Genomic DNA, 72089 nt, shown 5'->3' with positions numbered 1-72089 from the left:
AAACAACTCTCTTTTGCAATGAAAATCAAAGAAATAAAGCTCTTAATCTTTCCAAGCATACAAACATGACCATTTAATACTTGCACGAAAAAAACTCCTTTCTCTTTCAAAAATCAAAAAGCTACTTGAAACAAGACTTTTAAAGAAGATGTTTTTATATTTTCTCTTTTAATAAAGCAAATAAATCTAATTTAACAAAAATCAATCTTAACAACTATTAAAATCTACGAAAATTCACTCACACGCAAACTAAAAGGTAATTACTCTAAGCAAACCTAACAAGGAAAAAGCTCACAAAGATGATTCTAGGACGTTTTACTTGACCAAAATCAAATCAAGGACTAGCTAATGCAGAATCAAAAGACTAGTCAAAACAAAACTCAAATCTTTTTGTTCTTTTGTAAAATGGAATTCAAGACTTAATCAACAAGCACTTCGAAATTCGCCAACGAGACAACTCAATGGTAAGTTGCTCACACAGGTAGACTTTATGACAGGTCTGACTTCTTAGAATGTTGACAAAACCAGAGAGATCTAAGGCTTGACAACTCCTACCGCCAAAGTCACTACAAGACCTACTCAAAATCAAACCCTAGGGCTTAAACTTCTTTGAAATCCACTAAAACACTCAATGCTATAGAAACAAGTTCAGGTGAAGATTTTTGACAAGGGACTAATGAATCTGGGCAGTAAAAACTAAGAAAAAACAAAATCTAAGAGTAAAAAAGCAAAAAATGGAGTTTTCTCAAATTTTAGCAGGGGGACGCAGGCAACCCGTTAGCACAGGTGCGGGCCCGCTCTGTGCACACAGCAAAAGTGCGTCCAGGGACGCACTGTGCAGCACTCAGAGGGTGCGTCCTACTGAAAAACTCAAGAAAAACTAAAAGGATTCTAACTCTAAGCTAACCCACCCAAAGACAAAGTCACAGAGCCAAAAACCAGAAAAATAAACTAATTTTCTCGGAGCAAAGTTCATACAAAGGAAAAGACTTTTCACATTAATGGATTCCCCAGTGGAGTCGCCAATTTCTCAGGCGGAAAGAGTCGATTGTGCGGACACAACCAACCTCCCTAGGAGCCTAAGACTCTCTAGTGACAAACAAGACAAATAAGATCTATCCTTCTCTAAACATGCATTATGATATGAGATATCAAGTGTTTTGTCCTTACCTTTGTCCAAACGCTGTTGTAGAAGTCCAAGCTTTGTTGATCTGGATGAGCTCCTCCTTTTCTCCAAAACCTGTAATCACCAACAGTCAAACAATTAAATAGCACCTGATTATAACATAAAACAAAGCATATTCAACATGTAGACCAAGGAGTACATGAAATAACTCATAAACAACAAGTTATTGAGAAGAATGGACTCATTTGCATTAATAGGTAACAAAAAGAACAAATACAACCTGAGCCTTGGTGTTGTGCAAGTCCTTCCCAGGGTCCATCAAGAGTTCTCCTTTACTTTAACAAAGCACACCCACTTCCAAATAGAACAAGCAAAGATGGCAATCTCTCCTCACAAGCTTCTAAATGAGAGTCCTAATTCCTGCAGCATTTACCCTTAGAAAATGTATAGCTTCAACCTCTCCTCCTTCTGGCCCAATGCCTGTATTTATAGTTCTCAAGAGGAGGTTAATCAGGTCCACCATCAATGGGATAATCCCCTCTTTGGGTGGGATAGCTCCCTTATTGATGGGATAAGTTCCTCTTTGATAGGAGTGCATGAACCATCTGGAGGCGCCCAATACACGTCAAACAACCTTCTAGAATGCTCTAGAAATGACCACAAGTAACTTTTTAAGGATGAAACTTGCGCATTCTAACCTTTACAGGGGGACGCACCTGTCCCTTTACATACAGAGCGTCCAAAGACGCAGTTTTTGTGAACATTGAGAGCGTCCCCGCAGGTAAGGTTGAGAGAACGTACGTCCCCAGAGATAAATACATTTATATAAGACTTTCTCTCTTTTTGGAGTTTGACATGGAGAGCAGAGGCATAAGACTTGCCTAAGAGGGTAGCATGACTGTTGATTGAGCCATACTAACTGTAAATAGTCATGGTGACATTTTTTAGTGTAACACCCTACTTTAATGGGTACTTTTTCCCTACTGCCTCCAAGTAATCTGGCAGAAGTGGCCACTTTAGAAACCTGCAATATGATATCTTCCATTCAGAAGATTTCTGAACATTTTGTCAGCATGGATCATCAACAGGTATTGCCTCCAAGCCCAATAGAGATTTTGTAGCAATCAATTTTCTCGGCCTGGGCGGCAAACCCAAATCAACGCTCAACGAGTGTTTGGGTAGATAGGTCAAAGGAATATAGCACCTCTTCATATCCTTGGTCACATGTACATTCTATAGACGAAGGAATTATTCAGTCGATGATGATAGGAGAGGCACCATGGGAAGATTACCACCATCGTTCCCATCTTCCAAATTACAACGAAGATTATTCCAACGACCTTAATCATCCTTTAGTTTTTTATTTTCTATCAAATATTGTAAATACAGTGGATTCTGAGCGAAATCTATCCAATATTGAAGAAACTATCACCATAAATATCTCGACCAAACCTGATGTTGTAGAGAATATTCATGTCAGAAAATCTTGTTCTTCTTCAGAACTAGAAATATATTACGCTCTCTTTCACGAATTCAGAGATGTCTTTGCATGGTCATATGAAGAAATGCCAAGCATTGACTTGAGCATAGTTGAACACGAAATCAAGATGTATCCAGATGTCAAACCGGTAAGACAACGGCTTTGGCAGGTGCACCCAAAGAAAGTCGCTGCCATCAAGGCAGAAGTTGAAATTTTTTTACATGCTGGTTTCTTTTACTTGGTTCCTCTAACTGATTGGGTATCGAATATTGTTCCTGTGATGAGAAAGCAAGGAACGATTAGAGTGTGCATTGATTAGAGGGATGTAAATCAAGCTTGTCCAAAGGACAACTACCCTACACCCTCCGTCAACCAGATAATTGATGAATGCGCCAGATGCGAAATATTTTCATTTATGGATGGATTTTCTGGGTATAATCAAATAAATATCCGCCCACATGACCAGTCAAAGACTGCATTTATATGTCCGTGGGGCACATTCATGTACCGCAAATTACCTTTCGGTTTAAAGAATGCAGGGGAAAAATTTTAGAGGGCTATGAATTATGCCTTCCATGACATCAAGAACATCGTTCAACCATATCTCAATGATCTTCCGGCTCATTCGCGAAAGCAGACTGATCATCCGTAGCATTTGAGAGCTATATTTCTACGTTGTCATCACTACAAGATATGATTCAATCCACACAAGTGTGTGTTTTGTGTTGATTATGGTCGTTTACTTGGCTTCGTAGTTTCTAAGGACGGAATTAGACTCGACCCATGTAAGGTCTAGGCAATCATCGATATGCCTCGACCTTCAAATTTGCTTTAGATTCAGAAACTCCAAGGGAAAGAAAACTTTATGAGGAGGTTCATTCCAAATTATGCTGAACTTTCTAAAGGTTCTATGCGTCTTTTGAAAAAAGAAGTACCCTTCAACTGGGATCAGGTTGCGCAAGCTTCCTTTGATGCTCTAAAGGAATCCCTAATAAAAGCATCATTAATGTATGCTCCTGATTATCAAAAAGACTTTAACCTGTATCTAGCTGCAACAGATACAACCATTGCAATGGTTTTAGTTCAATAAGAAAATGGAATCGAACATCTTGTCTATTATTTAAGCCGAAACTTAAATGATATGGAAAGCAAGTACCCCTATGTTGAAAAGCTGGCTCTTGTAGCTGTTCAAGCAGTACAGAGATTTCAACACTATATCCTCTTTCGCAAAACTACCATTTTGTGAGATTTCAACCCTATGACTTGCATTCTGTCGCGTCAGTTACTTGGGGGCAAATATTCGAAATGGATAGCTATTTTGCAAGAGTTTGATATGGAATTCATAAAATCCAAATCAAAGAAATCTCTAGTTTTTCAGAGTTACTATGCGACTTCCCATCGTCGTCCAACGATTCAACATCCAAAGCATCAATCGTGGATGAATCTTTGTTTATGATATCGTCTAGCGATCCATGGTATGGAGATATAATCATCTATCTCCAAACCCAAACATACAAGCCTAATACCTCTCGCTCAGAACAAAGGCGTACTCGATACCAAGAAAAAGAAAACATGATCGTCGGTGATACACTTTACCGTCGTGGTATTGATACAGTTCTGCGAAGCTGCCTCACCTATGAGGAGGCCCAAAAAGTCCTGAATGATTGTCATTCAGGCACGTGTGGGGGGCATCAATCTGGTTATGCTATGGCACAAAATATTTTACAAGCAGGTTACTTCTGGCCAACAATGTTCAAAGATTGCATAACTGCAATCAGAGGTTGCCAGGCTTGTCAAATCTTCGACTGCAAAACCAGAATACTACCCACACCTTTCCAACCAGTAGTTTCTGTTGGGCCATTTGCCAAATGGGGCATATATTTCATGACATGTAACCCCACCTCAACCGGTGGGCATGGGTATATCATAGTCGCAGTTGACTATTTTACAAAATGGGTCGAGGCGATGCCTACATTAAACAACAGCAGTGAAACGGCTGCTCTTTTCTATTTCAATCATGTAGTCTCTAGGTTTGGTGTTACACAGGCTATAGTCACAGATCATGGATCGCATTTACGCAATCACATGATGGTTGAATTGGCTACCAAATTAGGATTGTCCCACGATAGTTCTACTCCGTATTATCCACAAAGCTAACGGACAAGTTGAGGCCATCAACAAATTCTTGAAGTGCATGCTGCAAAGGATGATTGGAGTCCACAAACGGAGTTGGTACCTAATCCTATACTCAGCCTTGTGGGCATACAGAACCTCGGTAAGAAATGTGACCAAGTTTACACCCTTTCAGCTGGTGTATGGCTTGGAAGTTGTATTACCAATTCAGTGTGAGATTTCATCTCTCAAGCTCGTAGTCGACCTTCTCCCTGGAACTTTAGAGGAAGAGGCTCATTTCTTGGAACTAATCCAATTGGATGAAACCTCTCGTGACTCCGCCTTGGCTAATGAAGCTCATAAGAAATGAGTTAAGGTGCAATTTGACAAAAATGTCAAACCCCGTGTCTTCTCAGAAGGTGACCTGGTCTTGCTTTATGATCAAGAATCCAATAAATTGGGAGCAGGTAAGTTCCAATCTTTATGGATGGGTCCTTACATTGTTAAATGAGTGTTAGCAAAAGGAGCCTATGAGCTAGTAGATTATGATGGGATTCCACTGGCACAACCCTGAAACGGGTTGTACCTTAAGCATTACTATGCTTGACTAAGTGTAGTAATCTGTTTATATGCTTTTGTTACACTTTTTTTTGGTCAAGAGCGATTGTTTTGGTTAGGTAATCCAATTTTACATTTGTTGCAGATGTCGAACCTATTGGAATCATTTGCTGGATATGCCAATGGAGCTAGTCGTAGTACGCAGAACCTATCTTCTGCGGCCTAGGCTATTTTTGATCCAAGCAGCGAGTTAGTGAGTTTCAGAGGAGTATGTATTGGTCGGTCAATGAACAACATCGCTAAATATAGTACATTGATAGAACTTCTCTCTGATGCCATTGCACGTGGCATACACTGACTTATGGTTAGGGTAGACTCACAACTTGTCATCCTACAGCTCACTGGCATCTATTCTATTCGGAATCCAGCTATCTATTGTATGTTCCTAAGGGTTAGGATTTTGGAAAGGCAGTTTGATTCTATTCAATATCGACACATTTCCAGAAACTTAAACACATTAACTGATACATTAGAAAATTATGAGTTATATAGACATTTGCATCATTTATAGAAAAAAGCATTTTAATCAACATTTGCATCAGGATCATATAACTTAACCAAAATAAAGCTCCGAAAATCAAAAATATATATAATTGTTTATAGTTTGTCAAAATGTTCTGTGTCCAAGATAAAATCAGTCACGTGACCCAAAGACTCAAAAATTCAGGAAAAGCACCCTAGACTAATGGTGCTGGTGATAACAAGTCACCACCTATGTGATCATATGTAAGAGCCTAGTCCATCGACTCGGCATGCTAGTAGTATGGTGTTATAATCTCAGAGGTAACTTGTTGGTCCTCACATCCTGAATACCAAGGGTGAGACCCTTGATCTAATCCTACAATACTACAAGGGTCTCAGCTACATCCAGATCGTGGAGGACAACCCTCCCTACAACCTCTCCTGCTGGAATGGCAACTGCTACCCTCGAGCGCACTACTGGTCGCACTGGTCCAATATCTGCACAAATATATGGGTTTGATTAGTCTTGATAACATTTAAAAGACACAATAACATTATAAAAACAATAAATAGAGATATGGTTAGATCTTTTTACCTATAACACCCCACTGCTCACCAGCCGGCAGCACCAAATCCGGGTCACCCCGGAAATCCATCCCAGCATATGGATACTCAGCAAAGACCATCTCCTGATGGTCGAACCACTCAAATAATTCATCATAGAATGAAATCTGCGACTGACCAGCATGTCTGGCCATAAGATCAACCCATCTCTGCATCCATGGTTCAGTCGGTACTGGCGGTCCGAGTAAAATGTACTGTGGCTGCATCAGTGGGATCTTCTCCAAGGCAAAAGCAGTCAGAATACAACCATAACCAAAGTTCTTAGATCTTCCATTCTTCACCTTGGTAAGCTGTTCTTTTATAACCAGAAGTACTACATCATACCAATTGAATACCTTTGGTTCAAGGCATTCCAGAGCATATTGCATATAGGACCTGTTGGCCAAATGAAGAGCTGCACTACCAGCTAATCTAGCGAAGGTGAATAAGATAGTCCTCAAGGACCGGTTAGTGAAATCTCGAATACTGATCTTGCCGTCCGTGCTCGGCTGAGGTCCATCTCTACAGAATCGGAAAATATAATCTGTCACAGATTCACCTCCATGGGCGGATCCTGATAGTGAGAGAGGGGCACCATGCCTCGATAAATCAGTCAAGAAGTAGATATCCTCAACTATCAAAAGGATCGATTTACCTTGAATCTGGAACACTTGGTTGGCAGGATCCCATGCATCGAGAAAGTATTGCAACAAATTAATTTGTTGCCTCATACTGGATATGAAGAATTTGAGCAAGCCACAGTTCCAAAAAGCAGTCACTGTACTCGAATCATGTAAAGCAACCATGTCCTCTTCTTCATGCTTGCGTTCATGCCATGTAACGACCATCTTGGTCCAATGAATCTCTGAAAAAAAAACAAGAGAAGAATTAGGATCCTGATTCAGGGAAAAACAGGAAAAATTTCCATGAAAAAATAGTGCATAAACTTTCCTTTTTGTGCCCATCGCAACCCAGTTGTGTACTAGGTGGGATGCATCCTGACTGGCCAATGGCCAGCTCAGTATGCATCGCACCTTTTGATGTATACTAGGTGTGATGGGGAGAGAACGAATTGTTCAAACCCCAGAGGCCCAAAAGAACAAGAAAACATGCTCAGAATCAGAAAAGGAAAGAATGCAATTAAAGAGCTCAGGGTTAGCTCCTACCTAGTCCAAATGGTGCCAAAAATAGTCCACAGAATCTCTTGGAATCAGCTGCTGAAAATCGAGGGGGAAAACACCTCCAGAGCTCCAAAAATCCCAAATTTGAATGAAATGGTAAAAATGAGAGGTAAAAACTACTTTTATGTTACTATTCACGTAATTCAAGTAAAATATTAGTGTTTAACTCATTTTTCAAGCATGTATTTACATTTCTAATCAATTTGATGGAGTAAATGAATAGGCAGTACAACCATTAGAAGAACATAGTGTTAATGGTGAAATCAACATCTCTGAATATTATCATGAGCAGTTTTACGCAAAGTTCAAGCTTGTTAAAAAATAAACCTAGCCATGAGCAGTTTTATGCGAAGTTCAAACTCGTTAAAAAATAAACCTAGCAATGAGCAAATGTTCCCCCAGAGTTCAAGCTCATTAAAAAATGAACCCCACCTTCGGTAAATAGCCATTACGATCGCATAATTATTAGCTTTTGAACCTTGGTTGTGTTCTTACCATCACCTCCACTCTTTTTTAGCCGATCATATGCCTCCATTTGATTGTTTACCCTTTTGAGGAACAACTGCAACGAGTGATTCTATTAGCCACCTTCTTTACACTGTCGTGATAGAAAAGTTCCAAACCTTACCTAGAACCAGTTGCTATCCAAAAAAATCACTCGTTCCTCAAAAAATGAGTCTCCTTTAAGCTCTTTTCATCTGACTCGTAAAATATGAAAATATTGCCAAGAAATTGGCCTCTCCATCTCGTTAAAGCAATCGGAAGTGCCATCCCTCCTTTAGATTTTAATCTTTTTGGACCTGAGGGATCATTACACAAAAAGATCGAACTTAAGGGATTACATTACGAAAAAGGACCACTGGAGTTGCTTTTATGTCTCTTTTTAGACTCTCTAAAATTGAAAAGGATCGATTTATCTTTGTCATTAAACTCGTTAAAATAATAACGACAAACTTGTCCATGCAGACAAGAGCAAGTTTCACTGTCGCTAGGCTCATTAAAACATAGCGACAGGTTTGCCCGAAGGGCAAATTATAGAACAAGCATATGTTATCCTCCTCAAGCTTGACAAAAATAAAGAGGTACTGGTCAGCAATGACCAGGGAAAAAGGGAAGAAAACTTGAATAGCTTCATTGGTAGCAGGTCGCTCTTGAACATGACACTTTCACTCTGTCACCATGATTGAGTCGGGTTGTGTTATTTTGTTCACCAGTCATATCACCATTAGTCCGCTGTACCATCCATTTTGGGGTTAACGCTACCAATCCCTTTCAGTGTCACCAATATGTTCAAGAGAATTCACTCAGAGAATTCACCAACCTAGCTAACGCCTCATCCACTACATTACCTTCACTCTCAATTTTTCATGATCGACACCATGAACCTTGTATCATCAGATCGTTTTCACCTCCACAAAATCATTTGCTCTATTTCATGTCGTAGATGTGGGATTCATTAAGGCCCTCCTATGACGGGTCACTTCATGTGGACATCAGCTCATTATATAAGAAGTTGACTTAGGAACAACCGTTTCAGTACTTTGAAGCTTGCATGCCTCAATGGCAAGTTTCTCACTTCTAGCAACAGGTTTACATCAATGGCCTTCGACCGAAAGATTTTACGTGATGTTCGACATCAACTCATGTATTCACACCACGTGAATTGTACTGCAGTACCTTGAGGGTCATTATCATTATCTGTGATTCCTCTCATGCCTATTAACAACTTACATCATTGGTTGGTAATCAGGCGATGTCTTTCCATGTTCGACATCAGAACATCTTTTCATATGGATCGACTTGTACTTTAGGCAAAGATTGAACGAGTTTGAAGACCCTTGATCTAGTTTCATCCATCCAGGCTGCGATATATTCAGGAAAATAAAGACATCAAATGTACATCACAGCTGCACAAATGATCATCCAAACTAAGGGATGATGGCTCTAACAGAATCATCAGTCTGCCACACAGACGATTGTTTGTCTTATGTACATGAAAATGAATTTATAAAGCTGAGCATGGGAATGCCTGCCTCAGCTAGATCATGAAAATATTATGAAGATAATGTATTGTATTGTATCTTATTATAGGACACCTTCCAGTTCGAGAAACCTAGGATCCTCATTATAAAGCATTTCACCCGACATCAAAAGATTTATGACCTCATGCTTTAGGGGGAAATTGTTATAGACATATTTGGGCACTGCAACCCAAATCACATATGTCCATACACCAAGGGCTTCTAAACCCCCAAAGAGTGTTGTTTCATACCCTAAAGGAACAAGGTCAACTGATTACATCATTTCCCAGAAGCTCTCCCTAGAAAACTACTCGGAACTGGTCAAAATTGGACCATACAGATTGTTCCATGCATAGGGTGCGATGCATCTCACCTATTACACACAGGGGGTGCAATGCATAATGAAAAACCCTTTTGTAGGGTGTGATGAGTGCGAACAGACAAATGGCAGAAGCAGTTTGCTAGGTGGAAACTCAAAGAATCTTCTAGAAACTGCTCATATGACACTTACCTCTCTGAATTCGCCCAGGGATGAGTAAGAGATCATGAAATCTCCAATTGGAACCAAGAACTATCAGTGAAATGACACTAATCAAAATCCCAGAAGCTAACTCACTCTCTTGTAAACATCTATATATGGATCCCTCATCCTAGAGATCCAAAAGGCTGGAATTTTGTAAGTTGCAAGGAAGTGTTGTTGGTTTCTCTTTGAAGACATTGTTGGGTGATCTTGCTTTGTATGAGGTGAAGAGGGCTTTCATGCTGGGAGGATGATGCTGGATCAGACAGCTTGGTTGTAATCCTCTCTTCTACTACTTCTATCAATAAAGCTATTTGATTTTTCCTCCATATGCTTGTATATCTCTGAATCTTGTATTTGTATATGCATTTATATGGTTAATGTACATCTGATCCTACATTGTTTATGGTTATAGATCTCTATGATTTGATGGTATTTTGCTGCTTTGACTCTACAGGTGTTCTTTGAAGGGAGCAAGTGAGAAAGGAGTGGTGAAAGCTCTATCAAAGGAGAGAGGAAACGAGCAAGGAGACTAGCAAAAGACTAAGGTTGGTACTCTCTGCTTCTCTCTCATCTATCTCTCATAAAGGAAGACACAAGTAACTTTAGTTTTTTTGTTTCTAAGATAGCTACCCATCTTAGTGGGACTAGCAGCTCTGAATGGACACTAGTTTTCATGATAACACTTACCCTTCACCATAAAGCCTTTAGGGTGCTTCATGTAGATTTCCTCTTCCAGATCCCCGTGAAGAAACGTTGTCTTCACATCCATCTGTTCTACCTCAAAATCAAAAGTAGCAGCAACAAATAAAAGTAATCTAATAGAAGTTACCTTGGCAACAGGAGAAAAAATATCACCAAAATCAATTCCTAGCACCTGGGAATAACCTTTTACTACTAATCGAGCTTTGTATTTCTCCGCCTTTCCTTCCGCATTTTTCTTCTTCTTGAACACTCATTTGCTGCCAAAGGGTTTCATTCTAGGTGACAACTCCACTAGATCCCAAGCCTCATTTTTGTGTAAAGATGCCATTTCATCAACCATGGCCTCTTTCCAGAGTTTTCCATCCTCTAAATCTACTGCTTCCTTCACAGTTCTGGGATCATCATCAGTAATAGATAAAGAAAAATTTGAATAGAAGCTGCCTTCTTTCTCGAACTGATCTTCTCACACCTGGAGTTTGTGGCTCTTCATCTTCTAATTCCTCCTCTGTTGTAGAGTCTGATTCTTCCTCTTTAGCTCAAACTCTATCTTCTTAGGTTCCTTTGGTTGGACTTCATGTTTAATAACATATTTCACCTCTCTGAACACCACATCTGGGTTGTACACAACCTTCCTTGTTACTGGGTTCCAAAGCTTATAACCCTTTAAACTGTCCTTATACCCAATAAAGATGCACTTTTCAGATTTACTATCCAACTTGGTTCGTTTCTCCTTTGGAACATGTACATATGCATCACATCAAAATACCCTCAGATGTGAAAGAGAGGGTTTCTTACCAGTCCATACCTCTTGTGGAGTTTTATCCTCCAACGCTAATGAAGGTGATCTATTGACCAGGTAACATGCTGTCTCCACCGCCTCTTCCCAAAATTCTTGTCCTAACCTGGCACCACTGAGCATGCTTCTTGCCCTTTACATCAATGTTTTTTTCATTCTTTCTACAACTCCATTTTGCTAAGGTGTACATGGAGTAGTCTTCTGCCGTGCTATACCACACTTCTTACATAATTCTTCAAATTCCTTATTGCAAAACTCTCCACGTTATCTGTCCTTAGCACCTTTATCTTCTTCTCTGTCTAGTTTTCCACCAGAGCCTTGAATTCTTTAAACCTGTCAAAGACTTCAGATTTCTTCTTAAGGAAATATATCCATGTATTCCTTGAGATGTCATCTATAAATGATACATAGTACAGAGACTTACCCAGTGATGGAACCTTCACAGGTCCAAACACATCACTATGCACAAGCTGTAATATATGTTTCGCCCTCTTACCACTAGAGGGGAAACTCACCCGATTCTGCTTCCCATATAGAAAATTTTCACAGAAATCATAATCCAAAGAGTTATTACTCATATCTTATACCATATCTTTACCATGAAGTATTCAAAGGTTGTTCTCTCCAATATGTCCAAGCATTTGATGCCACAGCATGGTCTTCTCTCTAGAGACCACTGGATTTTTTGCTCCACTTTCAGGTACCAAAGAACTATTGCACCATCAACAACAGTGCTACCTTGTAGCTTGTATAGAGTCCCAATCCAAACTCCCCACATCAATACCAGTGCTCCCCGAACCATCTTGCAGGTATCCTTCTCGAACACTGTTTTTACACCTGCATCATCCAGCTTGCTTACAAAAATCAGATTTCTGGCCAATGCAGGAATATTTAGAACACCTGGAAGTGTTCTAACCTTTCCACCTTGCAACTTCAACTTTAATTTTCTGCGACCAACGATTCTAGCCTTCCTATAATCCCCTAGGAAGACATCACCACCATTGTATTTCTCATACTCGCAGAACCACTGTCTATGGGGTGTGAAGTGAAAGGATGCACCTAAGTCAATCAAGCATGCCTCATGATCTACATGTGTACTTGAAGAAGCCAAGTACACATCCCCACCTTTATATGAGGTGGTTTTCGCCTATGCAAAAGGAGCATCATCAGATCCCTTTCCTTTGTCAGGAGCTTTAGATTTACAATATCTTTTGTAGTGCCCTTCCTTTTCGCATTTCTAGCACACCACCTTTACAGGATTTCCTGGAGATTTAGATCTCCCTCTCGATTTAGATCTCCCACTCAATGACTTATTTTTGTCTCTGTTCTGGGACCCTCCTCATACAGATAAGGCATCACCATTCTGGCTCTCCATATTTTTCCGTCTCATCTCCTCCATCAGCAAGGATGAGACTTTTTCATCAAAATGCAAGGCAGTTTCATTGCTACCTCTTGCAATAACCAGACTATCCCACAAATCTAGTAGAGAGCACAATAAACTAATGCACTTATCTTCATCTAAAATTTTAATATCAACAGATGCTAACTGACTTACCACAGTATTAAATGCATTCAGATGCTCTTTCACCAAGTCTCTATCTTTCATCCTTAGGTTATATAGCTTTTTCCGTAGGAACAGTTTATTCACTAGAGACTTAGATTGGTACAAAGTCCCTAACTTGTCCCACAAAGCCTTCACCATATCTTCCCCTGATACATTCAACAATATTGAATCTGAGACACACAATTGTATTGTGCTCTTTGTCTTCTAATCCAACTTCTCCCATTCTTCATCGGATACTCCCGTTGGTTTAGTACCCGGATCTACCATGATCCACTGATCTTTATCCACCAACAGATCCTCCATCTTGAGTTTCCACAAATCAAAAGTTTGACCATTAAATTTCTCGATCTCTATCTTTCCACTGCTCGCCATCTTCTTTCACCACCAGAATCGATCTCGTAGATCTCCCACTGAACAAGGTCTACCACAGGCCCGAGAGAAACCCCTCAGCAACAAAGGCATCCCCTTGAAGCCAAAACAGCGCTAAAACCAAATGTAGGTTTTAACCCTGTACAAAAATTACCTGCATACAAATTCTAAAACACATAAAATAAACAATGCAAGAGCATAACACATAAAACACATATACACAGAGATTTTCCCCTGGATCTCGAAACCAGGACTACCAGCTTGATTTTTCATTATGTTCCTTTCAATGTTATAATACATATTTATACATGTCGAAGCATCCAATACCATGAACCAAAAACCATCACGTCCAAAACCATGGACCGAAAACCATCGCGTCCAAAAACATGTGTGAAAATCATGCACAAAACCATAAGTGGTTCTGCTAAACCTAACATAGGTTCTAAAACCAAAATTTTCTGGGGCGCTGCCCCAGACCCCATAGAGTGGGGTTACCTGCATCCCTCAAACCCCTTGTGACACCCCTACTATGCAATCAGCACAACAAAGGGGGGGCTTCTCCCCTCCTCTAACCCCCCGGGTTAACTACGTGGGCTAGTCATGGAAAGAATATAACACAACCCAACAATACTTACATTCTTATGTGGTTGGGCGCTCTCCCTTTCTATGACATCATTCAAGTTTAAGGATCCATCATGCATGGGTACCCCATAGAGCTCTAAAGTGAGTACCAACTACACACTACCCAATGTCATTGGTTTCTCACTTGCTTGATATTATCTCACTTAAACCACACTCGCTTGAACCTCGCTCGCCTGAACCTACAACTCTTTGAGGCACTCTTGGACCTTCATAAAAACGTACTGGTACTGTTATTCAATGTGTACCCAGATATCTTTTGGCACGGACCTGACAGTATCTCCAATTTCATCAAGGTCCCCCTTAGTGACGACCATAGCCTTCACATCGGTGGACTTATCATATTTTTTATTCTTACATGCACCTCCCTCACTTGAATTTTGTTGCTGCTTGACAATAAAAGGAGAACCAATGTCCTCCAAGTCTACATAGGGATCTTCGGTACCATGATCAAGTTCTTTTGTATTCTGCTCTTCATCTTGCTCATGTGCTGGTTCTTGAACACTATTCTTTTCCAGGTCGATGGTCACTACCTCCTTTTCCTTATGCACCTCTTTACTAGTGCCTTTTGTGCCATCTTTACTAGTCACTATTATACCTTCTACAATATCTATCGAAAGGAGTCAGTCAGTCAGCCACTAAAGGAATAGTTGTGTGATATCGTCTTTGGTGACCAACGACTACAACGCCATCCATTTCTTCATCAAACTATGCCTCACACGAATGTATACATGGTGGAAATCATCCTTAAAATCAACAAAGTGTTGATATTTTGTGAACAGACTTGGTGGCAACCGTGGCTTCTGGTTAATCACCATTCACAAATCCATTTCAAAAAACATCTTCTTTTCAATGACACAGGAAAATTTGGCAGCCCCGCACAGCTCTGGATTTGTCATGGGGAACTGGGAATCCTCTGGCACCCTCCAAGAGCCTATCAGAGTGATCAACAATAACAACCATGGTTAGTGGAATTCTCTTCCTTCCTCCTGTGCTTCCAGGTAATCATCCAAGAATTCTTGGCATAGGTACTTCACCCAATTAAATTGGAACCCCTTGCTGCACTACACAGGCAAGGATACCACTAGTTTCGGCACTTCATTAGCATGACACTTTCTGATGATTTTTCCTCCCAATATTTGTGCAATAAACCGAACAACTTCATTTGAGATGGAGCTGATGGCATATCCCTGCGACGTCTTGACCAACCTAAAGTCACTTTTCATTTCATCGGCAAGCCTTTTCCCCTGTGACATCCCCACAAAAGCATCTGCAAGGTTCATGCGCTGATAGGGAAGCATTGCGATTCTTCGTATCAGCATGTCATCAATTGGGATGGGCCCTCCTAGCCAGAGACACCCATCATGGACCAACATTAATAAATGGCGCATTAAAATAGTATTAATAATATTGTGGCTAAAACGTGGGACATACAACATATTGAGAAACCTTGTGTGCTCAATATTGGTTGCCCACTTCATTGGTTCAAGTCTTGTAACTCCCACCTCCTCATAGTAGATAATTTTCAAGTACTTGCTAGGTTCCAGATGTGGAAATTTTGCATGATTGTTTAAATCCCAATCTTCCATCTTGAGATATGGTACTTGACCTAGCAATTTACCCTTAATAGGTACTTCATCTGGCAACAACGGTGTGAATACCTTGAATTTTACAGAGTCAGTGTCCTTAGTTACCTTGGCAGTAGGCTTCTATGTTGGTATATACGGCGACATCTAAGAAATCGGCTCCACACCTTTTGCATTGATATCCTCAACCCCCACATTCATTTCTTCTTTGTCTAGATCCTGAGGTTCCATAGGCTCCTTGTTTTTATCCATTCTACCCTTCTTCCTTTGCTGACTTGGGATCTTCCACAGTGATTGTCAAACTAGGGACTATTGTGGCTTTTTCTTCTTTTTCTCTCCTACTGCGGAGGTAGTAGGGTTTGGCCTTGGTGACCTAGGTGTTGTAGTGGGGAGTGGCAGTGTTGCAGTTGTTGGGTTGTGTTATATTCTTTCCACGACTAGCCCACATAGGTAATCGGGGGTTAGAGGGGGTGAGGTCACATGGGGTTTAAGGCGTACCCGTAACCCCACTCTATGGGGTCTAGGGCAGCACCCCAGAAAATTTTCGTTTTGGACACTATGTTAGGTTGGGCAGACCCACATATGGTTTTGTGCATGATTTTCGCACATGTTTTTGGACGCGATGGTTTTCGGTCCATGGTATTGGACGTGATGGTTTTTCGGTCCATGGTATTGGATGCTTCGGCATGTATAAATATGTATTATAACATTGAAAGGAACATAATGAAAAATCAAGCTGGTAGTCCCGGTTTTTGGATCTAGGGGAAAATCTCTTTGTATATGTGTTTTATGTGTTATGTTCTCGCATTGTTTATTTTCTATGTTTTAGAATTAGTATGTAGGTAATTTTTATACGGGGTTAAAACCTACATTTGGTATCAAAGCAGTTTTGGCTTCAAGGGGATGCCTTTGTTGCTGAGGGGTTTCGCTCAGGCCTGTGGTAGACCTTGTTCAGTGGGAGATCGGCGAGATCGATTCTGGTGGTGAAAGAAGATAGCGAGCAGTGGAAAGATAGAGATTGAGAAATTTAATGGTCAGAGTTTTGAGTTGTGGAAACTCAAGATGGAGGATCTATTGGTGGATAAAGATCAGTGGATCATGGTAGATCCAAGTACTAAACCAACAGGAGTGTCTGATGAAGAATGGAAGAAGTTGGATCGGAAGGCAAAGAGCACAATACGATTGTGTGTCTCAGATTCAGTATTGCTAAATGTATCAGGGGAAGCTACAGTGAAGTCTTTGTGGGACAAGTTAGGGACTTTGTACCTGTGGAAAACATTGTATAACCTGAGGATGAGAGATGGAGACTCGGTGACAGAGCATCTGAATGCATTTAATACTGTGGTAAGTCAGTTAGCATCTGTTGATATTAAAATTTCAGATGAAGATAAGTGCATCAGTTTGTTGTTTTCTCTACCAAATTCATGGGATAGTCTGGTTATTGCAATAGGTAGCAATGTAATTTCCTTGCAGTTTGATGAAATAGTCTTATCCTTGCTGACAGAGGATATGAGACAGAAAAATATGGAGAGCCAGAATGGTGATGCCTTGTTTGTAAGAGGATGGTCCCAGAACAGAAACAAAAATAAGTCATCGAGTGGGAGATCTAAATCTAGAGGGAGATCTAAATCTCCAGGAAAACCTGTAAAGGTGGTGTGCTGGAAATGCGGAAAGGAAGGGCACTACAAAAGGAACTGTAAATCTAAAGCTCCTTAGAAAGGAAATGGATTTGATGATGCTCCTTCTGTAGAGGCGAAAACCACCTTAGATGAAGGTGGGGATGTGTACTTGGCTTCTTCAAGTACACATGTATATCATGAGGCATGGCTGAGTGGTTCTACAAGTATGAGAAATACGATGGTGGTGATGTCTTCTTAGGGAATGACAGGAAGGCTAGAATCATTGGTCGTGGAAAAGTAAAGTTGAAGTTGCAAGGTGGAAGGGTTAGAATACTTCCAGGTGTTCTGCATATTCCTGCATTGGCCAGAAATCTGATTTCAGTAAGCAAGCTGGATGATGTAGGTGTAAAAATAGTGTTCGAGAAGGATACCTACAAAATGGTTTGGGGAGCACTGGTATTGATGCAGGGAGTTCGAATTGGAACTCTGTACGCAAGGTAGCACTATTATTGATGGGTGCAACAGTTCTGTGGTTCCTGAAAGTGGAGCAGAAAATCTAGTGGTCTCTATAGAGAAGACCATGTTGTGGCATCAAAGGCTTGGACATATTGGAGAGAAGGGCCTTCGAATACTTCATGGTAAAGGTATGGTAGAAGGCATGAGTAATAGCTCTCTGGATTTTGATTTCTATGAAAATTGTGTATATGGGAAGCAAAATTTGGTGAGTTTCCCCTCTAGTAGTAAGAGGGCAAAACAGATATTAGAACTTGTGCACAATGATGTGTTTGGACTTGTGAAAGTTCCATCACTAGGTAAGTCTATGTAATATGTATCATTTATAGAGGACTTCTCAAGTAATACATGGATATCTTTCCTTAAGAATAACTCTGAAGCCTTTGACAGGTTTAAAGAATTTAAGCTCTCGTGGAAAATTAGACAGAGAAGAAGATAAAGGTGTTGAGGACAGATAATGGTGGAGAGTTTTGCAAGAAGGAATTTGAAGAATTCTGTAAGAAGTGTGCTATAGCACGACAGAAGACTACTCCATATACACCTCAGCAAAATGGAGTTTCAGAAAGAATGAATAAGACGTTGATGGAAAGGGCAAGAAGCATGCTCAGTGGTGCCAGGTTAGGATAGGAATTCTAGGCAGAGGTAGTGGAGACTGCATGTTACCTGGTCAACAGGTCACCTTCATCAGCGTTGGAAGATAGGACTCCACAAGAGGTATGGATTGATAAGAAACCCTCTCTTTCACATATGATGGTATTTGGATGTGATGCATATGTACATGTTCCAAAGGAGAAACGAACCAAGTTGGATAGTAAATCTGAAAAGTGCGTCTTTATTGGGTATAAGGATGGTTTAAAGGGTTATAAGCTTTGGAACCTAGTCACACAGAAGGTTGTTTACAGCCAAGATGTAGTGCTCAGAGAGGTAAAATATGTTATTAAACATGAAGTCCAACCAAAGGAACCTGAGAAGATAGAGTTTTAGCTTAAGGAGGAAGAATCAGACTCTACAACGGAGGAGGAATCAGAAGATGAAGAGCCATAAACTCCGGGTGTGATAAGATCAGTTTGAGAAAGAAGGAAACCAGAAAGGTATAGTCCATCTACTTTCTGTTCAAATTTTGCTTTATCTATTACTAACGATGATCCCATAACTGTAAAGGAAGCAGTAGATTCAGAGATTGGCAAACTCTAGAAAGAGGCCATGGTTGATGAAATGGCATCTTTGCACAAAAATGAGGCTTGGTATCTAGTGGAGTTGCCGGTTGGAAGGAAACCCATTGGCAGAAAATGGGTGTTCAAGAAGAAGACACATGTAGAAGGAAAGGTGGAGAATTACAAATCTCGGCTGGTAGCAAAAGGTTATTCCCAGGTGTTGGGAATTGATTTTCGTGATATTTTTTCTCCTGTTGCCAAGGTAACTTCTATTAGATTACTTTTACCTATTACTGCTACTTTTGATTTTGAGGTAGAACAGATGGATGTGAAGACAACAGTTCTTCACGGGGATCTGGAAGAGGAGATCTACATGAAGCAACCTGAAGGCTTTGCAGTGAAGGATAAGAAAGAATTGGTATGCAAGTTAAAGAAGTCTCTGTATGGGTTAAAATAGTCACCAAGGATGTGGTATCAGAAATTTGATACATTTATATAGGGACTTGGCTTCACGAGAAGCAAAGAAGATCATTGTGTGTATTTTAAATTAATTAGTGACCGTGTTATTTATCTAGTCTTGTATGTGGATGATATGTTGTTGGCTGGAAATGACAAAGAAGTTATCCAAGATTTGAAGACCCAATTGTCCTCCAAATTCGACATGAAAGATCTTAGTGCTGCAAACTATATTTTGGGCATGGAAATTAAAAGAGATCGGGCAAAGAGGAAGCTCTGGTTAAACCAGAGGAAGTATGTCGATAGAATATTGCAGAGGTTTAATATCCAGGATAGTAAACCGATGAAGGTTCCTATTCCTGTCGGTGTGAGGTTATCTGTTGAACAGTGTCCCAAGACACAAGAAGAGGAAGAGGACATGTCCTGTGTTCCTTATGCAAGTGCAGTCGATAGCTTAATGTATTCAATGGTATGTATTAGACCAGAAATTGCACATGCAGTGGGAGTATTGAGTAGGTTTATGTGAAAACTAGGGAAGGAGCATTGGACATCAGTGAAGCAGGTTTTCAGGTATTTGTGTGGCACTAGTGATTATGGTTTGTGCTACCAAGGAAGACCAAGATTGGACAGAGTGTTGGATATTCATGGCTTTGTTGATGCAGACTGGGCTGGAGATCTGGATCAGAGAAGATCTGCAAGTGGGTATGTGTTTAACCTATTTGGAGGTGCAATCAGTTGGATGAATAAGAAACAATCTGTAGTGGCACTATCAACTACAAAGGCGAAATACATGGCAACCACTCATGCAAGCAAGGAAGCAGTTTAGTTGCAGAGATTGTGTTCAAGTATGGGGTTAGTACAGGAAGCTATAAGGATATACTGTGATAGCCAAAGTGCAATTTTCTTGGCAAAGAACCCTGCATGTCATTCAAAGAAAAAGCACATTGATGTTCAGTATCACTTTGTGAGGGATATGATAGAAGACAAAAAGGTGTTGGTGGTAATGGTGGACACTTTGAAGAATACTGCAGATGCATTGACAAAATCTCTGAGCTATAAGAAGTTCTCTTGGTGTAGAGAAACAATGGGCATTGCATGGCAAGATAAATGACTAAGCTCTCTTGTGGCCCTTTATGGAAAGAAAACAACAAGTGGGAAAATGTTGGGTTGTGTTATATTCTTTCCACAACTAGCCCACGTAGTTAATCAGGGGTTAGAGGGGGGGGGGGGTCATAGGGGGTTTGAGGCATACTCGTAACCCCACTTTATGGGGTCTAGGGCAGTGCCCCGGAAAATTTTGGTTTTGGACCCTATGTTAGGTTGGGCGGACCCACCTATGGTTTTGTGCATGATTTTCACACATGTTTATGGATGCAATGGTTTTTAGTCCATGGTATTGGATGTGATGGTTTTTCAGTCCATGGTATTGGATGCTTTGGCATGTATAAATATGTATTATAACATTGAAAGGAACATAATGAAAAATCAAGCTGGTAGTCTCGGTTTTGGGATCCAGGGGAAAATCTCTGTGTATATGTGTTTTATGTGTTATGTTCTCACATTGTTTATTTTTTGTGTTTTAGAATTTGTATGCAGGTAATTTCTGTATGGGGTTAAAACCTACAGCAATCATGATGCTTCCTAGTCCTCTCCTCAAGAAATCTTGCTCAACTTCTACCCAGCTCAGGTAACCAAACATGCAGCAACACGCTCGGCTCTTTAAGCGCAACAACACACAACAATTTCTAAAGAAGAAAAGTTTCCAAGTGTGGAGCGGGGTGCGATATTTATAACTTGATTCAAATTCAAACTTTCCATTCCCCCACAAATCTTCTTCATAAATGCGATTTTGGTGGCAAATTTTCCCAGATTTGTGCCTTAAATGCATTTCCCCTGCCCCTTTTAACAACAAAATCGCTATCAAATCAATTGTAGTTGTTCCAACAGTCACTTTCTAGGTAGGCCTTGTGGAAATCCCCATTGTGGTGCAACTACCTCATCACATTTTCCACCTTTGCGATCTTCCAAAACATCGAGCAACCTTCCTTCATTGATGAAAATTTTCCTTGGTAGACTAGTTTATAGTCATGTGCCTTCTTTCAACCGCTAGAAGCCCTAAGAATTTCCTATGGCGTTGTAGTCATTATGCAAGGGTGGGATCATCCCTATAAACCTTCAACCTTCTCCCATTAATCCTACCAAGAAATACTTCCCCATTCAGCTTCGCAAGTTGAACTATGGCACCATCTGAAATGTCCTTAATAACATATGGTCCTAGCCAGTGCATATGAAAATTCCCCAGAAATTTGGTAAACTTGTTGTCATACATCATGACCAAATCGCCATTTTTTAAGGTGCATCGCTTGATGTGACGATCATGCAATGCCTTTTCTCTAGCTTTTTGTACCTACTGATGAAAGCCAACCAAAAAGAAATCTTCCTCTAATGCCAACAGCTGCACTAGGTGTTCCTCCATCATGTCACGATATTCCATCTCAGTTACTAATGTGATCCTTAAACTGGGGACTATGTATTTCATCGCCATTATTTCTTCTTATCCATAAACCAGTCGAAAGGGTGTTTGCCCACTCAATTTCTTACAGGTAGTCCTATATGCCCATAAAACCTTTGGTATGCACACATCCTAATCATTCTTATTAACATTGCATACCTTTCTGAGGGCATTCTCCAAGATCTTGTTGAAAGCTTTGACAGTGCCATTTTCCTTGGGGTGATATGGTGTACTTTTCGGATGGTACATCTAGAACTCTTCTTTTAAAGCTACAATTATCTCATTCAGGAAGTGTGACCCTCTATCACTCATCAAAATCTTCGAGCATACAAACCTTGAAAGAATAAACTTGAATATGAAGTTTGTAGCAGTGTCCCCATTGCAATCCTTTACAGGTTGTGCCTTAGCCCACCTGGTTAAGTACTCCATCGCAGTGATAATATAATGTGCTCTCGTCTTCTTTCCCAGTGGCTGAATAGGTCCAATAAATTCAATTTCCCATTTATCAAATGGTTGTAACATGACCTGGGGATTTAATGGAAGTTCATCCCTTCGTGATGATATCTTGGTCCTTTGACACACATCACGCGTATTACAGTATTCCTTGGAATCTTTATGTACCATCAGCCACCATAATCCAATGCGTAGGATATTCTGCACAGTTTCCTTGCCTACATAGTATCCTCTAGCAACACCACCATGTGCTTTAGCTAGAATACTATGTCTTTCATATTCAAGCACATATCACCATATAACTTGATCCGACCCCATCTTATATAATTGTCTTGCATTCACAAAAAAAATTGCAGCCCTCACAACTAATTCCTCTTTTGTTGCATCATATAACCTTCCGGAGCTACACCAGTAGATAAAAACTGAATAATGTCTGCAAATGTTCATTTGCAACCCTGACAATAGAGAGGTGTGCATTAGGTAATCCTTCCTCAATATTTGTAGGCTTTTCACCATTTTTTATTCGAGAAAGTTGGTTTGGTCCAACATTCAATCTCCTAGCCTTCACAATCACTTCAAAATCATATTCTTGGAAAAGGAGCAACCATGGTTTGGTCCAACATTCAATCTCCCAGCCTTCACAATCACTTCAAAATCATATTCTTGGAAAAGGAGCAACCATCTACAGATTCCATCCCCCCAACACAGGATTATTTACCAGGTACTTCAAAGTAGAATGGTCTATGTACATCTTAAAGTGTGCACCTAGTAGATAATGCATGAACTTCTATAGTGCATAACCCATGGCCAATCCTTCACGCTTTGTGGTTGAGTAGTTATTCTTAGCCCTAGATAGCTTCCGGCTGGCGAAGGCAATCGAGTCATCGATATCTCCTCCCCTTGGTTTTGTTAAGATGGCTCCCAACACTATGCAAGATGCATCCACATGTACACAAAATTCCTTCTTCCAATCGAGGAATACTAAGATTGGAATCGTAACCATCTTCTCCTTCAGAGTTTCCAAGCTCTTCTAGCAATCATCGTCCCAACAAAACATAACATCATTTTTTAACAACTTCTCCATGGGTTTAGTGATCTGCGCATATGCCTTAATAAACTTCTTATAGTACTCGGTATGACTTACTGTCACGTGTAGCTACTTTACATTCCTAGGGGGCTCGAGATTGATAATTATGATGATCTTAGTAGGGTCTACCATAAATACCTTCTTACAAACAACATGGCCTAACAATATTATGTAAGGTACAAAAAAATGCATTTCTTTAAGTCCAAGGATATCTGATACTTCCTACATGTATCCAACATTAGGCGTAGGCTAGAGACATGTTTTTTTTACCAGCCCAAACATTGTCCAATCATCAAAGTAGACATCCAAAAACTTATGAATGAATAACTTGAATGCTGTGAAAACTACCCTTAAGAAAATCGTAGGAGCATTTTTGAATCCGAAAGGCATGACTGTATATTGGAACAACCCCCATTCTATACCAAATGTAGTCATACTTTTATCCTCTAGCACAATCTTAATTTGTGGTATCCCGGGAATCCATCTGTAAACAAATAAGCTTCCTGTCCACCAACATTCTTGGGAACTTCATCTGTAAACGATGTAGAAAAAGGATCGTGTACACATGCATCATTTAACTTTCACAGATCTACAAAGATCCTGATATCACCCTTCGTTTAATTCTCTTGGACCACCATAGCACTGACTCATTCAGATTCCTCTATAGGCTCAATTATTCTGGCCGTGAGAATTTTATCAAGTTCCTCTCGTACATTTTACTTGTATTTTTTATTCAACTGACATGGACGCTACTTAACTGTATTTGCATAAGGTTTTAAGTTGATCTTCATCATCCCAAAATCTCCTACTATCCCTTTCAAGTCAAAGAACTTAGTTGGAAATAAATCCTGATATTCATGTAATAATTCAACTAACTTATCCATTGTATCTTCATCCCAATAGTCACCAATGTTCGTGAATTTTGGTTCTGCTTTTGACCCAATGTTTACCTGCTTTGGGTGCACCAATTGTGAAATATCAGGGATATCCACATTAGGTCCACCAACTTCACGTTGTCCCTCTAATTCAGGGATATTAATATTTCATGGATCCTCATTAGATTCTTTCATTGTAACATTGTAACATTCTAAAGCATGTTGTGGCTGCATACTCTAGTCAGGTTGTACCCATGTGATAGGTTTGACGGGTGTTTGGAAGATTGTTGCTTTAATTTCCTGAAGCACTTCATAAATGCATTTGAATCCATCTACAAAATCGAATGCCAACAATAAACTTTCTTTCATCTCATCCCAATCAGCAATCATATGTCGCAACTCCATTTCTAAATACCAATTATTTTGGATAACATCCAGGGTATGAATAAAGATATGCACCCACTCAGGTTGAGGTATCTCACCCCGCGACTTAGTCCATCTCACCAGATGTTTGCATAGATCATCCTTCCCTATGTATTTTTTAGTGAGTTGAGTGTTCGCGTAGCCAAATCTTAATCACATCATTCTACGATATTCCTTCCAGCCAACAAAATTAACCTTGTGCGTACCCCACCATGCTGCAAGCGTAGCTCTTAATACTAGATCTAAGGCCTGGAATTGATGTTCATCTGGTATATCTCTTTCAAAATGGTCAGTGTGAAAAAGATATATTTCTTTCTGCTAAAATATATATCTCTTTCATCTGGTATTTATGTTCCTAGTATGCCCAAAGGGGCAATGCAGACTATAGACTAGAAGACTTCTTGAATTCAACATCCAACCACTCCACCTCCACTTTCGCCTCCATCTCATACACCTACACCTCCACCTTCGCCTCCCTCTCATACACCTACACCTCCACCCCCACTATTCAATATGAGAAATACAGTGAAAATGCATGTATTTAGGGGTCAGGGATCAGAGGATCCTGAACAATTTTGATTCGTCGCACAGGCTGTGTGGAAAGCACAGTAGATCAATGATGATGATATGAAGAAAGCACAACTAGTTATAGTGCTACAAGATAGAGCGCTTACCAAGTACATCAGATATAGAACAACTCATTCAATTGCTTCATTGGCTAACACAAAGGATGCAATGAATGCAGAATTTGCAAAGCTGAAGTCAAAAGCTCAGTGTGTAATTGGAATCAAGGAGATCAAGTAGAGGGTTAATGAGTCTGCATGGGATATAGATTAGCGACTGAAGTGCTTACTGAGTCAAGCTAGCCCTCATATTTTAGATGAACAACATAGAGACTGGATATAGTTCCACCATTACCTCACTTAATATTGACGTTATCTCAACAAAGATTTGGTCTCAGGCCGAAGCGTTGGAAATTGCGATGAAGCTAGAAGCCTCACTAATCTAGGATATGAATGTAGGAGTTCAACAGATCCAGGTGCAGCTAGCAAGCCTGCATATGGAGTTGTAGGATCTGAAGAAGGGAAAGGAGGTTAAGTCAGAGACACATTCTCAAATTTGGTGCACAAAACGCAAGGCCAAAGGTTATAATAAGCATCAATTCCCTATATTCTAGGATTATATAGCTGTGGGAGGTCCTAACCTAGTAAAGCCAAAATCTTTTTGTAGGATCAACAATCGGTGCAAGTACTTGGTGTAGCATATGCCAAATATGAGGATATCATTTGAAAAATAATTGTTCCTTATTACAAAAGTTTATACAGTCTCCAAAGAAACTATTTTGTAGCTTTTTTAAATTAGTTGGTCATGACGAGCAGAATTGTCGAAGCTATGAATTAATGATGGAAAGAACTCAGTTGTATAGAATGCAACTTGAAAAGCATGTGTATAATAACCAAGGCTCACCTACAGCTCACGGAAGATTCCAAGGATGGGGAAGAGGACGAGGAGGAGGATCTAGAAGAGGTCGAGGGCAGATTATTTGTTATAAGTGCGGAGAACCAGGACACTTTATGCATGACTGTCAGAGTCCCATGCATCCTTTTTGTCAGTATTGTCGTTAATTTGATCATGTTATAGAAGGTTTCCCGATATTAATAGTGAAGATGCAGGAGAAGAAGAACCAACAACTGATACAACATATTCAAATGATGATATCCAAGTTGCATGAAGATGATCCTAGTATCAACATAGTCACGCAAAGTGGTGTAGCCACTGGTGAAGACAAAGTCAAAGGCAAACAACTAGAATCAAACTCATGGTTCCAAAAAGACTATGAGAAGAATGTTCAATTTGATTTACATAGAGAAAAAGAGATGTTCATGGAGGAAAGAAAGATTTTGATTGGTCCAGGTGCTTCTACATCTCATAACCAAATTTCAATAGTCTCATGAAAGGAGAAACCTAAAGATGCTATTGCAATAGAAGATTCAGATCCCAGAATGTTAAAATCGTTTCTAAAAACCTACATTAAGTTATTATAGGATTAAAAGGAAGCAAAAGGACTGCAAGAACTGATAGATAATTGCGCTAGCAGGGATAAGTGGTTACCAGGACAATGCACAGTCAATAAGGTGAACCAAAGTAAGAAGAGAATTGGTAGGGAGATGCAGTTGACTGCGCAGATTGGTGATTTTGAAATGGATTAGGTAATCCTAGACTTGGGCTCTGATGCTAACGTACTGCTGAAGAAGACTCGGCAATGTATGGGAAATCCTAAGTCACAGTGGTCACCAATTTAGCTGTGCATGGCAAACCAACAAAAGATAATTCGAATGGGGCCCCTACATGGAGTAACTGTAGATATTGAAGGTGCAAGAGTAGTGGATGATTTCAAATTTTTTGAGATGGTCGATGGCAGTAATCCATATGTAGCATTTCTCAGGATTGATTAGGCCTTCGACATGAATGCAATCATTAACTTAAAGAAGTGAATCATGGTATTTGAAAGGAATGAACTTCGAGTAATTGTCCCATTGGATCCAGCTGAAGGTGTGCGATACACATAACCAAACCATGACTATTATGAAGATGACGACATTGAGCACATCTTAAAGTTAACTACGTGAAATTAAAATTGGATCAATCACACTATGGATGGAAAGATCATCTGGGAGAAGGATAGTTCCTTCTAATTATATTTAGACGAAGAGTTAGAAAACTAGCAGAATCAGTTGCATGAAGTCTCTACGCTGAGATGTAATCGACTTACAAAATCACTATGTTGTGTATATATTGAGGTACGTAAGTTATCCTATTATGATGTTCCTCTGGTATATCCCTGACCCCTAAATACACGCATTTTCACTGTATTTCTCATACTGAATAGCAGAGGTGGAGGTGGAGGTGGAAGTGTAGGTGTACGATAGGGAGGCGAAGGTGGAGGTGGAGTGGTTGGATGTTGAATTCCAGAAGTACTTTAGTCTACAGTCTGCACTGCCCCTTTGGGCGTACTAGGGCTGCTTCATTCTTCTTCACTTTTAGACTCTCCCAATAAGGGACTGTATTCACTTCTGACAAATTTGTCTAAATCTACTCTAAATCACTTTCCTCTTCACGTAGATCCAGTTGGAACCCTCTTAAACATTAAGGTAAAGGCATAACCCCTTTTTCACACAAAACCATTTTAATCCAAGTTTTTAGAAATTTTAGGTAGTTACCTCTAGTACCTTTGAAGAATTGTCATTCAGCTTCGCTATAAGACATATATGTATCTATGTGATGAAACCACCCAAGATACTATCAATCTAGTAATAAACGACCCTCACACCATTATAATCAAATATTTCAAGGTGTTTGACTAATTCTTGAGTCCTCGCAATATGATCATCGTGCTTCCAAGTAGGTTCGCTATCCATTAATTTGGACAGCCACTCGCGTAACTCTCAAGGGAATTTTGAAAAGAAAACTTCATGCACTTCTATGTAGAGATACCTCTGTAACCACTTTTATTTTGACAAGCATGGATTCCTATTCTCCTAGCCTGCAAACTCGCACAACTTCTGATCTAGCCACTTCTCAATTTCCATCATAGCTGGTATCCACTTACACCACATGACACATCCCTCAAATAGATCTGGCAACAAAACCATTTGTTATCTTGAGGGGACTTGGACCCAAGTTCAGAGTTAGCTACGCTAACCAACAAAACCCTCCACTACTATCCCTTTTAGCAACAACCCACATAGCGCAGGCTGTAGTCTCACTCGAGGCAGTATTGGGGGAAGCTAGAACTAGGCTTCTGCATCCAAAAGGATATGTGATGTGGGGTTAAGGTGTTTTCTTTAGTTTCAAGTCTAATCTGACCTTCATGAACCCTTATTCATGAAATTTCTGAACTTATAGTAATTTACATTTTAAACAAAGCTATAAAATTTGCATAAATATCCAATAATGCATAAAGTAACATACAACAGTAGATCCAGATCTTCACAGAGTGGTAAATTTGAAAATATAGATAACTATCATTCAAGTGCGCATAAATGCATAAAATACACAAGTATGTAAAAATAACAAAATTGCTTCAAATATTCTTTATTACCTCAAAACTTCCTTATACATACTTTCCAGATCTTGCGCACATAGTTGATGGGGTTCGCACACTCAGCTGCGGACTTACCAAGGTCTCTGCGCACTCTGCTGCAAGAGCCTTCCCCTTCGCCAAAACACAGAAAGATCATATAGACTCAGAACATATAAAAATCCCATTCTGTTCTTTTTCTTCATTTTCTTAGACTCGCTAAGACACCATTTTATATACTATTTTATATTACAATATTATTGTTCGCAAACCATGGGAAGATCTTAAAACAATACCAAAATGTAAGGGTTTTTTACCTTCCTAAAACCCCTTTACTCCTATTGATGTGCGCATTATGCGCTCCACTCCTCAAAATGCTGAGACTTATAATATTTTAACAAGACTGACCCAGGGGAGGCCGTCCCAACACCCCTCCTCTAAATATTTTCAACCTCCTAACAATTGGTATTAGAGAGGGTGTCTTCAGGTGAAACTTGACCACTTGAAGACATATCTGAGTAAAAACATTTCTTGATGGATCATAAAGGTGTGTCTCTGCTTGATCCAGAAGGATCCATCGATCCAATTGTACAAATGTTCAAAGTGTCGACATTAATGTTCATGGGTGTCGTTTAGTGTCGTCGCTTCAGTTCAGCTTCGACAAATCGATATTGTTTGTGGATCAGGTTGTATAGGTAATGTTATGGTTTCATGGAGTTTAGCGGAGATGGTTTAGCGCCTGGTTGTCGACTTGAGTTCGTTGACAGTTCCCTAGGGTTTGGTCGATGACATGTGTTTTGTCATTTGACAAACAGGATTGGTGTCAACATGGTTGTGTCATCTGTGGCAGAGGTTTGATGTGTCGACAAAGGTACCGTTCGGGGCATAAGTTCGTCGTCAAGGTTGTCATTGCAAAGACAACTGGATTCGACGATGTGTGCAGGGTTTTGTCATCGCATGTGGTTTTACGTCATATTGTGACGAAAGATTGTAAAGGGTTTTTGAAATTCTAGATCTAAACCCTAATCCTACATCTAAGTCCTAATGACTAAAAAATAAGTTCTTCAAACCCTAGTCCTAATCTAACCATTACATTCCAATGGTTATAAAAAATCCAAACATTGCATTGTTTAGACCTAAACCCTATGTTATAAACCTAAGCTAAATCAAATGTATTTAAAAAAATAACTCTTGGCCTATGGTTCAATGTTTAAACATTACAAAATTCAAAACACAGTTCCTAACTGCGTGCTAGACCGTAGCATAACCGTGGAGTATGTGACCAGAGACACGGTTATAGTAAGGGTTCGGAATCGCAGTCATAAGCCGTCAGTTATAAACTGCGGCGAGGTGGCATGTGAACAAAGTTTGGGAACTTCACCGCAATTAAACAGAGACTGTCGAGCTAACTGTGGATCCATACCACATCGGAAACCGTAACTGTTATCGAAGCCGTTGGGGAATGTGCTATCACATGACAACCATCACCGCAGACTAGAACCGCCGGGACCCAAAACCGCCGATGTGACCACTCTCCAAACAGGCACTCACATAAGTTGTCCATACATCTGCCCAGTTAGCAAGCTATTAGTAGCTTTCGAGTTAACCCATTGTATTTTTGGGTTTTATGTTTGTAAATTGCTTTTGTATTAATTCGAATACCATGACTAAAGCCTAAGGTGTTCCCTAAGGTGGCTAAACTCAACCAAATCAACCCCAGAAGTCAGCTTGTTCATCACCTAAATCAAGCAGAGGTGGTTTTTATGCATTTGGAATCCTATAAAGGCAGTTTTGCTCCATTGGAGAATGGAGGAGTGCTTTTCAACTTTATCTTCTTCTCTGTTTGGTTTTCCACTAGAGCCTTAAATTCTTTAAACATGTCAATGACTTCAGATTTCTTCTTGAGGAAATATATCCATGTATTCCTTGAGAAGGCATATAAATGATATGTAGTACATAGACTTACCGAGTGATGGAACCAACACAAGTCCAAACACATCACTTTGCACAAGCTCCAATATCTGTTTCGCCCTCTTACCACCAGAGGGGAAACTCACCTGATTCTGCTTCCCATATACACAATTTTCACAGAAATCAAAATCCAGAGAACTATTAGACATACCTTCTACCATACCTTTACCATGAAGTATTCGAAGGCCCTTCACTCCAATATGCCTAAGACTTTGATGCCATAGCATGGTCTTTTCTCCCCGAGACCACTAGATTTTCTGCTGCACTTTCAAGAACCACAAAACTGTTGCACCCATCAATATTAGTGCTACCTTATAGATTGTACAGAGTTTGAATCTGAACTCCTCGCATCAATAGCAGTGCTCCCTGAACCATCTTGCAGGTATCTTTCTTGAACACGTTTTTTACACCTGCATCATCCAACTTGCTTACAGAAATTAGATTTATGGCTAATGCATGAATATGTAGAACACCCGAAATTGTTCTAATCCTTCCACCTTGCGACTTCAACTTGACTTTTTTGCGACCAATGATTCTAGCCCTCCTGTCATCCCCCAAGAATACATCACCACCATCATATTTCTCATACTTGCAAAACCACTCTCTATGGGGAGTGAAGTGAAAGGATGCATCTGAGTCAATCAGCCATGCCTCATGATCTACATGTGTACTTGAAGAAGAAGCCAAGTACACATCCTGACCTTCATCTGAGGTGGTTTTCACCTCTTCAGAAGGAGCATCATCATATCCCTTTTCTTTCTCAGGAGCTTTAGATTTATAGTCCCTTTTGTAGTGCCCTTCCTTTCTGCATTTCCAACACACCTTTACAAGTTTTCCTAGAGATTTAGATCTCCCTCTAGATTTATATCTCCCAGTCAAGGACTTATTTTTTTTCTGCTTTGGGACCGTCCTCGTACAGACAAGGCATCACCATTCTAGCTATCCATATTTTTCCATCTCATCTCCTCCGTCAGCAAGGATGAGCCTATTTCATCAAACTACAAGGCAGTTGCATTACTACCTATCGCAACAACCAGACTATCCCACGAATCTGGTATAGAACCCAACAAACTGATGCACTTATCTTCATTTTAAATTTTAATATCAACAGATAATAACTGGCTTACCATAGTATTAAATGCCTTCAGATACTCTATCACCGAGTCTCCATCTTTCATCCTCAAGTTATACAACTTTTTCTGTAGGAACAATTTATTCACCAGAGACATAGATTGGTACAAAGTCCCTAACTTGTACCAAAAGCCTTCATCGTAGCTTCCCCTAATACATTCAGCAATACTGAATCTGAGACACACAATCGTATTATGATTTTTTCCTTCCGATCCAACTTCTTCCATTCTTCATCAGACAATGTTGTTGGTTTACTACCTGGATCTACTGTGATCCAATGATCTTTATCCACCAGCAGATCCTCCATCTTGAGTTTCCACAACTCAAAAGTATGACCATTAAATTTCTCGATCTCTATCTTTCCACTGCTCGCCATCTTCTTTCACCACAAGAATCGATCCCGCAGATCTCCCACTGAACTGGGTCTACCACAAGCCCGAGCAAAACCCCTCAGCAGCAAAGGCATCCCCTTGAAGCCAAAACAACTCTGATACCAAATGTACGTTTTAAACCTGTACATAAATTACTTGCATACAAATTTTAAACACAAAAAATAAACAATGGTTAGAGCATAACACATAAAACAAATATACATACAGATTTTCTCCTGGATACCAAAACGGAGACTACCAAATTGACCCTGGATTAGAACATAACCATAGTTCCCTTAACCGGATCTACAAAATACCATGGACCAAAAACCATTGCATCCAAAACCATGTGCAAAATCCATGCACAAAATCATATGTAGGTCCGCCCACCTAATATAGGGTCCAAAAGGACACCGTAGGGGGGGCTACCGCCCCCCTTCTAACTCCCTAGCTTAACTACTAGGGCTAGTCATGGAAAGAATATAATACAACCCAACATACCATAAGTGTGTATCTATGAAATGATTTGCGAGAATCATATATTTAAGTTGAATGAACATATCATTACATAGAGAATATCATTAACATATATGGTATGATTGATTCATATCATTAATCAACTCATAACACATAATGCGACCAGTGTAGGTTCAAAATTTAGGTTAAGGCTATGAATATGAAACATTTGAAACATTTTAAATCACGGTTTCATCGAAACAAAGGTTAAAAACAGGAAATCATGATGTTAACATACAACAATTACCTAATTAATATTATAAATATGATTATGGGTTGCTACAAACCTACAATTCTGTAGCGACCTTTAATTTAACAATTTATTTTCTCTTAGGGAAAACTACTAAATAAAACAAACCATAGTAATAAGAAAAACAAACCCTTTCATCTCAATGAATGGTGAAATTGGTCCCAACTTAAACAAGAAAGGAAAGTAGTCATCAAATAAAAGATGCAGGAATTTAGTCAATTCGAATCTAAATGAGATGACAACAAACAAGAAAGCAAAGTTTAAAGGGATGAGGTTGGCATGCCAACAGGTACAAAAGCTCCTCTATGAAAATATTTATTTCTGGTGTAGATAATGCAATGAAACAAGGCACATGATTAAAAAATTCCCTAAGAATTTATAGAACAACAAAGACTGGAAAAAAATGTGGAGGCCCAAATGGTGGGAAGGAGCTCATGGTATTCACTATACGATATTTAAAGAGGATGTGCCTCAATATAAGAAAGAATTAGAAGGCAAGAAGGACGTAGACTCAACTAAAGAAACTTCATCAGTAACGCCATAAACCAAGGAAGAAAGAATGAATGCCAATGAGGCTCCTCTTGACTCATACTAAGTAGAAAAGCGAAAAACCCTCATGGAAAGTGGATCCCCTTTTGAATCCACAATGATTCTTGCACAGAGAACATCTTCTTGGGCAGATTAGGCAGATGACGAAGAGTCCAATTTTCACACACTGAAGAATGTTATATTGGAAATAGAAAAAAATATGTGCGAGACTCAAGTTCGGAGGAGAGGAAGAGGCATTTCTCCAAGGAAAATAGAAATTCAGCCTAAATCAAAACTGAAGTAGTTAATAATACTATGTAAATGTATTTGGATTTTAGGAGTTTTTTGGAGAATTTTTAGTTGGAAAACTTTTGTGTCATGGGAACTTGTTTGAGGGTTTGGATTGAGCTACCATTCTCAATTTCAAATCTCCAAGGAAGATTAGAATATATAAATGTTTTGGCTTGCTAACTAGATATTTTTTAAATAATACAAATTTCTACCCGTCTCTTTGAAAAAATATCACCATTACAATCTCTTTAAGATTATAAGATTGGTGCATGATTTAAAGTCTCACACGACCAATTTTTTATTGAATTTAAATATTGTTAATTAACTCTAACAATATACTCGTAGTAATCACACCATAAAAATATTTTAAAATTAGAAGGTTATTGTATTTGATTATGTATCACATAATTTTTTAGGTTTTTGTTTTCTATAGATTTTCTTTTGTTCAAATCAATTATATATAAATAATTTATTATTAAATTTATTAAAATTATATGTTTTAATTCTATAATTATTTTAATATTTTTGTTTTTTTAAACTATTATTATTATATATATTAAATAAGCCCCAAGGGATAGTTCAATTGATTGAGTTTTTGTCGTTAAGTACTTTGTTTATTGGGAAGTCATGGGTCAAATCTCTTTTATGCGTTTTAGTTTAAGCCTCACTCATTCCTACCTAGATTTTCCCTCAATATTTATAAAACACCTTATCAAAACTTGAAAAAGAATAATTACATTTTAAAAAAACAACTAAATAAATTAACGTTTTCATATTATAATTAATAAAAAAAATACAAAATGATTACATATTAAAAAACAACCAAATAAATAAACATTTTCATATTATAATTAATAAAAAATAAAAAATTCCATACAATGCATTTGAAAACCCAAATAAGTAGACATTTCACAATCAATTAAAAGTAAAAAAAACCTTTGTAATAAAATATTTTGGCGGTTTATTATAATTTTATGTTTTGGTCATTATAACTCATTCAATTTACATTAAGAAAGAAAGAAAAAAAAATTACAAACAAATACATAGGCATTTTCACTTCACAATCAATTGATATAACTTGTAAAAATATTATATTAATATTATAAGAAAAGCTTATAATAAAATATTTTGGCTCTTTACGATAGTGGATAGATAGTAGATAGAACTTGTAAATATATTATATTAATATTATAAAAAAAATCTTATAAATATTATTTATTTATTTAGTCTTATTTTTATTTTATTTCATTTTATTTTTTTACATATAAAATGATTTTATATTCGTTATTTATTGAAATTAAAGTATATATATTACTCTTCAAATATAAGTTTTGGAACATGTTTTCTCAACCAAAGTAAAAATAGTAAAAACATAAAATAGAAAAGATCATTACAAAAGTTTGAAATTAAAAAAATGTTATATGCATTCACTTAGTGGACATCACCTATTTTTTTTGTTATCAATAAATATCTAAGAGACTAGAGTAATGCTTACTTTGATCTTCTGTTCGCATAAACTTTTGTTCCATGTGAATATGTGCTACCTTCACTATCTCGGAAAATTCCTAAAAATTTAGGACCAAACTATGTAATGTACATATCCCCAAGAACCAATCAATAGCCATTGGAGAACCATTAGAAAATCACCAAAGATTTGAAAGCACTTCACATGCCTAGATATTGCAAAATACTTTATTATTAGACCTTGGCCATACTATCAAGCTAAGAAGGAAATAATGATAGTTATTTAAGTGAAAGGCTACTCCATATTACTCCCACCCCGCAAAAATACCTTAGTTGTATTTAGAGAAGCCCAAGCCTTGGAAGTATCAATCATGGCCCAATGGAAATCTCGTTCTTCTTCTTTTCATGGGCCCAATGGAAATCTCGTTCTTCTTCTTTAGCCCTCCTGAGCTAAGTTCCCTCATTGGTAATTTTTTTAGTTATGTACCACATGCCAAATATTTGGAACCTATTATAAAGATGGTTCTATTCATTTGAAAAATTATCTTTATTACGAAACATCTTTGTATTGATGAAGGAAAAAATAAAAACAAATAAGTACCGCATGTTTTGAGAAAAATAGAAGCATCTTCGACAAAAACAAAAAATCTTTCGAAAAAGAAAACATCTCTATATCAATCACAATCCATTAAAATAAAATCTTATGTGAGATACACAATCGATTAAAGCATTTTTAATTGACATATTAATAAGTAAAATAAAATCTTAGATTGACATATTCCAAACACAAGTTGAATGAGCTGTACTGAAAATCCTACGTAAAAAAGTGACAGATCTTTGACAATGGAACATATAAAACAAAAAGGTTTGACACCTTCAATGTCTGCGGACTTGCCGATATTTGTACATCGCCGGTTAATACCGTCCAAATCACTGCGGTCCCGACTATGTGATACGTAGATAATCACCACCTTGTATTTGCAGACACCTATTTCTGTGCATCGTGCCTCTACCCTATCCAGGGTTTCCAAATATTTATAAATTGTGTCTCCGAGGTTTCGGATAAATTCCAATTCTACTGCCTACAACGAATCTGGAATCTTCATCAGTTGCCATGGACGCTCTTCTGAAGCAATTTGAAAGACTTCAGAGACCAATTGATCTGGTGCAGACGCTACATGAAACCCAAGTGAAGCAAGTCCCTGCACGCTACATCCTTCCTTCGGAACAGAGACCATCTCGTCCTCTTCAAGTCCAGCAGTCTCTTCCTGTCATTGATCTAGCAGGCCTGGAAGATACTGATCAACGCTTCAAGATTGTCAGTCAAATAGCCCAAGCATCTCAGGAATGGGGTTTCTTTCAGGTTTGTCATTGCAACCGCAGTTTTTGCTTTTCTTTTCTTTATCCAACCAATTTCCTGGTCGCTTTGGATTCTGATTTCATGGGTTTGCAATTGTTTTGAAGATAATAAATCATGGCATACCTCTGTCATTGCTAGAGACTGTGAAGCGTGTTTCGCAGGAGTTCTTTGATCTTCCTCTTGAAGAGAAACGGAAACAGTGCCCTGTGAGGCCTGGTATTCACATGCTTGAAGGCTATGGCCGCTTCTTTGACATCTCTGATAACACGGTCCTGGACTGGGTTGATGCCCTAGTTCATTATATCTCTCCAGAGTGGGCCAAAGCAGTTGAGCACTGGCCCAAAAACCCCTCCACATACAGGTACAACTCTATACAGATATAGATACACACTGTGAAACCTTGATAATGAGCTAATTGCGTCCGTTCTGATACATTTCTGTGTGCACTGTGAAGAGAAACATATGAAAAATACGGCGAAGAGGTAATGAGGGTTATGGGGAAATTGCTGGGTCTTCTTTCCGAGGGTTTGGGGCTGGACCCAAAGTATATGCAAACCCTCAATAAGGAACCCCTGCTACAACTCAGAATCAATTATTACCCTCCTTGCCCTCAGCCAGATATGGTGAATGGGCTTAAACCCCATTCAGATGGCGATATGCTCACTGTTCTGCTGGATGATGGGGTGGACGGTCTCCAGGTTCGGAAAGATGAGGATTGGTTCACTGTGCCCTCTGTTCCTGGAGCTCTTATTATCAACATTGGGGATTTGTTACAGGTCAGTGAAATTCTTTTCTCTTTTTGGGACTTTAATCATTTCTCTGATTTGGACTATGTCCTTTGGTTACAATTTGAGCATAATTTTTGTAAAATGATATGGGGATTGTGTAATGGCAGATAGTAAGCAATGGGAAATACAAGAGTGCCGAGCACCGGGTAGTAGCGAATACAAAGCAGAGTCGCATGTCGATAGTCATGTTTTTGAGTCCACAAGAGGATGTGTTGATTGATACTGCTCCCGAACTGATCGATGAAGCTCATCCCAGCTTGTACAAAGCCGTTAAAGCTGGGGAGTATGGAACTGAGTATATGAGCAAGGATATTCGAGGAAAAGACGCTGTACATGCTTTACGTATAGTGTAGAACAGGCGTAGGAAGTCAATGTCTAGTCCTTCATGCCTTTGTATAAGATGTCTATGTAGAGAACTATTCAAGGTATTTGAGTGGAAACTATCACTATAAGATAGCTGTAGGTGTTTTGAGAAAAACATGTAATTTGCTAGCATATTATATATGCAAAATAAATATAGTGGTATTTCATTGTTTTGAGTGGGTGTTTCATTGCCACGTGGTTGGGCGTTTTGAGTAGGAATTTCATTGTTTTGAGTTGGTGTCTCATTGTTACTTGGTTGTGCGTTTTGAGTGGAAGATCTAATTTAGAGGTATATTATATATGTTGTTTGGAAGTCTCTATTTATTAGATGTGTTGATGTGTTGGAAATTTGGTTAAATATTGATTTGTTTTGTTTAAATTGATTTTTTGATTTCATATAGATTGAGCATTTTCAAAAAATTTTGGGATATTTATGATTGTGAAGGGTTTACTCATCTTAATATGTGATTTCAATAAATCCCTACCACATTTTAGACAAATTAAATTGGAAAATAAATCAGAAAACTTTCTAGAAAAAATAAATTAGAAAAAAAACCAGAAAACTTTTCAAAAAAATGATAAATAAACACTCCCTATATATTCTATATATGTGTTTAACTTCATTGCCTATTTAGTTTATTTTTAAATAAATAAATATAACTTCATTGCATGCATTCGTTTTATTTATGAATAAATGGATATTTATTATTTTTATTAAAAAAATTATTTATTTAAAAATAAATAAATGATTTTTTAAAATAATAATAAAATAATAATTTAACACACACACATATATAGACTAAAATATTGATAATAATTATGTTAAATATGGAAATATGGAAAATATTAAGTAATATAAATTTCCGTGAAATATGGAAACATTACATAATGTAAATTTAATTTAATGTAGAGGAATATCTAAATGAGTTTTTGATCTTTAAAATTTTTAGATTAAAATGGAGTTATTTTAATTTAATTTAATGTGTTTTATTTTATTTTATTTTATTGTTTTTCTCTTTGATATTAAAAATCAAAATGAAATTTTTCTCGTCCATGCGGTCTTGGATATATAGTAATTGGTTACTCTGTTAAGACACTTGTTAAGACAGTCCTTGATATCAAGTCACCGGTTCAATTGCCCATCTAGATGACACAATACCTCACTAAATATAAATAGAGTAAAAATACAAATGAAATAAAAAGATTGAAAAAATTAAACCTTCATTTTGTAGGAAAGAAGCAATTTCTACAATGATTCAAATAAAGGAATGGAATGGTCACCCCTGACAAGTTTAAAGGCTTCATTAGCCTAGGATTATTTCTTCTGGCGAAGGATTGAATAAGGAAGAACCTAAATCCAATCTAATCTAATATTATACTTTACTATTCTATACTAAGTTATGATTAAATAATAAACTAAGTCCTATTGTTAAATAAATTAGTACAATTTCATTAACTTAAAATGATTTGTTAGAAGAATGCTGAAAATCTAAATACTATATACAAAATAATTCTAATTTATAATTACATTTAGAAATTAAAATTAGAATATAATGCAAGTTCTATATTGCAAAATCAGATTATGATAAAACATGTACAATTATATTATATAGATGACAAAGATCAGATATGTTAGGTCCCTATAATAATTATGTATTCCCCTTATTTCTATTGTTAGTGTAGCCCCCTATTATTATTGTTGTACCCATGTATCCCCCATGTTTTTGTTGTTGTGCCCAATAGAGGCCGACTGTTCTTATTATTGTTCCCTTACATTATTATTATTATCATAGACTTTGATTATATTGTGACCCCTTAGACTCCTATATATATACCAAGGAGGTCTTATCATTTGTATCATCCAAGAATTATTCATTTGTGTAATGTAAAGGAGGTTTCCCCCTTGAAGAGGAAAATTTTTAAGTCGTTTATCTATCTATTCTTCTATTTTTTGACCTGGTTGCATAACATTTGGTATAAGAGCTTTGGAGTCTAGGGTTTCGCTTCTTCAAACAGGTTATCCTAAAATTTTCCCTATAAATTTTTTTTTTCTACGAGGCTTCAGAAGCTCAAATTGCAACCACGTGGAGCAGAAATGTTAGTGAACTTCTTGTACGAATTTCAGATCTTCATTCGCTACATGTCAGAGATATGATCCAAGGAAGTGAGGGTTTTTTCGAGCTCCAAAATTCAATCTCAAACAGGTGACCTAGGGAAAAGCGCCATAAATTTCTCTCGAGCATAGGATTTGAATTTTGTAAAAAGTGGCTGAAATTGAATGGATTTTAGTTATTTTTGTATCATTTTCAAGGCCAAAGGTAAAAACAGTGACACATGGCACTTCGTACAATATTCTCTATTGAACAAGTCGATAATCAAGTTATCATGGGATATTGGGCATAACTCTTTACTGAAGAATCCAATCTCTGTCTAACTTATGGGGTTGGAAAGAAGACTTAGAAGGATAACACAAGATGAAATTTCACACCTTGGAGATATGAAATTATAGAGATACGATAGTTTCAATATAGATCTCCCAAAAAACAAGAGAAAGTTGTGTAACTTTTTAAAATTTTGTATAACTTTTGTTTGAAAAATTAGTTTGAAGTGATTCAAAGGGCATAGAGAAACATATATATCATTGTTTGATTCTAAAATTCCTTGAAAAAAAATGGACACACCTAGTAAGCAACTAGAAATGTCTTCTATGACACATGAAGTAAAGGACGAAATGCAACATTATATATCAAGATTACGACACCAAGTGCAACAAATTTCACTCTCACAAAGAGCAACAAAAAATGAAATGAAAGTGATGATGAATGTTAAAATGCATGGTTGAAAATGGAACATGGATGATTTAGAATAAAAAATGGAAAGTTTAAAGGATGGTTTAAAAGAAAAATTGGAAGGTTTGACAAAGTTGGTACAAGAAATGTGTCCTAATGGAAACAAGGTATTCCATGAAACTCATGATGAGAGAAAAAGAAATATTATCATGATTTTAGAGACTATAACTTTGGGTTAAACACCTACCATATTTCAAATATTGATATGAGGAAGTTTGATGGCAAGGATATAGTAATAAGGATACAAGAGATGAAGCAATAGTTTGATCTACATGATGTTTAACCCTCACAAAAGGTATGTATTGCATCTTTATATTTAGAACCCAAGTAGTTTGTATGGTATAGATGGTTTTTTTTCTCATAAACCACTTATCACTGAGTTAATTTTTATGGAGGAAATGCTAGCACATTATGAAGATACAAAGAGCGACACCTTCTTTAGCCAATTGATAAATCACAAAGAAAAGGGTTCAATGGCGAAGCACATTGAAGACTTCCAAAAATTGAATATTAGGTTAACTAATATTCTAGAGGAGCATATGATTGATTTCTTCATATGTACTTTAAAGGATAACATCCAACATAAGGTTTACCTTTGGGAACCTAATTCATTGGAGAATGCATTTAGGGTGGCAAGAAAGTTTGAAAGCAAGATTATAGCAACAAGGAAGTCTACCACTCACAACTATAAATATGGAAGTTTTGTTGTTCCTAATCTTCCAAAACCTATGAGGTTGATGCCACAAAAATTGGAGGAAAGAAGATAAAAATGGATTTGTTACAGTTGTGATAGAAAATACACTAAAGGACATAAGTGTGCTGAGAAGAAATTATTCTACATAGATTGTGAAGAGGAGGAATAAAAGGAACAAGAAACATCAAAAGAGGAGGATATACACTAGGAACCAACCTCGGAGAAAGAAGAAATGAATCCAAACATATATTGTAATGAATTTACAGGAATTACCACTCCTCAAACTCTCAAAATAACAGGATATATCAAAAATAAAAAGGTAATAGCTCTAATTGATTCGGGTAGTACCCGTAATTTTATCCATTGTAAGATAGACAAGCAATTGAATTTTTTCCTATATCCAGCACCAGAGTATCAAGCAATGGCTGCAAATGGAGGAGCTATAAAATTCTTTAGAAAGCGCCATAATATCAAGTTAACCATGGGGGAATATGTATTGAATTGTCCAATGATTTCCATTCCAATGGGTGTTTTTGATGTTATACTAGTAGTCCAGTAGTTACAATCTTTAGGGATGATAAGTTTTAATTTTCAAGAACGTCTCTTGAAATTTTTTTCTAAGGAAAGGAAGTTGAATTAAGGGGTATCGCGGGGAAACCAGGAAAGATGATTATCTCTAATGGCATGACAAAACTTCTGAAGAAATAACAATGGGGCGTAATTGCACAAAGATTCTCACTAGAGGTTCAAACATCGAAATCATCTATTTCTCCAAATCTCTAAATGTCTTGGATAATCATTCCAAGGTATTTGAGACTCCCAAATTCCTCCCACCTATTTGTGATCAAGATCATGCTATTCATTTGATTCCGGGATCTATTCCTCCAAACATCATACCTTAGAGATATCCCTATGCCCAAATGAGTGAAATTGAACGTATGGTTGCATAAATGCTAGAGGATCATATAATTAAACCTAGTCAAATTTCTTTCTCTACTCTAGTAGTCTTGATGCACAAGAAGGATGGATCATGGCATATGTGTCCAGATTATAGGGAGCTCAACAATCTCACTATTAAAGATAAAATTCATATTCTAGTCATTGATCAATTGTTGGATGAATTAAATATTGGAGAAATTTACTTCACCAATTTGGATCTTCGTTCATGATATCATCAAATTAGATTGAAGACTAAAGACATTCTGAAAACAACACTCATACCTCATGATGGCCATTATGAATTTTTGGTCATGCCTTTTAGCCTTACTAATTCACCTTCCACATTTCAAGGTTTGATGAATTCCATTTTCAAACCCTTTCTTATAAAATTTGTTTTATTATTTTTTGATGATATACTAATCTACAACAAGTCTTGGAAGGATCATGTTCAACATGTTGTGAGGGTGCTCAAACTATTGGAGGAGCAACAATTATATGCAAAAACCTCCAAATGTTTATTTGGAGCATAGGAGGTGGAGTATTTGGTTCATATTGTATCTCATGAGGGTGTTGAGGTAAACCTTAACAAAATTAAATCCATTAACGAATGGAAAATCCCCACAAACATAAAGCATGTTTGAGGATTTCTTGGGTTGAAAATATATTATCACAAGTTTGCTAAGAATTATGGGAGAATAGCAACACCTCTAACAACATTACTGAAGAAAGATGCATTTTCTTGGACTCTAGAATTAACTAAGGCCTTTGAACATTTTAAAGAGGAAATGTGCCAAGCACTAGTCTTAGCTACATTAGATTTCACAAAAACCTTTATTGTGGAATGTGATGCGTCAAGAAATGGAATTGGTGTTGTTTTAGTGAAAGAAGTAAGACCCATTACTTTTGAAAATCATCCAATCAAAGGAAAGTATTTACACAAACCTATTTCTGAGAAGGAAATGTTGGCAATACTACATGCACTAAATCAATGACGACATTCCCTAGTGGGAAGACACTTCAAGTTTAATAAAAATCAAGATAGTCTTAAACACTTTTTGGAACAAATATTGTCTTCAGAAGAGCATCAAAAATGGGTCAGAAAGATGTTGGGTTATGACTTTGAAATCATCTACAAAAAAGGAAGAAAAATGTTGTTGCATATGCACTCTCAAGAAAGGATGAGAATGTGAAAGAATTGCTTTGTGCCATTTCTATTATCCAACATGATTGGATAATTGAAGCAACAGGTGAATTGAAGAATGACAAAGTTGTGGACACTCATTCAAAAGTTGCAACAAGATCCCATGACATCTGATACATTTAGCTGGAAAAATGATTCATTATGGTACAAATATCACTTATATATTTGTAAGAATTCCCAACTCAAGAAAATTATTCTTTTGGAATTTCACAACTCTCCTTTAAGAGGCCACTTAGGAATTTTAAAAGCTTACCACAAGGTCAAGAAGGACTCTTTTTGGGATGGACTTAAATATGATATTTAGAAGTTTGTGGCAGAATGTTTGGTTTTCCAACAAAATAAATTTGAGACAATTAAGACCTCGGGTCTCTTACAACTTTTAGCCATTCCAAGTCGGCATTGGGAGGAGGTCTTAATGGATTTTATCACAAGTTTACCCAATTCTAAAGGAAAGAGTGACATCATTGTGGTAATTGATAGACTTACCAAGTATACACACTTTTGTGCATTATCTCATCCTTTTAAAGACAATATAGTTTCTACTGCATTTATGGAAACAATTAAAAATCTACATGGAAACCCAAAGATTATTGTAAGTAAAAAAGATCCCATTTTCACTGGAGAATTTTAGACAGAATTATTTTCTTGCCTTGGTACTCAATTAGCTCATAGCTCATCTTGTCATCCGCAATCTGATGGGAAAAATGAGATAGTGAACAAATGTTTGGAAATATATCTTCGTCTCTTTGTATCTGATAAACAAACACAATGGGTCAAGTGGTTACCTATAGCTAAATGGAGGTATAACACTTCCTTCCATACTGTAGCAAAAATGACCCCATTTATAGCACTTAATGGATATCATCCACCATCCATCACATCATCTTTAAGAGAAAATTCTAAGGTTCAGGGACTGGAAGATCACATGGAGCATACACAACAAGTTCACACCAGAATCAAATGAAATAATAGGCATATTAACATCACAGTGAAATAAGTTTTGATGTAGGTGACTGGGTATTTTTATGACTAGACCTATACAAACAAATGTCCCTCAAGCAAGCTAAGAAGGATAATAAAATATCACCTAAGTACTATAGACCTTACAAGGTGTTGCAAAATATTGGTACTATGGCATACAAATTGGAGTTGCCAACATCTTCCTGAGTACATCCAGTTTTCCATGTTTCATGCTTAAAGATGGTTATCTATGACAAGCTCCTAGTTGAAACAATATTTCCAGAACTTGACGAAGAAGGAAAAATCATATTTGAGCTTGAAGCAGTCATGAAAATAATAAACAAACAACTACAAAATCGATTAATTTTAGAGTATTTCATTAAATGGAAGAACTTAACCGTTGAAGATTCCATATGGGAGGATGAGAATTTTATACAGAAGTATTTGGAGCTACTCAAGCATTGAGGACAATTTTTTTTGGAGAGGGGCATGTTAGGTCCCTATAATACTAGTGTATTCCCCTTATTTCTATTGTTAGTGTAGTACCCTATTGTTATTGTTGTGCCCCATAGAAGCCCACTATTTTTATTTTTGTGTAATTACATTATTACTATTATGGAGGCTCTGATTAAATTGTGACCCCTTAGACTCCTATATATACCAAGGAGGTTTGATCATTTGTATCATTCAAGAATTGTTAGTTTATGTAATGTAAAAGAGGTCGCCCCCTCGTGGAGGCTAACTTTTAAATCATTGATCTATTTCTTATTATATTTTGTTAGATGGTTTCATAAGAAGATCATAATGAAACCAGCTCAAGATTAAACGATCTGTAGATAAATGAGGAAATATTACACAAAATGCGATAAAATGCTATTTCCAGATCCAACTAGCTATAAAATAATTCTTAATGTGAATGATGAACGCACCAATAACAATGAACATATAAATTACTTAATTTCATTAATAAACATAGCACAACAATTTTTATTTAAATATTTCACATTAAGAATTAATATAAGTACACATATATGCAAAGCTATATATATATATATATATATATATATATATATATATATATATATATATATATATATAGATATACATATACATATACATATACATATACATATACATATACATATACATATATTGCTTCGCTGAGTGAAAATAAGAAAAATTGTAATCAATTGTCTATAAAAATTTTATACTTCTATAGTTTTGATATATGGATACAACAAATAAACAATTTGACAGATAAAATGATATAATTTTCCAATTAGTTACGGTTACAATATTTATTCAACTTGCAACAAGAGAAGGACATTATATAGATTCTAACGTCACGGACACACCCATAAACACTCAAAACTTTCAAATGTCTAGATAGATAACATTCTCAGGACACAAGTAACTAGGGAGGTGCATTATTTTGGTTAAGAAAAGACAAATTGAAAAAAAAAATTGATCAACAAAGAAATGTGATAATAAGCATTCTCCTATTTAAGAATTCTAATCATTAAAAAAAAGAAATCACTACCTTCCAAGTCTCAGAAATCCAATTACATAGACATAAAAACATATAAACAATACTATGGAACAAAAAACAAACATTAGTAATAGATTAAATTCAACCAAGTTGATTCCATATATAAAATACATATTCCAAAGTCAAAAAAATTTAAACAACATTCCTTTGTTCAACGTTTCTCCCTTTCAGGCCCCCCTTTTACAATTGAATATAAAATTTTATATAACCAAACGCCCACCCTTACAATAAAAAATAACCATAAGTTGTCGTCGAATCATTCAATTACAAGAAATAACAAGAAAGTATTTCAAGTTCAAGCCTTCTCAACCTAGAATCAAATTAACATAAGACACATGGGAGACATACTTTCCATACAAGATGAGTGGAAGCATCCCGAATCACACTATCTAAGAAGATTGTCCTTCCATCATTGAAAATTTCTTAAGAAAACAAACCAAAATTAGAGAACCTAATAACAAAATAGCATGGGGTTGCTACAAACTATTAGATTCTAACCCTTTTTATTATAAAAATAAATAAATTGAATCAAACATATATTACCTACATTAGATTTTAAATAAACAACCTATTTTATGGCACTAGGCTCCTCTAATTATGAGGAAATGGTAACCTTGAGGTCCAGGGAGTTAATTACAATGTGCGTATCTTTTGACCCAATTTTACCTTCATTAGAAGATGATTTTTTCAAGTTATCCTTTCTCTAGAAATGAACCCTTAATTGATTTTTTCATAAATTAATTGGCTAATCCTATGCTCCAAAGAAGGAATATAGAGAAAAATATAGTTGTTTCCAATACATATTTGCAATCAAATCTTCCGAGTGATGGTTTTCAGAGGAAGGACCATCACAATTGACAACATCATCTTGTTCTGGAGAAATTTCATGGGAAAAAGACTTGTTTCTTTTAAGATATGGTTTAGGACTATTCTACAAGTCAACAAGGAGGACGACTTCAGAAGATCCCTTAACCTTATTTATTTTAGCCCTAGGAATTTTTCTCTGCAATTTTTTTTATTTTCATAATATCTTGACCAGTTTCTTGTTTGTTTGCATGTTGAACATGTTGTACTTTGGGCTTAGAAGATTCATGAACATAATTAGTTTTACGAGCTTCGACCATACTTTTGGTAGTCCTAAGAGAAGTTAAAATTTTAGAAACTTCAATTTGACTATCCTCTGAAGAGGTTGCCCTTGGTGCTTGAAGAGAAACATCACACTCATCCCACTATGACTCCTCGACCATGGATGGAGTTCAAACAACAAGAGAAGATTCAGCAACCGCAGTGGTAGAAGACTATACATGATCAAAATATGGGGGTTTACCATAGCCATTTCTAGTAAAAAATAGATCCCAATCATTACCCGTCTAAGCTAAATGATGTATAACCAATATAAATATTAACCTGTTATGGTAGAGAGACTCTTCATGATTTTATCTTCGGCTTGGAAAGCCTTTGACATCCTAGTTAAACTCTTCAGGAGAAAGTAGGGTAAATTAAGTTCCCAACCTAAAAGGGCTATCAAAAGTCGAACGTGATACATGTAAACAACATTGTAACGAACCTAAAAAGTTATATATCTATGAATCATATGTAATAGGTTATGTTGCTTTGGTTTAACAAACAATACATGCATACCTTTCATAGAGTACTCACAATCTTTGTTTGTTAACAATTTCTTCTATAGAATTCCCTTGACCGCAATATTTTTGGAGCAACAATCGCCTTCTAAGGGTAACTGGGTAACCATGCCCAAAAAATACAATTTGACCTTAATATAAATGAAACCAATGTAAGCCCTCCTAACATTGAAAGGATCGACAAATTCCTTGAAAAAATCATCATTGCACCCTTGAAACAATTGCAAGAACTAGCACCAACCCACTTGAAGAAACAAAGTTAAGCTTTCATCATCTACCTCAACAATTTCTGCTCTAATGAGATCTACTCGAACTACTGTAGGCATATCACAGAGGGAAATTTCATAGGTTGGGGTAGAATAGGGTTTGAAACAACGAAAATAGACATACAACCCTAAGTCATAGAACCCTCGGGGCCAAACGAGAAATACAAAAATGAATGGTTTGGTGAAACCTAAGAAACCTGAGAGATCACATCAGAATTTTCAAGTATAGGTATATGACAAAGCTAGGATGACCTTGAAGTGTTCGAAATTAAACCATAGTCAAACCTTATAACATTTTTCGCTAGTACAAGGTGACACTTAAGCATTTAAACTGTCACGTAAGTAGGTAATAAGTCATATTAACATGACAGATCGATCGACCATGGTAATTACCATAAGTTCATATATGTGAAATGTTTTGCGAGAATCATATATTCAAGTTAAATAAATGAACCATTAAATAAGGCATATCAATAACGAATATGGTATGATCAATTCATATCATCAATCAATTCATAACACACAATGCAACTAGTGTAGATACGAACTTTAGGTTATGGCTATGATTATGAAACATTCAAAACATTTTAAATCACGGGTTCATTTAAATAATGGTTAAACATATGAAATCACCATGTTAACATATAAAAATTACCCAATTTATATTATAAATATGATTATGGGCTGCTACAGAATCCATGATTTTGTAGAGGCCCTTAATTTAACAGTTTTTCTTCTCTTATGGGAAACTACTAACTAAAAAAAACCATATTAATAAGAAAAACAAACCCTTGCATTTAAATAAATGACGAGATAGATCCCAACTTAAACCATAAATAAAAGTAGTGATCAAATAAAAGATGCAGGAATTTAGCCAATTCAAATCTAAATTAAATGACAACAAAACCAATTTTAAAAATGTGCCCTTTATTTTTGAATAAAAATAAAAGGGAGGAGGTTGGCCTGCAAACAATGGTGAAATGGATGATCCAATTTTCTCTTCCTACAATCAGAAAAGGAATAAAAGTCAAATTCAGTATGATCATGCATAAATATTTAAAAAACAATCTCTTTCAATTTAGTGAATAAATACTACAGGAATTCATTCACTCCTTAAAACCAGAGGGATCCTAATATCTAGAAACTAAAAACCTGACAATTTTTTTAGAAGAAGTATTACAGACAAAAAATGAGTAAAGATGAACAAAAGAATTGTAAAAGTTGGCTAAATCATGAATTTAATACCACAGATGGAGTCACTGCTACTAGTGGGCATCCATAGCCTCGACATAGTCACCTTTTAACACAATGATTTGTTAGTGTCCCATCAATTAGATATATACTTGGAGTTTTAATGAATAAGTTAGCTAAATACTAACTGAATGCCATTGTCCTGGATTAATAACAAAATAGTGGAAGTGTCATTCACGAGTACTAATGGAAGTGAACAAGCTGACTTGTGATGAGACCCTTTGTCTTTCAATTTTTTCAACTGGATGCCATTACCCTAACTTGGTGACCAGATATGCTAATGCCACCTTAATTACTACTCATGATCACGAAGGTTGGATCGTAATGAGACATCCTATCATTTATTCAATAGTAGGAATAAATTATTTTAGTTAAAATTTAACCTTTTTATTTTTTGAATTACACTATGATAAAAATTAATCCTTTGATGTATTCCTTAATACATAGGGAGGAAAATATTCTCCCTCAAAGCAAGGGATGACATGAAAATATTAATATTCCAACATAATAATAGTGACATTACTCAAAACAACCTTGTACTCATAAGGAGAGGTCTCCGAAAGTCAAATTAGAATTGATAGTTTCTGTAATTGGAAAAAGGTTAAAAATATTTTGAGTGAGATAAAGTAGTTTATTTAAACTAAACTGGATGCATTTACTCAAAAATCAATACATGAGTGAAAAATCATCTGATCATATTTTCCTCAGAGAAATATTTCATTCATGCAAATTTTACTATGGAAAGGGTAGAAAAATAATAATATCAAGAACACACACTAAATAAAACCCCAAACTCATATATAGAAAAAGAAAGTTAACCATAAAGAAAATAAGAAATATATACCAAAATATGTACAAAGGTCTCCCAAATAAATTCATGCAAAATATCTCTTTAAAAATTGCCCATTGACTCGAAGAGACTCAAATTGACCCTCCAAAGTCCGCAATTAGAAAGTGTTGTGTTTGATCTTTTCTGTAATAATGAAAGGTCCCAACCACAATCTCTGGAACTTGGAATGTTTACCCTTGATCTCATGGGATTTGTCCCATTGTAGAACATGGTCACCAATTTCAAGGTCCCACTCAAAAGAAGACTTCTTATCATCTTCTGATTCCTCTTATGCTATAGAGTTTGTTTCGTCCTCCTTTAGCTCAAATTCTATCTTTTCAGGTTCCTTTGGTAGGACTTCATGTTTAATAACATATTTCACCTTTCTAAACACCACATCTCGGCTATACACAACTTTCCTTGTTATTGGGTTCCAAAGCTTATAACCTTTAAAACCATCCTTATACCCAATAAAGATGCACTTTTCAAATTTACTATCTAACTTTGTTCTTTTCTCCTTTGGAACATGTACATATGCATCACATCCAAATACCCTCAGATGTGAAAGAGAAGGTTTATTACCAGCCCATACCTCTTGTGGAGTCTTATCCTCCAACGCTGGTGAATGTGATCTGTTGACTAGGTAACATGCAGTCTCCACCACCTCTACCCAGAATTCTTTTCCTAACCCAACACCACTAAGCATGCTTCTTTCCCTTTCCATCAACATCTTGTTCATTCTTTCTGCAACTCCATTTTTCTCAGTTGTGTATGGAGTAGTCTCCTGCCGTGCTACACCACAATTCTTACAGAACCCTTCAAATTCCTTCTTACAAAACTCTCCACCATTACCTGTCCTCAACACCTTTATCTTCTTCTCTGTTTGGTTTTCCACCAGAGCCTTAAATTCTTTAAACATGTCAAAGACTTCAGATTTCTTCTTGAGGAAATATATCCATGTATCCCTTGAGAAGTCATATATAAATGATATGTAGTACATAGACTTACTGAGTGATGGAACCGACACAGGTCCAAACACATCACTGTGCACAAGCTCTAATATCTGTTTCGCCCTCTTACCACTAGAGGGGAAACTCACCCGATTCTGCTTCCCATATACACAATTTTCACAGAAATCAAAATCTAGAGAACTATTAGACATACCTTCTACCATACCTTTACCATGAAGTATTCGAAAGTCCTTCTCTCCAATATTTCTAACCCTTTGATGCCATAGTATGGTCTTTTCTCTCGAGACCACTGGATTTTCTGCTACACTTTTAGGAACCACAGAATTGTTGCACCCATCAGTATTAGTGCTACCCTGTAGATTGTACAGAGTTCCAATATGAACTCCCCACATCAATACCAGTGCTTCCTGAACCATCTTGCAGGTATATTTCTCAAACACATTTTTTAACCTGCATCATCCAGCTTGCTTACAGAAATTAGATTTATGGCTAATACATGAATATATAGAACACCCAAAAGTGTTCTAATCCTTCCATCTTACAACTTCAGTTTGACTTTTTCGCGACCAATGATTCTAGCCTTCCTGTCATCCCCCAAGAATACATCACCACCATCATATTTCTCATACTCACAGAACTACTCTCTATGGGGAGTGAAGTGAAAGGATGCACCTGAGTCAATCAGCCATGCCTCATGATCTACATGTGTACTTGAAGAAGAATCCAAGTACACATCCTGACCTTCATCTGAGATGGTTTTCGCCTCTTCAGAAGGAGCATCATCATATCCCTTTCCTTTCTCAGGAGCTTTAGATTTACAGTCCCTTTTCTAGTGCCCTTCCTTTCCGCATTTCCAACACACCTTACAGGCTTTCCTAGAGATTTAGATCCCCCTCTAGATTTATATCTCCCAATCAAGGACTTATTTTTGTTTCCGCTCTGGGACTGTCCTCGTACAGATAAGGCATCACCATTCTTTCTATCCATATTTTTCCATCTCATCTCCTCTGTCAACAAGGATGAGACTATTTCATCAAACTGCAAGGGAGTTGCATTGTTACCTATCGCAACAACCAGACTATCCCACGAATCTGGTATAGAACACAACAAACCGATGCACTTATCTTCATCTGAAATTTTAATATCAACAGATAATAACTGGCTTACCACAGTATTAAATGCCTTCAGATACTCTATCACCGAGTTTCCATCTTTCATCCTCAAGGTTATACAACTTTTTCTGTAGGAACAATTTATTCACCAGAGACATAGATTGGTACAAAGTCCCTAACTTGTACCAAAGGCCTTTGTTGTAGCTTCCCCTGATACATTCAGAAATACTGAATCTGAGACACACAATCACATTATGATTTTTGCCTTCCGATCCAACTTCTTCCATTCTTCATCGGACATTGTTGTTGGTTCACTACCTAGATCTACTGTGATCCAATGATCATTATCCACCAGCAGATCCTCCATCTTGAGTTTCCACAACTCAAAACTATGACCATTAAATTTCTCGATCTCTATCTTTCCACTGCTCGTGATCTTCTTTCACCACAAGAATCGATCCCGTAGATCTCCCACTGAACTGGGTCTACCACAGGCCTGAGCAGAACCCCTTAGCAACAAAGGCGTCTCCTTGAAGCCAAAACAACTCTAATACCAAATGTATGTCTTAAACCTGTACATAAATTACTTGCATACAAATTCTAAACACAGAAAATAAACAATGGCGGGAGCATAACACATAAAATGAATAGACACAGAGATTTTCTCCTAGATCCCAAAACCAAGACTACCAGATTGATTTTTCATTATGTTCCTTTCATATATATATATATATATATATATATACATGTCGAAGCATCCATAAACCCCAATCCATTAACCCTAGATTAGAACATAACCGTAGTTCCCTTGACCGGATCTACAAAATACCATGGACCGAAAACCATCGCGCCCAAAACCATGTGCAAAATCCATGCACAAAACCATAGGTAGGTCCGACCACCTAATATAGGGTCCAAAAGGACACTGTAGAGGGAGGCTATCGCCCCCCTTCTAACCCCATAGCTTCACTATTGGGCTAGTCATGGAAATAATATAACACAACCCAACATACCATAAGTGTGTATCTATGAAATGATTTGCGGGAACCATATATTTAAGTTGAATGAACATATCATTACATAGAGAATATCAATAACATATATAGTATGATCGATTCATATCATTAATCAACTCATAACACACAATACGACCAATGTAGGTTCAAAATTTAGGTTAAGGCTATGAATATGAAACATTTTAAACATTTTAAATCATGGTTTCATCAAAACAAATGTTAAAAACAGGAAATCATGATGTTAACATACAACAATTACCCAATTGATATTATAAATATGATTATGGGTTGCTACAAACCTACAATTCTGTAGCGACCTTTAATTTAACAATTTATTTTCTCTTAGGGGAAACTACTAAATAAAACAAACCATAGTAATAAGTAAAACGAACCCTTTCATCTCAATGAATGGTGAAATAGATCCCAACTTAAACAAGAAAGGAAACTAGTCATCAAATAAAAGATGCAGGAATTTAGTCAATTCAAATATAAATGAAATGACAAAAAACAAGAAAGAAAAGTTTAAAGGGATGAGGTTGGCATGCCAATAGGTACAAAAGCTCCACTATGAAAATATTTCTTTCTGGTGTTGATAATGCAATGAAACAGGGCACATGATTAAAAAATTCCCTAAGAATTTATAGAACAACAAAGACCGGAAAAAAATGTGGAGGCCCAAATGGTGGGAAGGAGCTCATGGTATTCACTATACGATATTCAAAGAGGATATGCCTCAATATAAGAAAGAATTAGAAGGCAAGAAGGAAGTAGACTCAACCAAAGAAACTTCATTAGTAACGCCATAAACTAAGGAAGAAAGAATGAATGCCAATGAGGCTCCTCTTGAATCATACTAAGTAGAAAAGCAAAAGACCCTCCTGGAAAGTGGATCCCCTTTTGAATCCACAATGATTCTTGCACAGAAAACATCTTCCTGGGCAGATTGGGCAGATGAGGAAGAGTCCAATTTTCACACACTGAAGAATGTTATATCAGAATTAGAAGAAAATATGTGCGAGACTCAAGTTGGGAGGAGAGGAAGAGGCATTTCGCCAAGGAAAATATGAAGTCAGCCTAAATCAAAATTGAAGTAGTTAATAATACTATGTAAATGTATTTGGATTTTAGGATTTTATGAGTTTCTTGGATAATTTTTAGTTGGAAAGGGTTTGAAAATTTTGTGTCATGGGGAACTTGTTTGAGGGTTTGGATTGAGTCGCCATGCTCAATTTCAAATCTCCAACGAAGATTAGAATATATAAATATTTTGGCTTATTAACTAGATATTTTTAAAATAATAAAAATTTCTACCCGTCTCTTTGAAAAAATATCACCATTACAATCTCTTTAAGATTATAAGATTGTTGCATTTTGATTTAGAGTCTCACATGACCAATTTTTTATTGAATTTAAATATTGTTAATTAACTCTAGCAATATCCTCATAGTAATCACACCATAAAAATAATTTTAAAATTAGAAGGTTATTGTAATTGTTTATGTATCACATGATTTTTTTATATTTTTGTTTTCTATAGGTTTTCTTTTGTTCAAATCAATTATATATAAATAATTTATTATTAAATTTATATGTTTTAAGTCTATAATTATTTTAATAATTTTGTTTTTTAACTATTATTATTATGTATATTAAATAAGCCTCAAGGGATAGCTCTATTTGTCAAGTTCTTTCCGTTAAGTACTTTGTTTATTGGGAAGTCATGGGTCAAATCTCCTTTACGCCCTTTAGGTTAAGCCTCACTAATTCCTACCTAAATTTTCCCTCAATATTTATAAAACACCTTATCAAAACTTGGAAAAAAATAATTACATTAAAAAAACAACTAAATAAATTAACATTTTCATATTATAATTAATAAAAAAATACAAAATAATTACATATTAAAAAACAACCAAATAAATAAACATTTCCATATTATAATTAATAAAAAATAAAAAATTACATGCAATGCATTTGAAAAACCAAATAAGTGGACATTTCACAATCAATTAAAAGTAAAAAAAAAACTTTGTAATAAAATATTTTGGCTCTTTATTATAATGATATGTGTGGACATTTCACAATCAATTAAAAGTAAAAAAAAACTTTGTAATAAAATATTTTGGCTCTTTATTATAATGATATGTTTGTCATTATAACTCATTCAATTTACATTAAGAAAAAAGAAAAAAACAAATAAATAGGCATTTTCACTTCATTATCCATTGATATAACTTGTAAAAATATTATATTAATATTATAAGAAAAGTTTATAATAAAATATTTTGGTTCTAGAACTTGTAAATATATTATATTAATATTATAAAAAAAAAATTATAAATATTATTTATTTATTTAGTCTTATTTTTATTTTATTTTATTTTATTTTTTTACATATAAAATGATTTTATATTTGTTATTTTATTGAAATTAAAGTATACATATTACTATTCAAATATAAGTTTTGGAACATGTTTTCTCAACCAAAGTAAAAATAATAAAAACATAAAATAGAAAAAATCATTACAAAAGTTTGAAATAAGAAAAATGATATATGCATTCACCTAGTAGACATCACCTATTTTTTTTGTTATCAATAAATATCTAAGAGATTAGAGTCATGCTTACTTTGATCTTCTGTTAGCATAAAATTTTGTTCCATGTAAATATGTGCTACCTTTACTATCTCAGAAGAAAAAAAAAAAAAAAAAAAATCTTACTAAATACTAAATTTATATAATATTTTAAACCTTAAAAAAAAAAAATATTCTTACTGAAAACGAGTTACCAAGAAAACTCAGAAAAAACAAAATAGAAAAAACAAATTAGTATATTGACACATTTTCAAAAGTACCCAAAGGAAAAAAAGCATATACGTATTGATGAAGGAAAAAATAAAAACAAATAAGTACCAAATAAGTAAAATAAAATCTTATATTGACATATTCCAAACACAAGTTGAATGAGCTGTACTGAAAATCCTACGTAAAAAAGTGACAGCTCTTTGACAATGGAACATATAAAACAAAAAGGTTTGACACCTTCAATGTCTGCGGACTTGCCGATATTTGTACATCGCCTATGTAGTTGTCAATAATGTGGTCTATGGAGTTGTCGTGATTTTGGTGACTGAATCTGGTGGAAGAAATTGAGGTTAAATTTTGATTTGTTGCAGTTAAAATGGTTTTTTAACTGTGTATTTGGATTCAGCACCCTCGAAAATCCCTGAAACGCTCTCATTGTGCAAAAACTAGCTATCAAACTCGCGATTCCAATAAATTCCTGCCGGATTTCGACCGGAAAAACCCACCAAAAAAACTTTCGAAAGTTCGAATTATAGACTATTTCCATCGCCTACAGTCCAAATCACTGCGGTCCTGACTATGTGATAACGTGGATAATCACCACCTTGTATTTGCAGACACCTATTTCTGTGCATCGTGCCTCTACCCTATCCAGTGTTTCCAAATGTTTTTAAATTGTGTCTCCGAGGTTTCGGATAAATTCCAATTCCACTGCCTACAACGAATCTGGAATCTTCATCAGTTGCCATGGACGCTCTTCTGAAGCAATTTGAAAGACTTCAGAGACCAATTGATCTGGTGCAGACGCTACATGAAACCCAAGTGAAGCAAGTCCCTGCACGCTACATCCTTCCTTCGGAACAGAGACCATCTCGTCCTCTTCAAGTCCAGCAGTCTCTTCCTGTCATTGATCTAGCAGGCCTGGAAGATACTGATCAACGCTTCAAGATTGTCAGTCAAATAGCCCAAGCATCTCAGGAATGGGGTTTCTTTCAGGTTTGTCATTGCAATCACAGTTTTTGCTTTTGTTTTCTTTATCCAACCAATTTCCTGGTCGCTTTGGATTCTGATTTCATGGGTTTGCAATTGTTTTGAAGATAATAAATCATGGCATACCTCTGTCATTGCTAGAGACTGTGAAGCGTGTTTCGCAGGAGTTCTTTGATCTTCCTCTTGAAGAGAAACGGGAACAGTGCCCTGTGAGGCCTGGTCTTCACATGCTTGAAGGCTATGGCCGCTTCTTTGACATCTCTGATGACACGGTCCTGGACTGGGTTGATGCCCTAGTTCATTATATTTCTCCAGAGTGGGCCAAAGCAGTTGAGCACTGGCCCAAAAACCCCTCCACATACAGGTACAACTCTATACACATATAGATACACACTGTGAAACCTTGATAATGAGCTAATTGCGTCCATTCTGATACATTTCTGTGTGCACTGTGAAGAGAAACATATGAACAATACGGCGAAGAGGTAATGAGGGTTATGGAGAAGTTGCTGGGTCTTCTTTCCGAGGGTTTGGGGCTGGACCCAAAGTATATCCAAACCCTCAATAAGGAACCCCTGCTACAAGTCAGAATCAATTATTACCCTCCTTGCCCTCAGCCAGATATGGTGAATGGGCTTAAACCCCATTCAGATGGCGATCTGCTCACTGTTCTGCTCGATGATGGGGTGGACGGTCTCCAGGTTCGGAAAGATGAGGATTGGTTCACTGTGCCCTCTGTTCCTGGAGCTCTTATTATCAACATCGGGGATTTGTTACAGGTCAGTGAAATTCTTTTCTCTTTTTGGGACTTTAATCATTTCTCTGATTTGGACTATGTCCTTTGGTTACAATTTGAGCATAATTTTTGTAAAATGATTTGGGGATTGTGTAATGGCAGATAGTAAGCAATGGGAAATACAAGAGTGCCGAGCACCGGGCAGTAGCGAATACAAAGCAGAGTCGCATGTCGATAGTCATGTTTTTGAGTCCACAAGAGGATGTGTTGATTGATACTGTTCCCGAACTGATCGATGAAGCTCATCCCAGCTTGTACAAAGCCGTTAAAGCTGGGGAGTATGGAACTGAGTATATGAGCAAGGACCTTCGAGGAAAAGACGCTGTACATGCTTTACGTATAGTATAGAACAGGCGTAGGAAGTCAATGCCTAGTCCTTCAATTGCATTTTTATAAGATGTCTATGTAGAGAACTATTCAAGGTATTTGAGTGGAAACTATAACTACAAGATAGCTGTAGGTGTTTTGAGTAAAAGATGTAATTTGCTAGCATATTATATATGCAAAATAAATATAGGGGTATTTCATTGTTTTGAGTGGGTGTTTCATTGCCACGTGGTTTTCATTGCCACTTGGTTGTGCGTTTTGAGTGGAAGATCTAATTTAGAGGTATATGATATATGTTGTTTGAAATTTTTTGGAAATTTAGTTAAATATTGATCTGTCTTGTTTAAATTGGTTTTTTGATTGTATATATGGATTCAGCACTCTCAAAATTCTTTGTGACATTTATGATTCTGAAGGGTTTACTCATTTTAATTTGTGATTTCAATAAATCCCTACCACATTTTAGACAAATTAAATTGGAAAATAAATCAGAAAACTTTCCAGACAAAATAAATTAGAAAAAAAACCAGAAAAATTTTCAAAAAAATGATAAGCAGACACTCCCTATATGTTCTATATATGTGTTTAACTTCATTGCCTATTTAGTTTATTTTTAAATAAATAAATATAACTTCATTGCATGCATTCCTTTTATTTCTGAATAAATGGATATTTATTATTTTTATTAAAAAAAATATTTATTTAAAAATAAATAAATGATTTTTTTTTAAATAATAATTATATATATATATATATATATATATATATAATTATAATTATAATTTGATTAAAATATTGATAACCATTATGTTAAATATGGAAATATGGAAAATATTAAGTAATATAAATTTTCGTGAAATATGGAAACATTACATAATGTAAATTTAATTTAATGTAGAGGAATATCTAAATGAGTTTTTGATCTTTAAAATTTTTAGATTAAAATGGAGTTATTTTAATTTAATTTAATTTGTTTAATTTTATTGTTTTTCTCTTTGATATTAAAAATCAAAATGAACCACGCGGTCTTGGATATATAGTAATCGGGTACTCTGTTAAGACACTTGTTAAGACAGTGCTTGATATCAAGTCATCGGTTCAATTTAATTCCCCACCTAGATGACACAGTACCTCACTAAATATAAATAGAGTAAAAATACAAATGTATGATGCCATGGCCATATAGATATTAATGTGTTATACATTTGATGCCATCTTAAACAAAATTCATACTACTTTGCAAGACTTATTAATCAAATATCAAGTCCATGATAGAATGTAGCCATTGTGCATTGTGCTCAATGTTAGTTATAGCATTTCATTAATGCAAACATCACCAAAATTTTCTCTAACTTTGGCACATTTTAGTGCCATCTTAAAGTACCTTTAACAAATTTAGATAGCCTTGCTACCTTCTAAATTTTCTTCAACATGTACCCTACCTTCTTATGGGTCATCTCCGACAATTGGTTGTGATGATTCATCTTCTATTTTGCTTCTTCAATTATTAAATCATTCAACTCTCCTCCTGGTAATCAGTAGTGTTTGGTAGTCGACATGTCTCCATTTTCAAATACCACACAGATGCCCCCTCACTAATATGATCTAACTAACACAATAATATTGCTAACAATTAGTAATATCTCAATCCATCTCATTTGTCTAATCTTCATCCTAGAAATCAAAATATACGCAATAATGGACCCTAATTTAGTCGATACACAAGTGGAATTTGTCTTTGATATTCTTTTAGTTGAATATTTTCTATCAATCAATGGAATTAGTTCAATCAAATTCCTTAATGAATCCCACCTCTAATTTCTCTTTTCTTCTTCTAATCAATCCAATTTAATATTAGCTATCCTAATAGGGTAGGTGGCCTGCAAAATTTGCAAAACTACATATTTATGTCGAATTATTTTGCCTTCGAAATGACTTCCTCTTTTGATATACCTTGCCACTTTGTACCATGTGATTTACCTTTGCTAAATATTCTTCACATCTACCTATAAAATTCCATCTAGTTACACTCTTTATTGGTTAATGGGATTTTGTTTGAGTAACCAACTCATTGCCAAATTCATTTTTAAGCAAGAGGAATGAAAGACAAAAGGAGTCTTTTGTTGTTAGGAATGTATGGTGCATAATCAAGATCACCCATTTTTTTCTCATACCTTATACGACCTATAAAATTGGTATGAAGTTTGTTTTTACATATGATAGTTGAAGAGCTCTCTATTTATACCATTGTAATTGGATTTCAATATTATGAAATTCTATTCTACTGTGTATACATCGAATACTAATATTAGTTCAACATTTTATTTGTGTATGTACATATATATCAATATGACATGCTAAATATATCAAGATTAAAAGAAAAATAAAAATAGAATAAGTGTTGTCACGACATTCAGGAATTATAAATTTTCATATTTAGTTAAAGCAAAGTATAGTAAGGATGTCTACCATCACCACTGATGTGAGCACATAAGAACCATACATTAAAAAAAGGAACTATAGTTTCCTTTCAACTTTGCCACCTTATCTATTAACTAGCTTTGTACAAAAATATTCACAAAACCCACATCCTAGTCCATGTCAAGAGAATAAGTTACCTTCAATAGTTTTAACTAAAGTAATATATTAATAATATCAACTACTAAGTTATAAGTTGATAGTTTTAACTAAATTAATATATAAATAATATCAACTACTAATTTATAAGTTATGATATCATATAATCGTTAAAAATGACAAGAATGGAGGTGCTTATTTCAAATAAAGTCTTATTAAGTAGCATCCGTGTCTCTCTCCTTTTACTATCATATGTTTGTTCTCACGCCTTAATTGTTGCAAAACCATTCTTATCTTTTTTTTCTTTAATTTTATCTCCTATCAATATTGTTTTTAGTGACGATTTTGATATGATGCTATTAAAATCAATGGAAAACATTCCTTATATAAAACAACCTATCAATATGTTTTTTAAACATATTTGTACAAAAAATTATATACCTTTGATTTTTCAATGAGTTTCTATCATTCCATCTCTACCTTGTAAGAAACAATAGTAACAACTAAATATTGGCAAAAGTTGCATTGTTCACTACCCAACCATATTACAAAATCTAAATCTAGTGATTGTACTATGAACTTCAGTTCCTTTACAACATCATCCCTGTGAAAGAATGCATCTATGAGCTTGTTACATATAGGTTTAACATAAATATCCTCAAAAGTGTGGAAATTTCCCATAAAGTGTGATTCCATGACATATTGGGTTGTATATTCACATCAATGCTTATATATTGCACTATGATGGCCACAATTTATTTCTCGAGTTACTAAATATTCAAAAAGGGTTTCTACAAATAATTTTAAAAGAATTTCCCAATAACTTATACTTGGATCCCAATATCATTCCCCTCCCTTGTCAATCCCCTTTGTCCATATATATATATATATATATATATATATATATATATATATATATATATATATATATATATATATATATATATTCCTATGCAAAACATCATATAATTCCCTTTCCTATAGAATATTCTTGGGGTCCAGGTATGAACAAATTATCCACCTTATTCCTACATTATTTTATCAAGCCGGGTGCGTATCCTTTCAAGGCAACGTGCAAGTTATATGTAGGGGCAAGAGCACAATCTGTTCCGACCAAGGGTTCACGATTAAGATTCAAAGCATTGCTATGAAACTAAAATAAATACAAACTTCAGAAAAGCAATTACAAGAATTAAAGAGCTATAACAGCGAGCATAAACTACTAAATGACACAAACAGAAATCCGCAGCACTTGATCAAAAGAGCGGGCCCATCTCTCTGATCAGGGCTGTGTTAGTCACAGCGAAGATTGGAACAACAAAATAGATGATACTTTATTAATCTGAAAAGGGCAATTACAATATCAATGGGGCATCCCCAAATTACAGGAATAATCTGTCTTTTATACACAACGAGGGAGAACAACATCTTTCCCCAAAACCTGGTAACTGTATACTTATAAATGTACATTAGTTGGAATGGCACCAACACTAGATAGACATGATCAGCAAGAGGTCCAAGAATGGTTCAGGGATCTGCGACTCTAGCTGTGCGGCCTCCTTATGGCTAGCTGTTGCTGTGAATTGTGGATCTGCTACGGAATGTTGAAGCATTGGTTCCTGTTCCCCAAAAGCTGTGGTCAAACACTCAATTTAGGGTTGCGAATAGGCAAAACTCCGTGACTTTACTTCATTAAAAAAAATATTCCAATAGACAAGACAGGGGTAATTACCTTACAAATTTAGCAGAGTAATCATGGGTAAATAAGTGCAAAAAGGTCAAAAAGGGTGATGGAAATGCAACAGAAAGATAGCCCGATTTGGTGCCCAACATCTCCCCCCAACTAGCCTTCTGCATGCCCTCATGCAGTTCGCCGCCTCCGCAGGTCTGGATTTTGCAGACTGTAGGCTTCATGAAGCTGAGCGAGATCATATTCTACGGCCATCTCTATCCCTGGAACTTTAAAACCATCTTAAAGGAGGACTTCCTTCCACCAGTCCCCTGGAACATTATACAATGAGGTATAATTTTCTACTGGCAACCAGATAGTGGGCAACTAAAACCGAATTCCCATCCACCGGACCCCACATGTTTGGACACATTCCACATACCTGGGTAATCTAGGGAGTGCTTGTGCAAAATTTGGTGCCCCAAAAGGTTCCCTGTTCCAGACAGCTGTAGGTGACATCATCCACCTTTTTTGATAGCAATCAAGGGCCTCATCTTGAAATGTGACTAATTGCCTAACACAAAGATCAAGGCACCAATTTTGTGTCCTCAACATTCTGTCTCTATTCCCCTCAATTCCCAAAAAGGTGTTGTGTTTAGTGAACATTGTGATTGACCTCTCATGTTCTCCTCTTACTATAAATGGCTTTGTAACCTGATTGGATTCAAATGTGTTAAAAGCCTTCTGCCAGCTGATCTGATTGAAAGTGTAAGAGGTGAGGGCCCTTAAATGAATGTCCCCCACATATGGGACCGGGTTGAATTCTCTGTCCAGGTGTAGTAGATACCCATGCAGGTAAAACTCACACATCAAATGCTGAGTTGGCACATCATGACTCCTCATTATTCGGAGGAATTGTACACCATCTTCTATTTCATAACTAATCTCATTTTTTATGCTCTCCATGCAGAATAAAAGAAAATGTTCATGCAAGAATAAAGAATAACAAGAAGCAGGGGGGTGACATGCCATCACCTCTTGCACCAAATTAAACATCTGCTCCTTATCAGCTTTCAGCTCTGCCACTTGCTTTTCCAGCTGCTCCATCTTGAGCTGCTGCTTTGCATGCCTTAATCTCATGATATCTATGCGCTCCACATATTCAAAAATGGTTGTGGAGGCTTGTTCCTGAGTTCTTCTAACCTCATTTTGATACCAAGCCGCAGTGGATTTCCAGGTTTGCACTTCGGCTGTCAAGGAATACTCACGGTCTTCAAACAATCGCTCGACCGAGTTTGTTTGAGTGGCAGCAGAGGTTGTGGCTATCTAATCCACCTAAGCCTCTGCTTCTACTCCCATGGCCTTGAACATTTTAACTTGTTGCTTGTATTTCTTCATCAGCTTCTGCATTTTGTGTACCTGCCTCCTTAGTTTCTTGACCTCCATCTTAAGCCGCATTGTCTCTTTAAATTGCAACTAGTATTTTTGCTTAACAAGGAGTCTTCATTATTCACACAGCTCTACCCATTCCTGCTTAACCAAAACTTCCTCAGTTTCAGCAAATGGAGGTAAATCCCTCAAGCTAGCTTTTGTCGTACCCACTGTCATTTTTTCCTCCACTGCCCATTCTTCTTTGATTATCTCTTGCTTCATGACCTTCTCGCCTAGCTTTTCCACTAGCTCATTCATCGGGACCGCTTCGCTTGGTCCCTCCTCTTCGCCAACGGCTACTTCCTCTTATTGCACGCTCACCGCGACTGGTGGTGCCCTTGCGAGATGCTCTCCTGCTAATGTGTCTACTAGAATCCTTCCCGGTTCCCCAGCCTCAGGGGCCTCTGTCTCTTCTCTCCTCTCAGGCTCCGAAGTGCCTGTTGCCTGAGTAGCATCCACCCCACATGGTTGTGGCCTTTGTGACAAGTTCAAAGCTAGAGGAATGGTGAGATCTTCTTCTTTGTGCTGAGGGGAACGAGTTACCCTTGCTCCTCTTGGGATAGAGGAGAAAAAGGAGAACTGGCAGGGATCTTCGACGTTCGGTCCCAAGGTTGACAAGGGTTCTTATGGGTCAGTGCCAACCTCATGCCCTAGTTCTCCCAAAGCTTACTCCATGGGTCCCATGGCTTCCCTAGATCTGAGCCCTTCTTATCCTTGTTCCTCCTCTTCCATTGGTTCTAATGTCGGGGTGGTCACGACCTCTTCTTTATCTAGTTGATCCTCCTCCATCAGCTCCATGGTGGCAGGAGGTCCTTGTGGGGTACCCTCGGTTGCAGTATCGACCAATTCGCCCGCTCTTGTTTGTTGTGGTACTGCCTCTGTGGTTTTCATGCTATCAATTTGCTCGGCTAGTTCCACAGTCGAGGCTGGTTCTTGTGGGACAACCTCGACCGTGGTACTAGTGGCCCTCTCTGTGTCAACTCCCACATCTTCCATTGGTTCCACGGTTTCGTCTTGCTCTTGGGGAGCAGCCTCTTCTTTAAATTCTTCAACTTCTATTTCCATCTCTTCTGGTTCCTCCTGGTCAACATAATCATCTTTACCTACATTTTCTTCCTCCATGGCTTCTGGTTCATCTTCCTTGGTAACCACAACAACTGCTACCTCTTCTTCTGTGGAATCCCGAAACAGTTCCCACAAGATTGGGATTCATCTGATAGCATTCATCACTAACAACTGAACCAACCCATGGTGGGTGATGACTGCCAATACCTGTCACGACCCTTGAGCCGAATGTGCCATCAAGTGGAGGCTTCTCAGTAAGAAATAAGGCATATTCAGTGAAAAAGCCTCTGCTTGGGGAAATCGCAGATGAGCTAATATTCGGAGATGGTATTTGAATATAGTGGAGTATCTCCCTTCGCAAGTTATATATTTTATGACGAACTTTGCTACTCCTCCCCATAGATGCAGTAGCGAGTTTCAATCGTATCCCCAACCCTTTTCCACAATGCTTTCTCCCGCCTGCAAAAAGGCTTTGGGAAATTCTGAAAGGGCAGTCCTTCTTGAAAACCATCACTAACCATTTTGAAGAAGCCCGCTGACTTCTGCAATGGCTTCCTCCGTCACAGGGATTTCAATTTCCCGGACCTGAGAGCTTTATTCTCCTAAGTTGAGTGCAAATTTTGCCGCAATTTGTTCGTTCGACCCTCTCAACCTGTCAAAGTAAACATTCCAACCTGCGTTCTCAAAGGCCTGCCATACCTCCTGGTTGTTTCGAACTCTCGTCGTATCTTCTGGCTCATGCTCCATAGATCATCCACCCATCGTTGTAGAGGCGGGATCAACACGACGAATGCAGTTCGCTGGTAGGGGAGAATGACAGGGACCGAGACTGTTGGCAACTGTAATAACATCATGGTTGCTTTGGGGACAATGGATGAAATAATATTGGTACGTTTGAAAATGATGACGAGTTGTGGCGATACTTTTAGATATTTCAGTGATTTAATGCAGCGTGTTGGGGAGGTGACTGGTTATGATTCTGTGCATACGAATACGCATCCCAACACATCAAAGTTATGATTACAAAGTACTGAAATCATTAAATTTTGTTTGGTGAGGATTGTGTGACATGAATGTTTTTTCGTGGTACACCATTACTTATTATGACAGTTCCTCCTCAAATTAATTACTGCCATGCACAACACGTTTTGATGTCTTTTTGGAATATTTTAATTAAATCCGTAAGAGTTAGTGGAGACGTACCTGAGGACCTACCTTGTGGTGGAGTAACAAAAAAATGTCCGACAAAGTAACAACAATTGGGAGTAACAGCAGCAGGGAGTAACAACAATGACGGAGTAACGGCAGTTACGGAGTAACAGCACTGCCGGAGTAATAAAAGTTGTGGAGTAACGACACTGGCAGAGTAATGGAAGTTGTGGAGTAACAACACCGACAGAGTAACGACAGTTGTAGAATAACAACACTGGCAGAGTAACGACAGTTGCGGCGTAACAACACCGGTGGAGTAACGACAGTTTACAGAGTAACAGTACTGGCAGAGTAACAACAGTTGGGGAATAATGGCATCGACAGAGTAACGGCAGTTACAGAGTAACAACAGTTGCGGAGTAACAATAGTTATGGAGTAACAGCAGTTACGGAGTAACAGCAGTTACGGAGTAACAGCAGTTACGGAGTAACATCATTGGTGGAGTAACAACACTAGTGGAGTAATAGCAGTTACGAAGTAACAACACTGACAGAGTAATAGCAGTTGCAGAGTGACAATAGTTACGGAGTGTCCTTTATTCCAACAACCATTAAATCAAATAAATCAGAAAAGTGTTTGACAAAGGCATCTCTAGAGGTTGGACGGTGGTATAGCTTCAGACGGTGTTCATTTACTAAGAACGAGGTATGATTCTCATCTATTGTAATTAATCTAACCATTCCATTATCGAACACTGCATCCACTTGGTATGGTCCCATCCAGCGAGTGTGAAGCTTGCCTTTGAAATCCTTAAATCGGGAGTCATAAAGTAATGCCCAACCCCCCACATGAAACACCTTACTTTTGATAAATTTATCATGCCATTTCATTTTCTGTTATTGAATAGTAGTAGTCTTCTGGACAGCTACTGATCGAATCTCGCCGAACTCATTCAGCTGTTCCAGTCAGTGTTTTTGTGCTTTTGATAGGTCTAGGCCTACTTCTAGAGCTGTTCTGAGTGTATTGATCTCAAATTATACCAGAAACAAGTGGGATTTCCTAATTTGAATGGAGAAAACCCAGTTTTGTTATGTCATGTTGTTCTGTATGCCCATGAAGCTTCTGGAAGTTTTTGTGCCCAGTCCCGGCGATGACTTGCTACTGTTTTTGTCAAGATATTTTCCAATATCTTGTTTGTGCTTTCTACATGTCTATTCGCCTGGGGGTGATAGGGGGTTGTCACTCTATGTTTGACCCTATATTTCTGCATCAGCTTCCCTATGATGTGAGATGTGAATTGTGATGCGCCATCCAACACAATTTCCCTTGGAGTACTATATTGGGCAAAGAGTTCTTCAAAAAGAAATTCTGTCACTACTTGCTCTGTTGCTCTTGTGATCACTCTGGCTTCCACCCATTTAGTAACATAATTGGTGCAGACTAGGATGTAAGCTTTCTAATGAGAAGGTGGGTTAAAGGGTCCAACAAAATCAATGGCCCATTTCTCGAATGGTTCAAGGACTATCTGGGGCTGTAGAGGCATTTCGTCTGCTTTCCCAGGTTCTCCCATATGTTGGCAACTATCACACCTTCAAACATACTCCCGAGCATCATGAAAGATGGAGGGCTAGTAATATCCCATTTGCAGCACTTAGTGACCTGTTCTTTTATCTGCAAAGTTTCCTCCATAGGGTCCATCATGTGTAGCCTTTAATATCTCATAAATATCATCTTTTGCAACACAGCGCCAAATCTGTTGGTCAACACCTGTATGAAAGAGATATCCCGCCATCCATGAATATCGGGTACTCTAATGAATAATCTTCCTTTTCTCCTTATATGACATATGACAAGGCACCTTCCCTGTAACAAGATAATTAGAAATATCTGCATACCACGGAGTGTTAGCAGAAACTGCAAAAAGATGTTCATCTAGAAAATTATCTTCAATTGGTGTATTCTTACCATCATGTTCTATCCTAGACAAGAAATCTGCAACCACATTGTCCTTCCCTGGTTTATCTACTATAGTAATATCAAATTCCTGTAGTAGCAAAAACCATCTTGTAGTGCGATGAGGGCTAACAGGTTTATTCATTAAATACATGATAGTTGCATGATTAGTATGCACAAAGGTAGGATACCCAGTAATGTAGTGCCTAAATTTGTTGATGGTGTAAATGACAACAAGGAACTCTTTTTCAGTTACTATGTAGTTTAATTCAGAAGGAGCCAAATTCTTACTAACATTGTAAACTGCATATGGTACTTTGTCCTCTTGCTATCCCAATATTGCATCAATCGTTGTTTGGGAAGCATTCGTGTGGATATGGAAAGGTAATGCCCAGTCTGACCCTCTAAGAATCAGAGTTTTGCAGACCCATTCCTTAATTTTCATAAAGGCTGCATCACAGTGCCCCGTCCACACAAAATCTAAATCTTTTGTTAGCAATTGAAAAAATGGATGTGCTACTTTCGCAAAATTTTCTATAAAATTCCTATAATAACCAGAACAACCAATAAAGTTGCATACTTGCGTGGGCATTTTGGGTGTCAGGAAGTGTAGAATTACCTTTATCTTTGCTGGGTCCATTCGGATTCCTTTAGTTGAGAGAAAATGTTCCAGAACAATTCCCTCCTCCATCATCATATGGCATTTTACCGTACTCAGAGAGACACGTTCTTGTATACACCTTTAGAGAATTTTTTCTAAAATTTTCAGCCCTTTTACAAATGAATCCCCATATGGAGCAAAGTCATCCATATAACTTTCAACACTATCATCTACTAAATCAGAGAAGATCCCCAAAATTTCCCTTTGGAATGTTGCAAGAGCATTACACAGGCCAAAAGGAAGGACCTGGTATGCGAATGTTCCCCAGGGGCATGTGAAAGTGGCTTTGTCCTGATCTTCAGGAGCTATCTAGATTTGTTTATACCCACTAAATCAGTCCAGGAAGGAGAAAAACTTTTTGCCTACCATTGTGTCCAAAACTTGGTCAATAAATGGTAAAGGAAAATGATCTTTCTGCGTTGCCTTATTTAATTCTTGATAATCCACGTATATATGGCATTTACCATTTTTCTTGGGGACCATTACGAATGGGGAAACCTATTGGCTATCTCAGATGGGGTAAATAAAACCTACGTCCAGTAATTTCTGAAGTTCTTCTTTCACAACATTTTTCAATGCAGGGTTCATTCTTCTCTGAGGTTGTCTCATAGGATGACAATCTTCCTTAATGTATATGTGATGGGTACATAAATTAGCAGGAATGCCCTTCATATCTAAGTAATCCCAGGCGAAGGCTTCTTTATGTTTCTGAAGGATGTCTACATGTTGCTTCTTCTAGGATTCTGACGGGTTTAGATTAATATTCGGGGTTTTTCTTAGTTCTAATTCCATTGGCACACTTTCATGGGGTGCATCAACAGGTAGCTCCTTTGATCCTTCTGTTGTTTCAATAGTTTCCTGAGTCTCACAGCTTAGGATAGGTTCAAGGATTTGTTGATTTGGCTCTGAAATGGAGCAAGTATCATCCATAAAGTAGGTGATTACATCATCTGCCGATTCCATTTTCAACTGAAGGGCCTATCCAATAGTGAGGATTGGTCTCAATTCTTCATTTTCCTTTTCAGGCTCTTTCCTAGATAAAATTTTCTTGCCACCTACTGGCTTTACAGATGGGTTTGGTTCTACAAGTGGGTATAACACTAGGTTCTTAGTGTTGTGCCCATTTGAAATAACCATGTGCCCTAAATGACACCCAATGTAAGCATCCACAGTAGCTAGCCATGGTCTACCCAAGAGCAAATGATGGCTTCCCATCGAAGATTGTGTATGTACAACCAGGAAATATATGGGATGGTGCCATGAATCTACTAAAATTGTTACATCTTCCAACTTCCCTACAGGTTTGATTGTAGATCAGTCTGCTAGCACCAATAGTGTAGGTGTATGTTTCAAGTTACAAAGACCTAATACAAGCATAGTTTCAGTGGTGATAACATTTATGGCAACACCCAGTTCTACCAACACATTTAGAATCTCTACCCCATTAATTTGCACTGTCAGAATTAGGCTCCCTGGATCTCCATACTTTACAAGCATTAACTTTCCCATCATGAAATCTGATAATTTTTCCCATAACATGAATAGTGAGGGGGTCTTTGGATTTCTTTGCAGGTTTCTTTGAACAATATTCCCTAAGAGTCTTCGCATATCAACACATCCTTCATAGCTTGTAACAAGGGAATTTTGACAAATAATTTCTGCAATTCTCCTAATAAAACGAATTCAGCTTGAGGGCTTGATTTATTCAAAGTTAGTCTCTCCGGGTAAGGTGGTTCGGATTGATACTGTTTTGTAGGAGGTGTCTGGTTTCTATTAGTTTGTTTTGGCTCTTTATGAATTAATTCTGATTCCTTACCTTCACTATCAAGCTGTTCAATGATAACTAGAAGAGGTTGAACATTGATTGTCCATCCTGATCGAAGATTCATTTCATACAACTCTACAATAGAGTTGCTATATGAAGGTAGGTTAAGAATGTCAGCTTGATGAGCTCCCTTATTATTAGGATTTGGGTTAGGTTGATTACTAGGAGGCACATTAGAGGGCAGCTGGAGTTGCTTCTATGGCATCGACTGAGGAAACTGCCGAAGAGAGGATCCTCACCAAGTTGGAGCCCATGGGGAGCTCGAAGTGGCTTGAGGGTTCCACTGCTACCAAGGTGGAAACTTGTATTGTGGCCACATGGGAGGATCGGGCATGGACTAAGGATTCATACTGAAATTATTGAAATATTGAGATGGATCTGAGTACATACCTAGATTTCTCATTAGTGGTCAAGGCTGCCATGGCTTTCTAGACCCCATGAGGTACAATTGCTCTTTTTGCTCCCCTGTCCCTTGGAAAACCACTTTCAGGCTTGGCAAGGAGGGGCATGAGCTTGTTGCATGATTTAGCTCACAGATTGCGCATTCCTCTATGGAGTTTAATGGACATTCCCTTTCTGGATGCTTCTTTCTACACTTTGGGTAGAATATTGCCATGGTCCTGTCCAATTCCAGCTACTTGTGTTTCACTTGTAATGTATCCATTTGTGTCGACAGAGTACTGAGGATATCCATTCTCAAGTTGTCTAGCAGGTTCCTGATTTCTGCCTTCATAACACCCTTGCCAGATCCCTTTACTGAGCGAACCCCTTGTCTATTTCTTTCAAGTCCCCTTGAGCACTGAATGCATAGTTCATAGATAACGTCGAAGTTTTCTTTAGAGATGTCTCCCTTTCCCACGAGGTTCAATAATTCCATCGAGTCCTCACGAAAAAATCGAGGAGGATAATTTTTAAAATTTCCTTATCCAGGTCGGAGTGACCTGACCTCTGTAAGGTGTACTTGAATCGTTCCACACAATTTTCCAAGCTCTCATCTTCTTTTTGTGTGAACTTAAAAATTTCCTCCTTGATGTTTTGAGATTTTCAGTAGTCCTGGTATTTTTCCAGAAAATTTATCCGCATGTCATCCCATTTGGAAATTGAGCTTCCTCGAAGGCCCATGAACCATCGTAAATCTGTCCCTTTTAATGTAGCAGGGAAAATCTTCAACTTCTGGGCATCCATCATGTAATCATACCCTCGACATACTATGTCAAATTCAAATAAAAATGTGTCAAGGTCTCTGAAACAAGCCCATGAAAGCTTGGTAAGGCTGCTAATGGAATAGGCTTTTTGGGCACACCAGCTCCAAGATCCCTGATCGGAAACTCGATGGTGGAAGTTGTGGGAGCCATAAATATCTTCCAATAACCACTGGAAATTTCAGCAGGCTCTGTGGAAGATGGCTGAGGATTCCTTACCACTCCGAATCGAGTTTCTTTAGCAGAACTTTCTCGATCCCTTTGTGATGCAAGTACCCCTTCGTTTCCTTCTCTTGTGTCATAATGACTTGATCCCTTGGCTACAACCTCCTTTCCCTTGCTGGAGTGTCGACGTTCTACTTGCAACC

At 37.1% G+C, this 72089-nt stretch overlaps 2 protein-coding genes across 3 annotated transcripts; both read left to right on the top strand.

The window, feature by feature from the left end:
- Positions 1-36467: 36467 nt before the first annotated feature.
- Positions 36468-58394, top strand: LOC149148423 (protein LATERAL BRANCHING OXIDOREDUCTASE 1-like). Of its 2 annotated transcripts, XR_016263232.1 has the most exons (5): positions 36468-36840; positions 36942-37198; positions 37292-37613; positions 37733-38088; positions 58319-58394. XR_016263232.1 is itself a non-coding variant. In XM_089442700.1 (4 exons), exons 1-4 carry the CDS (start codon positions 36592-36594, stop codon positions 37976-37978), a joined length of 1074 nt encoding a protein of 357 aa, XP_089298826.1. In that variant the 5' UTR covers positions 36468-36591; the 3' UTR covers positions 37979-38164. The 2 variants fall into 2 exon arrangements, 1 of the variants encoding a protein (XP_089298826.1); XM_089442700.1 differs by lacking the exon at positions 58319-58394 and having other exon boundaries at positions 37733-38164.
- Positions 56717-58394, top strand: LOC149148422 (protein LATERAL BRANCHING OXIDOREDUCTASE 1-like). The gene is made up of 4 exons (XM_089442699.1): positions 56717-57068; positions 57170-57426; positions 57520-57841; positions 57961-58394. Exons 1-4 carry the CDS (start codon positions 56820-56822, stop codon positions 58204-58206), a joined length of 1074 nt encoding a protein of 357 aa, XP_089298825.1. The 5' UTR covers positions 56717-56819; the 3' UTR covers positions 58207-58394.
- Positions 58395-72089: the final 13695 nt, after the last annotated feature.

Source organism: Pinus tabuliformis, chromosome 9 (genome assembly GCF_031772625.1).
Source record: "Pinus tabuliformis cultivar Carrire ecotype Pingquan chromosome 9, CPIR1, whole genome shotgun sequence".
Classification (NCBI taxonomy): Eukaryota; Viridiplantae; Streptophyta; class Pinopsida; order Pinales; family Pinaceae; genus Pinus; species Pinus tabuliformis.
The sequence above is the reverse complement of the archived record's forward strand: the minus strand, read 5'-3'. Positions and strand labels throughout refer to the sequence as shown.

Excerpts from the sequence above, each read along its gene's own strand:
- LOC149148423 (XM_089442700.1), top strand. The coding sequence starts at position 36,592 with ATGGACGCTCTTCTGAAGCAATTTGAAAGACTTCAGAGACCAATTGAT. Across the intron at positions 37,199-37,291 it reads AAAAACCCCTCCACATACAG|AGAAACATATGAAAAATACG; the intron begins GTACAACTCTAT and ends TGCACTGTGAAG. Across the intron at positions 37,614-37,732 it reads ACATTGGGGATTTGTTACAG|ATAGTAAGCAATGGGAAATA; the intron begins GTCAGTGAAATT and ends GTGTAATGGCAG.
- LOC149148422 (XM_089442699.1), top strand. The coding sequence starts at position 56,820 with ATGGACGCTCTTCTGAAGCAATTTGAAAGACTTCAGAGACCAATTGAT. Across the intron at positions 57,069-57,169 it reads AGGAATGGGGTTTCTTTCAG|ATAATAAATCATGGCATACC; the intron begins GTTTGTCATTGC and ends ATTGTTTTGAAG. Across the intron at positions 57,427-57,519 it reads AAAAACCCCTCCACATACAG|AGAAACATATGAACAATACG; the intron begins GTACAACTCTAT and ends TGCACTGTGAAG.